Below are 72,089 nucleotides of genomic sequence, written 5' to 3'. Positions count from 1 at the left end.
CTAACCCAGCTACCAAATTTCATTGGTTTTGGAAAAAAAGTCTGACGCAAACAAACCTTGCCCTGCTTCCTGCTGCAGTTTCAGCAGCTCGGCTACCACCTCTGCATTCTACCAGAAAAAGCCTCCAATTTAATCTTGGTAATAAGCTTAAGAGCACAAAGAGGAGTGTCTCGTCTTACATCTGAATTCTTACAGTTTTACCTGAACTTAGGATGTAACAGGTGTAGTGTTCAGAGTCTAACACCCCGCACACCTTAGTCATAACACCTGGCCTCTGAGGCCCACTGTATATGTTGTGCATTAACTCTTGCCCAACACCCTTGTCCATGAAGGATGATTGCAACAAGGCCCGTGGCTGTGACCCCTTTTATCACATACTGGATACTTCCACCCAATGTCCTTCCTGCTCAAATGATCAGATATGCTACAGTGATCCACTGTCACCAAGACTTGTCTACCCCTTGTGATGCAACAAGCATCCACACGCTTAAGTTGAATGAATTGCACTGTCAGTATATGTGAGATCCTATAAGCCACCTACCAGTTACAGGTAGACTTATCTATCTTACTTTCTCCCCTTTACTTCTCTTATTCCCTCTAAACATATGTTTTGTACTACCAGTCCCATTTTCCTATTCTCCCTTACGCCTTTCCCTCACTTTGATTCATTGTTTCTACCCTTATCGCTCGCCCTTCTTTCTGCCTTCTCTTGTCTGGCTATACTCTACTCTCCTCTCCCACACATCCAACTTCCCATCACACTAATCTTTTCTTCTCGCCGGGCTTTACTCTGCTCTCCTCTACTGCCCTCCCAACCCCAAAACCAGTAACTCGTCACCCTTTAATCTCTACTACATTTTCCTTCTCTTCTTGTGATCCCCCTTTTTTCCTCTGCAGTCCCCGATAAGCATCTTTCTCCACTTCTTTCCCCCTCCTATTCTCTCACGTCCTCCTTCTACGCAATCCTTTTCTCTCCCCTTCTATCTGTTGCAATCTCTTTCACCTGGACTCTTCCATTTGCTCTCCCTCTCCAACCCCCCAGCTCACTATGGTTCCAGAGGGTCCACTCACTGGGGCAGGAAGCAAGCTACCTCCTGCCACCACCTCTTCTGCCAGCACAAGAGGACAGGTTGCCATCCAGCTGTTTATTGGTATGTTTAAGTTAACACCCTAGCTTCTAGAAGGAAGTAGCTCTAAGTTGGTTCAAGTCCTTTTTTATTGAAAAGTGAATTTTGCTTTGGTGCTTTATTCTTATTTCAACACCTTTCATTCTAGATGTGGAGTACCCCAGAGCTCAGATCTTTCACTGATATTTTTCAATGTTTATATCTGCCCCCTTACAAACATGATCAAAAGTGAGGTTTAGATTGTTTCTATTGTGGCTGATACTCTGCTTATTCTACATCTACATAAATAGCTCTTAAGTTTAGTCCATCAAATCAACACTGCTTTGAAAGCTGGTTTTCACCAGCTTAAGCTGTTAAGTAAGATCTTAGTATTTACCCCTCAAGCTCTTAGAGCCTCTGTATTTAATTCAGCCCTTGTTTCTTAGCTTTCCACATCTGTTCAGAAATTGTAGAGAGTTCACAATCAGGCAGTTAGGATGATTGCTAATTTAATTAGATTTGATGACCTCGAGGCTTGTTGCACCTTAAACCTTAAACTGTCTTCCACTGGAAAGATGTATATAACCAATTGATAACATTGTAATTGAAAACAATGGAGACGTTTTTCCACAAAGTGACGGCATGCCACTCCAAACCAGTCTAGTGGGAATTGTAGTCCAATTAAGAAACAATGAGCTGTTACTATAACTAAAGAAGCATGACACCGGGTTAAACTTTCGCCTGTTAGAATGTATGAGGAATAGCAGTTGGTTTTCAACAACGGGCAAGAGTGAATTGTTGTAAAGAGAAGATTTCTTATTATGACAGAGAAGGCTAGGGCATGCTTTGAATAACCTTCTGTTAGAACCACTATTGGCCACCAGCCCAGTCCGAAGGATGGTCCCATAGAAATTGTGAAAAGGACCAAAACGTCTACTCATCGTGATATCAAAGAGGTTGACTTTATCTGAGAATTTCTTCCTGTGGCCTTGTTTTCCTTGCTGGACACTGAGGAAATGGCCTTCATGCTCTAGATGTTCAATCCCCTCGTTTTGTGTTCTCTATTGTATTGATGTACTTATTGTTTGTATTTTTTTAAATTCACGTTGAAGGGTGGGCATATCTATATGGTGGCATTGCGAGTATATATTTGTATAACTTTTGAAATAACATTTTTGTAAAGCTTTCTCTTTAAGGTTAAATTGTGATATTTCAAAGTACATAATAATGTTTGGATAGAATTTTTTACTGCTCTTGGAGCATTTTGCAGTGCATTTGTTATGTTTGCTAGCTCAGCCCTTTAGGTAATTTAAATGGTACACCCTATCTTATTAGGGTGACAAACCTTTGAACATCGTACCGGTTAGTGAAAGCAGTTTGAACTGCTTTTACAATACCTCTATTACATCTGTCTACAAGATCATTCATATGTGGAGGCTACAAAGCGGCTTTCCGATGTTGAACAGACCGGCCTTTAAGAAACATTTTACATTTGTCAGTAAATTGTACCATTATCTGTAATGATGCATTCGGGAAGACCCTCTTTGTGAAAGCAATTCATCAACAAGTCAATGACTGCATGAGTGTTTGGTTGATTAATCCATCTAATCTGTTTTGGGAAATGATCTATTAAGACCAAAGTATACATTTTTCTAGATGACCATGTGTCACATGGCACAAACAGGCCCGTGGGCCAACCTCTGCCAGTATCTGTTGGGGAACACTGAGTTTCCAAGGTCACAACTTCAAACTCTTATCAGAATTTGCACAAACCCTTTAACATAGTTTCTAACTTACTGATCAATGAAGCCACCAAAAATGTTCAAGAGTCTTCTAGTCAATGATTCTCCTAAGTGACAAGCTTGGGCAGTTGAAAAAACACATGTGCATTTTGTGTGGAGGAATTATTGATCCATCCATTCAGCCTTAAAAATAGACAGCATGTTTTCTCTTGTTCAACTCTGACAACAAAATTGCTTGATTTTTTTTTAGCTTGAGTCATTTATTTTGCCTCGCCAATTTTCCTTAGTGAACATCAAATTACAGAATTCCACCACATCATTCACAGAGGTAAAGCACATTCTTCCACTGCTTCACACTTACTATTCTTGTAGGTTACCATGTCTTACAATCTAGATACTCATTCAGCTACTAAATTCGATGACCCAGGAATGGAAGTTTATGTTGAAATTAAACTCTTAAAGAATTCTAACCAGGCGTTAGGATTAGTGTAATGGTGTGCAAAAAGTGCTGAAGGCAGCAGGATTTACAGAAGCAGGTTATTTCCTGGAAATACAATACCTGGGCAACAACATGGTTAGGAAGGGGCACCAACTGACCAAAGTACAGCCAGTAGCTATTTATATACACACAATGGAGATGGAAGGTGGACTGGAGCAGATCCAAAGAAACATGGAAATAGAACGTAAACAAATATGTAGGAAATGGAGAGGGAGGGTTGGTAATCAATTGCACATAAGCAGCAGCATTGTGAATGGAGATAATGGCTGAAGGATGCCTTTTAAAAGGACAAAAATGTTTAATAAACTCACTACACAATTATATTACAACACCTACCTTTATTGTTTATCCCAAGTGTGTCTATAGAAAGCAAGGGTGGTAGGACTTTCTTATTTCTTACTCTCTCACTGTGGACCTCCTGTCCTAAATCAATTCAATTGAAAGATAACTTATCTGCTGTTTGTATTGCCTTGAAAACTAAGTTACTCTGTTAGTATTGTTAAGATTGTTCTCCCTGGCTGGACTTCATCTTTCAAGTTATTAGCACCATGAAGCTTTTGGGTGATAACAGCATATTTTTCAAAGAATGGATGGATTTTTTTCAGGTTTCAAATAATATTTTAAGACGCCACAGTCTTCCATGAGATTTCAATCTTCACTGGGGCAATATAAAAGCAGGCCTGTTAATTCTTTCTCCTCTCTCCTACAAGAGGACGATCTCCTCCAATCCTGACAGAAACCGCCACATAGCAAAGGTTCCATTCTGGGGCTGATCATTTCAGATGACTCAGTACTGACAGCGGAAGAGTTGATCCCACTTGACCGGCAGGATTATCTCTACATTCATGCCGACGTTCCCATCTTAAAGTCAACCTAAAAAAGAAAAAATATTGTTCTGTGACATTGAGAACGTTAATATTAGCCCCCTTGCTACTAAAGCCAGGTTTAATCTTCCCACCCTGACCATAACTTTAACCCTACAATAGAAAAATACAAGTAGTTCCAGGAGGCCCTTATCTAAGAATTTGCTCATTGAAAAGCAAAATGAAAAGGCCACAGCTCTCTCTTTCACAGTTCTCAAAAGACCTAGATGTGAGAATAAAATGCCTAAAAAAAAAAGCTAAAACAAATGGAAACAATCTACCTCAAATCTGACGCGACTGGAAGTTGCTAGAAGAAACTATCAATCCCACAACTTCAGAGCAAAATCCTCACATCTTGTTTGGACGCGTCCAAGAACAGACCAAAGCTCCTATTTGAAGAGAACAGACAATCAAATAACCAGAATTTGAACAACATAACCTTTCTACCAGAAATCAAAATGTAACAACTTTGTAAAATTCTTTGATGAGAATGTTACGTCTAATGACCTACCTTCTTGCCCAAATTACAACTTCATTGATTTCAAGCTCACTCAAAGCGCAAGCTCTTGTCACATTTTGACACAGTACGGAGACCAAGCACCTAAAAACCGTAAAGTTTTACCCCCTAACTACCTCTCTAATGGCATACACAGTTCAATGAGCAAAAATCTTGGCAACTTTGCTTAACTCCTGTCTTAACCAAGATGATTTCCTGACTGTCTAAAAACTGATGGAGTCTATTCCCCTCCTCACAAGACTCTCATTGAAACCCAAGAATTGTAATAACTTCTGCCCTATCGGGACCACCGTCTTCCTGAGAAAGGTAAGAAAACTGTTGTGTAGCCAGTCAACATTCTCTCTACAGCCAGAAAAACAGCTACCTTCGACTTAGAACACAGTAGGCTATATTACAGAAATGTCGTTCTACAAATTGTTAATAATGTTCTCTGTATCCTGGACTTCAACAGCTCTTTACTTCTTGAGCTCCTTGACCTCTCACCTGCCATCACATCTCTATGAAACTGAAAAAGGATAGATACCGAGGGGGTAGACTTAGATTGGTTCACCTCTTATTAGTCATACAAATCTGAGGCATTTAAAATTGGGTGCTCTTTTTCCAGATGTCAAACAACAACAAAGAGTTCCACTGGGTTCAATACTATCCCTAACCCTGTTCAATTTATAATTAGAACGACTTGGACAGATCCTCAGTAATTCTGGAATTTTTACCACCAGTATGTAGACAATAGCCATTCCTATCTGAAGATTTGTTCCCCAAAAGACATCCTTTAGCTAAACCTCAACCTACTCAAAACCGAATTCCTACTAATCTCACACAAAAAAACAGCTTTCTGTTCAAGAGGTCATGAATACTACCCCACCTTGGGCACTCCCCCCTCCCCCACGGACTCTAAACGGACTATTGTGGAGAGAGCCATAGTTCTGTGTTTTATCCTCGAATATTGGCATAACCGTCAAAGGATACTCTCTGCCATTTGAAGGAGTGCCCACCAACAACAGTGCCTTCTCTGGGGCAACAGGCAGCTTATTATTCTAGTGAGGAAATATGAATTTTATGATCAGTTATGTCCCCTATCGTAGACCCCAACGGCTCCATGTGCATGCTACAAGTACATGTATGTTCCCTCCAGTTCCAGTTATGAAGACGCAAATACATGTGCGTCCACCGTCAACATGTCCTCTTTCAGATCCGCCATGAATGGGTCAGATATTCCATTCCTAAGTATGAAAGGCCACCGACTTTATGTGGTTCACTTTCCACATTTTACAGATTCAGGCGAGTAGGCCCTGAATTCTGTCATCAAGCCTTTTCCTGCCTTCTGCCTCTGAAAGCTCCAGTCCGAGCCCGCATCTGTATCCATGAACTTTGTCCTACTCCCTGCGCGGCTAACGGTGCCTGATCCGGCCGCTGCCTGCCAAAAAACTGTATTTCACCTTCAAGATTATCTGCTCCGCTCCTCATCCGATGCATTCCTGTCTAGTAGTTTAGGTAAACATTCTTCCAGCTACCGAGCAAAGGGCCAGGCCTCACAGTCCTCATGCAAGTAAATCATAGCCCCTGTTACCATGGAAGATTCCTGCCCCCTCGCATCTCATGTAGACACTTAGACGCTAGTACACGCACTAACAGTCAGTATAGAATAGATTCCGTCCTAGAGACCTTTCCTTTTGGATAATACAGTTCTTTAAACATAAGATATTAGATATGATTTGGGATTAGGTTGACATGACCCCCCAGACTTCTGTCTCCACATGTAGAGCTAAATGTCAAGTCCCCTTCACCCTCTAGTTGCACGTCAATCACACGTCATGCGGCTGCGCGCGCATCTCTGCCAAATATTTCTGCTGACATTGCAGGATTCTCTTATGGATCCACCCACTTGTGACATCATGTTTAATGACGTTTCTAGTTACGCCTATATGTACGCCTTTTTTCATTACGTATGTGTATCATTATCTGTATTATCAGCTGTTACGCCTCCTGCATCTGTCTTAATGTAATACTTTTCATATAAATATCTTTACTTGTCAATAATGTATTGCCTTCCCTTCCTGAACCCTCGTGGTGATGGAATTTGGAGCCTATGGTTCGAACCGTAATTCCTTTGTAGAGGAATAAAGCCTTTCAGAACCTCTAATACCACGGATTCTGCCTCTTATTTTTACTGAGTTATTCTTACTAGACTTTACCGCATAAAAAATAGTACCGGTAATGAAATATTTACCACATAAATTGGCGCCCGAACAGGGACACTTTCTCATCTCACGCGCCGGAGGTGCGTTGCAGGCCCGGTCTCCTGCCACAGCTGAACGGACAAAAACGCGTACCTGCAGGATTTCCTGTATCTCCCTCCGGCCAAGCGGGGGTGACTGAGGCTGCGATCAACACCCAGACGAGGCGGTGAGAAGTGCGAAGTATCCCGACCAGAGCCTAGCTGAGAGAGCAAGATCCGAGGTATACAGAGGCCCACCAGGTTCCGAAGTTCCGAGTCCAGTCGAGTCTAGTCCAGTCCGGTCCAGTCCAGTTCAGTTCCGAGGCCTTCCGTTCCGCGCTACCCGGTGAGTACCGTTGCCGGGGAGGCATTTAGACGTGCACATAGGTTGTGCCGGTCAAGACGGGTTTGGGTACACAAATCCGGTCTGCACTGTTTCAGCAGTGTATCTGTACTGTTTAGCAGTATATCTAGTATGTCTTGCATATAATTCAGTATTATCTAGTGTTAGTATTATGTCAGTAACTAGTTTTCTATTAGTTATCATCGTTCGTTAAACTGTTAAATGTTAAATGTTTTAATACGTTCTACATATTGTGGTGTGAATGATTGTTCATTATTGTGTTTATTGTATTAAGTGTGTTCAAGTAATAAGGTCTAAAAATGCCGCTCTTTTCAAAATTAAGACAGATCAAAACCAGAAAAGGGGTACTCGAAGAAGCTGTTCCCATTCCACCTAGGGACACTCCAGGGTACTTTATGTATCATAAGCATGGCCTAGATGCCGTATTATTTCTTGATTTAAGGGTGGACTACACCAAAGATTTACCAGAAAGTCAGAGGTGGCCCGCAGCGGGGACCTGGGATGCAGATTGCATCATGAGAGTAGAAGAAGAATTATGGAAAAAGAAAGCCAGACAGTCACAGAAAGATGCCATTGAATTATGGCGTAAAGAATCATATAGACGTACAGAAAAAGCGCTCAGACAGGAAGAGAAAGGTAGGGAGAATTCGAATAAAACCCGAGAAAATTTATTAATTGAGGAAGGTACCCGAGTAAAAGCAGAACAAGTAGACAGACAACGAAACACTCTTATGAATGGTATGTATCCTCTTCTGGCCGAAGGGTTACCTCAGGCCACCCCGGAAATACCGAAAAACTTGACACCTCCATTACTCCCGATAAAAGCACATCCCAAAACAGCAAAAGATATTTTCCTTTCTTCCTATTTAGATGATGTAGCTCCCGAATATGCTAATGTTCCGACATACAACCGACTCCAATGTATGTAATTCCCCGATAATTCCGATTCTTAAAAGAACGGATCCAAAAGCACCACCAGTATATCGATTAGTTATTGATCTGCGCGAATTAAATAAATGTATTGTACCACAATACCCTGTGGTCCCAGATATCTCTTCATTACTAACAGCTATTGACTCAGAAGCAACGTTCTTTACTGTAATTGATCTCAAGAATGCCTTCTTTAGCGTCCCAATACATCCGGAAAGTCAATATTTGTTCGGATTCAGTTTAAATGGCCGAAGTTTTAAATTCACACGCGCACCTCAAGGATTTACAGAAAGCCCCAGCATCTATAGCCAAGCACTGAAACGAGAACTTGACAGTATCCACATGCCAGTTAACACTGCCTTGCTTCAGTATGTCGATGATCTGCTGATCACCGCCCGAAGCGAACCTGAATGTGAAAAAGCGTCACTGACGGTTTTAAAATTTCTGGCCGACAAGGGGCACAAGGTGTCCCCTTCTAAGCTGCAATTCTGTGTCCAGCAAGTTGTTTACCTTGGGCACTTGCTGTCCAAGGAGGGAAGACAGCTTACACCCGACCGCATCCAGTTAATTGCTAACATGCCACCACCCAAGACACAAAAGGAGGTGCGGGCTTTTATAGGTCTCACTTCATACTGTAGGCAGTGGATCCCTCAATATGCATTTCTAGCAAAACCACTCATTCAGTTGACAACACAGGAGGCAGCCACATCGACTGTTCTCCCTTGGACTCAAGAACATACACATGCCTTTGAAAGCTTAAAGAAAGCTTTATGCCAAGCACCTGTTTTAGCAACACCATGTTACAGTAAGCCTTTTACACTCTTTGTTACAGAACGCGAAGGTACTGCTTTGTCAGTACTCACTCAGGAACAAGCAGGATCACACAAACCATGTGCTTATTTCTCTAGTACATTAGATCCCGTAGCTCAGGCTCTTCCTGCGTGCCTGAAATCAGTGGCAGCAACAGCTTTAGCAATCAGACAAAGCGATGCCATAGTGTTAGGACATCAATTGACAGTACAAGTACCACACGCAGTAGAGGTTCTCTTGAACCGCACACAAACACAACACTTGACTATAGCAAGACTCACCGGGTATGAATTAACATTGTTTCAGCCACACATAGAAATCAGACGTTGTAATACATTAAATCCTGCCACACTTTTGCCAGTAAACGGAACAGATCCATTAGCACATGATTGTATTGAAGTCATTACTATCACGACGAAACCCAGACAAGACTTGACAGATATCCCTTTATCAGATCCGGACCTGACATTGTATGTAGATGGTTCATGTATGAGAACAAGTACAGGAGAGTTAGTGGCCGCTTACGCAGTCACAACAGACACTGAAGTCATTGAAACAAATTGTATTAACACTTTGTCAGCTCAAGCAGCAGAGCTCATCGCTCTGACACAAGCCTGTATTCAAGCCAAAAATAAGAAAGTCAACATATACACAGATTCACGTTATGCATTCGGAGTCGTCCATGACTTCGGCGTACTGTGGCGAGAGAGAGGTTATTTAACTTCTCACGGTGCCCACATCCAACACGGACCCCTCATTCAAGCTCTATTAGACGCGATTCATCTACCTACTGCAATATCGATTATGAAATGCAAAGCCCATACAAAAGTTACCGATATCATTTCTCAGGGTAATGACCTAGCTGACAGAACAGCTAAACAGACTGCTCAGAACCAGACTCACACAACTGACACGACAAAGACAATAGTTCCGACACCAACACATTGCATGACAGTTAAGGATCCCGCCCTTGATGTAATTGACATACAGACACATGCTACACCAGAAGAAATAAAGAAATGGACTGAATTAGGAGGGATCCAAACGGATCAAGGATGGATGACGAAGGGAAAATCTATATGGTTTCTTCCCGACTCCATGGTTCAAGTCATCATTAACACAATACATAGTCCAGCGCACCTAGGAGAAAAAGCTATGCTAGACAGCATTCAACACATTTGGTTCAACAAACACTTGCGAGCAGCAGCCAAACAGAAAGTACGTACCTGTATGATATGTTGTCAGTTTAATCCAGGTAAAAGCATTCCCGTAGAGCAGGGTGGATTTCAACCTCCCGATCATGCTTTTGAAGTCCTCCAGATGGATTATATCCAGATGGAACGATGTCGAGGATTCAAATATGTTCTCGTAGTTGTCTGTGCTCTTTCCCGTTGGACAGAAGCCTACCCGGTTTCAGATTACACTGCCCCGACTACTGCCAAACAGCTAGTTTGAGAATTCTTCCCACGATTCGGTTTGCCACGTGTTGTATACTCAGATAACGGCCAGCCATTCTCATCCGAACTAATGAAACACGTTTCACTTCTGTTAGGTTACCAATGGAAATTCCACTGTGTCCGACATCCCGAGGCAGCAGGTCTCGTGGAACGTCATAATCAAACCCTGAAAATTAGATTGTCCAAAATATGTAGAGAAAAAGGTGTCGATTGGATAGTAGCCTTACCAGTTGCGCTCTTTTACATGAGAATGGTAGCACATTCTCGAACAGGGCTATCCCCGTATGAGGTGATCTTCGGTAGACCACCAAATATGTGGGGGACGCCTATACCTCGTAAAATCACTGATGTTGACTGTAATATGCTGACAGATTACCTGGCTTCCTTGATGTCTGCACTACAATCTTGTCGTTCACAGGTAGCTGCAGCTTTTCCCGATAACACTGAGGTAAAGCCCCATGACGTGGTTCCAGGTGACCTGGTTCTTGTAAGGAATTTCGACCGGAAGACCCAGCTGGAGCCCAGGTGGAAGTCGCCCAAACTCGTCTTGCTGACAACAAGGACAGCCGTGAAGGTTGAGGGACGTAAAGGGTGGTTGCACTCGAGTCATATCAAGAAATTTTATGGACTACCGTCCGATGTGAACACTCAGCCCTGCATTCCCTCACAGACAGACACAAAGCTCCCCTTGGTTGAACAAACGAAAAACGAACTCTATAAACTGAAACTAAGGTCTAGCAAGTCAGACAATTTGATTGTTTAAGTCCTCTCCAAGGTGAATCGGTTGAATTTGTCTCTGACATGTATCCTCTAGACCGAAATAGAGAGAGAAATAGACAGATACAGATTAAAAAACATGCGTACTGTAAATCGCTTCGTAGTCACTGCACAGTGACATTATTAATTTTGTTTTTTCTAAGTCTTCTGATCATCATTTCTAGTGTATTGCTACATATGTATTACCCTATTTCTAAGCGTGCTTACAATGTTACTGCTGAACATTCTTTTAGCGAATTACCTCCGCATGAGTTGTCTTATAGATTTGCGCTGCGCAACAACACATTCATTAGTATGTTACATCATTCCCATCAGACCAGCAATGCTACCAATTGTTGGATATGTGGCCGACTCCCTCCCTATCAGAACTATAAGGGAGTTTTGCCTCTCTTTCCGTATCCGTTCACACACAATGGCTCCTGTGGAGCATGGTTTAGTTTGATCAATTCCCTAGATTCAAATTCCGTAGTTTATCAAGACAACTGGGTATGGGGAAACCTGAACCTAGTTTTGCTTAAAGTCTGCTACCCTAACAAGGAGGGACTTCCCAAAAGAACAGGAACTGATCTAGAAAATGAAGTATATGGATTAGGTAACTTTACACTTAACCTCATGATTCTGAATGTTGAATCCGAAGCTACCCCAATCTTGCCCGCTATGTCAGTATTTCCAGTTAAAGGAGAATTATGTGTAAGAAAGAATGGTTCCATACATATGGGCCATAGTAAATGCACCACTGTAATAAAATTCAGTGATCAGGGCAAGTCTACATTTAGAGCCTCTCGTCATTCCTACTTCATATGTGGCCAGACCGCATATATACGTTTACCTCTAGATTGGGATGGTACCTGTTACATTGCATTCCTTCTGCCATCTGTTTTCCTAGCCCCTCCTGATTATCACAGAAATACCCATTTAGTACACAATAGACAGCAGAGAGATCTCCCGATTGTCGATTACACTGAAACAGCATGGGAACAATACACAGATTTCAATAAAGGTTTCTTTCCATATATAGGTACAGTCACTAATAGTAAACTGATACGTAGATTAACTAGAACCCTTGAAGCAGTAGTGAATGAAACTACTTCCGCCCTAGGCAACTTAACAGAGGAGCAGTCTGCGATGCGGATTGTTGTGCTTCAAAATCGTCTTGTCCTTGACGTCATCCTGGCCGATAGGGGCGGAGCTTGTAGGGTCATCGGATCAAGTTGCTGTGTTTTCATACCAGAAAACTCGCCGTCAGTATATAAAGCCATAACTCGCCTTCATAAGATTATAAGCCAGATACACCAGAGTCCAGGCACCTGGACTTGGTCCGGTTGGTTCTGGAGCGTGTTGTCAGCCTGGGGATGGAGGATCCTATCCTTCCTAGGTATTGGCTTTCTCATACTATTCAGTTGCTGCTTATGTCTACAATGTGGGCCAGAGATTTGTGGTCTGTGTGCCACATCGTGTATCCCGCATCCAAGTTTTCGTTCAAGATCCCGGAAGAAGAAAGAAGAACAAATGATGCTATATGAACAGATTGATGGATTGATGAAGATCGATATCTCCTGAGGGTCCGTAGGGGACAAGGAGGGAATGAGGAAATATGAATTTTATGATCAGTTATGTCCCCTATCGTAGACCCCAACGGCTCCATGTGCATGCTACAAGTACATGTATGTTCCCTCCAGTTCCAGTTATGAAGACGCAAATACATGTGCGTCCACCGTCAACATGTCCTCTTTCAGATCCGCCATGAATGGGTCAGATATTCCATTCCTAAGTATGAAAGGCCACCGACTTTATGTGGTTCACTTTCCACATTTTACAGATTCAGGCGAGTAGGCCCTGAATTCTGTCATCAAGCCTTTTCCTGCCTTCTGCCTCTCAAAGCTCCAGTCCGAGCCCGCATCTGTATCCATGAACTTTGTCCTACTCCCTGCGCGGCTAACGGTGCCTGATCCGGCCGCTGCCTGCCAAAAAACTGTATTTCACCTTCAAGATTATCTGCTCCGCTCCTCATCCGATGCATTCCTGTCTAGTAGTTTAGGTAAACATTCTTCCAGCTACCGAGCAAAGGGCCAGGCCTCACAGTCCTCATGCAAGTAAATCATAGCCCCTGTTACCATGGAAGATTCCTGCCCCCTCGCATCTCATGTAGACACTTAGACGCTAGTACACGCACTAACAGTCAGTATAGAATAGATTCCGTCCTAGAGACCTTTCCTTTTGGATAATACAGTTCTTTAAACATAAGATATTAGATATGATTTGGGATTAGGTTGACATGACCCCCCAGACTTCTGTCTCCACATGTAGAGCTAAATGTCAAGTCCCCTTCACCCTCTAGTTGCACGTCAATCACACGTCATGCGGCTGCGCGCGCATCTCTGCCAAATATTTCTGCTGACATTGCAGGATTCTCTTATGGATCCACCCACTTGTGACATCATGTTTAATGACGTTTCTAGTTACGCCTATATGTACGCCTTTTTTCATTACGTATGTGTATCATTATCTGTATTATCAGCTGTTACGCCTCCTGCATCTGTCTTAATGTAATACTTTTCATATAAATATCTTTACTTGTCAATAATGTATTGCCTTCCCTTCCTGAACCCTCGTGGTGATGGAATTTGGAGCCTATGGTTCGAACCGTAATTCCTTTGTAGAGGAATAAAGCCTTTCAGAACCTCTAATACCACGGATTCTGCCTCTTATTTTTACTGAGTAATTCTTACTAGACTTTACCGCATAAAAAATAGTACCGGTAATGAAATATTTACCACACTAGTCGAGGCGAGATCGTAAACAAAGTTACCAAGGTGGTCGACTATTTGTATTTAAATGGAGGATGATAAATATATCTATTTAAAAACGTACTTAGGCTAATGAACGTGCAGCATATTTGCAAAATTACTTATGGATCCAGGGCAGCTGACGCTCATCCACCTGAACGTCCCTGTAAATCGAGTATCAAAATCTTCTCCAATCGAATAGAAAAATGTAGATTTAGTTCTGGAAGAGATGTACAATAAATTACAAGGGGAGGCTCCACTGAGTGGAGGATAATATATATATCTATTTAAAAACATACTTAGACTACAGATTTTTCAGAATATTCACACATTTACGAGTGGACCCAGGGCAGTTGATGCTCGTCCTACCAAACGTCCCTGTAAAAAGAGGAGAGGTAGTAGGGATATTGCAGTGCCTGAAGCAGTACCACCCTAGTAGAATATGTAGACGTCTCACCTAGTATACTGGAAAGACTGCAATTGTCTATGTTTCCAGTTTGAAACAGTGGACAACAACACATCTTTAACCATCTGAGTTAGTTTGATATTTTATAAGAGCAAAGGACGTTGAAATATAAAAGGATAAGGAGCTCGCAAAAGATATCTGGGATAATAATAATGAACTTAGATCTTATGGGAGAAACTATATTGAATTGACAAATTTAAATAATCTGCGCTTTTCCTGAAGCAGTCTATAAATATAAATACAGAGTTTCGTAAATTATAGCATAAATTTAACACGGATGGCTCTCGCCGTGATAGACTATGGGAAAAACCTCCAAACGCTGTAACGGCAGGGCGTATTCTTCACGTCCTATCCAATATTCGATGGATTGGATTTCAAAGCATTAAAAATAATGGGGCGCAAAACATCCTATTACAGAAAACAGGATGCACGCCTCTTAGCAAAAACTATAAAGTATAAAAGATTACTGTAATTATTACGACCGTCCGTATGGCAGTCCGCTGTTTTGGAATCAAATCGTACGACCAAACGCGCTGTTGTACTGGATCCTACTTATGATGATGGAAATTGGCTCTGGCTTTTCCACGTGATGCGGGAAGCGATGGCGGGAGCTGGGGCTCGAGTAGCGGCCATCTTATAAAGGTAGATACGGCAAAATCGAGTATATGCTAGAATTCACTTCACAAAAAGCCAAGGATAACGGCCTATAACCATACAAAAAAAAATACGGAATGTAAGGTTTCTATTTTTAATTCATAGGAAAAAGGTTCCAAAACGAAGGACCAGTGGTCCAAAAATTTGAGAGGGAGGTTCGAAAAAATAACTGAATAGTATATCATTCTTTCCCACTCCCCTCTATTGTTCAGGCCATTTTTGTAGACGTTAAATTCAGACATGAAAAATTGTTCTCTTCTTTTCCTTTTAGTTTCTATGTCACCTCCTCTAGCATTTGTCTGAATTACTTCGACTATGCACCATTTAAGATTATCTTTTGAGTGTTGCATCTCTGTGCAATGGTCCACTAGAGGACTGTTACAGATAGCTGACTTGTGTTCATTGAGTCTGATATGTATTTCCCTCGATGTTTCACCAATGTATCATTTCTTACAGGGGCACATGATCAGATAGACTAAATTTTTTGGGCAACAGTTTACCATCTTATTAAGATGATGGGTAACGCCATCACATTTGATGTTACTTCCTTTTATAATACTGGTGCAGTTATTGCAGGTACCACAAGGAAAATACCCTACAACAGCCATCAAGTATACTGAGTTGGTGCATTTCTTTATCCGTCTCAACAAAATAGAGGGGGGGGGGGGGCAGGAGCTAGTTATGGTCCAGTGCCCCTGCTCCTAATGCTAGTCATCAAACCAAAAAGGGGGGTCACTGTCCATTGGAGGGGGTGCCACCCACCCACCAGAGGAAAAAGATGAAGGATAACAAAAACGAAAAAGGAGAAGAAAAAAAGGAAATCCTAGGTCTAGGAACCCACTGGTCAGAGGCAAGCACATGTCTTGTCTCTTGTTGCCCTCACACACCCCGAAGGATGTCATGCTTCATCATCGGGCGTTTGCTCCTCGTCGGGCCGGGGTTGCAATGCCCCACGGGTCCTTCGAAGAGTCACTTTGGCTAAGATCTTTTTGGAACAGCCGTCAGAGGAGTGCGGGTGTGTGGGATTGGGGGGAAATCCTATGTGAAGGGTCAAAGTGTGTGTAAGAAGTTAAAACTGGCTAAGGGATACCTGGAATCGGTGCGTTTATTGGGAAGGTAGCCTTGTCAGAATAAAAAACCCGAAGGTCGTGCGTTACTCCAATGGGCGTAATGTGCCCAAGTAACTTAAAGGGTCGACATGTTTCACGGCTCCTTGGTCACAAAGATTTGTGGCGCTTCATCAGGACCAAAACAAGCCATGGTGTGATTGTGCAAGTGAGTGAAGGGGTAAAAACCCTAGTGAACTCAGGGTGGGCCAAGACTGTGAAACACTACAGCGAGGCTGCAACTAAATAGTTGAACCGCTCCTGAGGAAACCTAGGAATGAAAGAGGGAGACAGAAACAACAAAGAACAGACATAAAACATATCTAAGAGGCATCAATGAGTGCCTCCTCAAAGCACATCAAAGCATACACATTGCGCAAGACACAGGGGACTGACTATGCTGTGTACCATCAGGCCCGTATTTGCAGTGGGGGTTGTCATGGCGGGCAACGCAGGCAAACTATAAGTCATGCCAGTAGGCTGGCGATCACGTATGCGGCATCTGCTGGCCTCCAACGATTCACCCCCACTGGAAGAGTGGAGCCATAATAGAATAATGGCCCGTCCCGTGGGACCAAAACACGCAATAATTTTACTGACCGGGTGGTAATGCGTATGACAACAAACATGATACTATCACTGCCGCGTTGCTAGTAGTGAAGGAGGAGAGCCCTTACCTAGAAAAATTAGGAGAAATGCTCAATGGCCTAGAGCACAGGGTAACCCGCACCTTAACGGGCTGTGGAAAATGAAAGAAATACAATAGCGACTTACTGTGCAAGCGGGGCAGCATGGCCGGGAACTCCAGTCTCGTAGGGTTACTTACAATTTCCGTTGGTGTGCTGGCTCTCAGCACCTACCCCTCCTGACACCTGCCAGCATATTGTCTGGCCACGGTGAGAGTGGCTTAGTTATAGTAGCGGTGCTTGCGATTAGGGAGGCACCCCCTTACGGGATGCCTCATCATGTTATGCTCAGTTGCGCGTGCAGGAGTGCAGTGAAAGGGTCTGTGTATACTGCGCATGTGCGGAGAAAGGAACTACTCAGTTCCGCATGCGCGTAGGGTTCAAGACCCGGGTGCCTGACTAATGCGGTTGCCATGGAAATGTCAATTGCCGGATGTCAACTCCAAGCATGTAATGCGTGTATCAGCGGAAGATAAACTTCATAGTTTAGATGTGCTACATTAAAATGTCTGATAGAGTTACGTGGAGCGTTGCCGGAAAGATAAAATCCGGCTACGCCAGGAACGTGTGTTGGATTCCAGTGACAGGGCAAAAGTACATAGAATGTGCACAGATATTTCCCAAAGAGTAGCATACAGCGTGTCCCATTGAGACGACTAGGGTGGTTATATCTATGGTCAGGATTACGGGGAGAGGTATAAGATCCTGTGGCCCTACCCCAATAAGGTGGGAGGCCCACAACAGTGTAAAGTAGTGGGAGCCCCATGAGTTAGAGAGCCAGCTGCCCGGCAGGGGAGAGACGGTTCTTGAAAGTGGCTACCCAAAGCAGTGCGGGGTATGATTAAAGTTCCACCCAGGGAATATCATCATTGAGGCCCCGTATGTTGGTGCCAAGGCGATGCATCGAGCGTTGCTCACGTCTCAGGAGTGAGGTATTACTCCACGTCTGATTCGCCTCCAGAACGGTCCACTGTATCTCCTTGTAGGAGTGTCCTTTTTCAATAAAGTGGTTGGACATCTTGGTTGCTGTACGGCCACGGCAGATAGTGCTCTTGTGTTCGCTGATCCTGTTTTTTACGGGTCGAGTAGTCATCCCCACATATCTCAGTTTAGAAGGGCATGTGATCATGTACACAGTTCTTTGTGTTGCAATTGGTGTGTGTACATTGTACCCAGAAATGCTCCCCCATCTGTAGTGTTTTCATGTGTTTTGTGGAGGCGCATGCGCTACAGGAACCACATGGGTAGTGTCCCAACACCGGAGGCAGGTTCCACAGGGTGGTCCCCTGTGGTTTCTTCTTTGGCCATGGCCGTGTGTTGACCAATTGATCCCGTAGGCTGGGTGTCCGCTTGAAGGCAAACCTCGGCTGCTCGATGTTAAGTGAGCCGGTATTAAGAATCTTCCAGTTGAGTTTAATGATGTTCTTTGTTGGTCAGCTGGGTGAAGGTAGTGACGCAAGTGATGTTGCTGGTCTGGTGCTCCCTCGTTTCAAGTAGGCCCTGGCGGTTGTTATTACTGGCGCGTTTCCTGCCCTTCAGGATGACATCCCCTGGGTAATTCCTCTCCTTCGGGTTCCTGGCGAGCAAATTTGCTTGTTGGTCAAACTCGTGGATGTTACTGCAGTTGCGCCGGATCCTGAGAAATTGGCCATAGGGTAAGTTTTTCCTGAGTGCCTTGGGATGGTAACTCTTGAAGCTGAGGAGGCTGTTGCAATCTGTGGCCTTCTTAAATGTCCTTGTGTGTAGTTGTTCATTCTCCAATGTAATCAGTAGGTCCAGGAAGGGGAAGGCCTTGTTGGATGATGTTCTGGTAAAGCGTAGGTGCGGATTCAAGTTGTTAATCCAATCATGGAACTTGATGCAGGTATCCTCCGTACCTTTCCAAAGAATGAGGCCGTTGTCGATGTATCTCTTCCACGTCAGGAGATTGTCCTGGAACTGGTTGGTGTTCGTGAAGATACAGGTTGCCCCAAAATGCGACATGTACAGCCCCGCCAGACTAGGCGCAAAGGTACTACCCATAGAGGTGCCTTGTACTTGATGGCAGGTAGTGGTCCTGTACATGAAGAAATTATTCTGAAATACAATGGTAATGCAGTCCAGGATAAAATCTGCAGGCGTATTGGTGGGGAGGCCCATCTCCCGTAGAAGGTTCCCCACTACCTCGATGGTGGCATCCTGGGGAATGTTGGTATATAATGCTTCCACATCGAGTGTGAGGAGGAGACTGATTTCTTCAATGTTGTTGTCATTGATCTCTTGGATCAGATCTAGGACGTCCCGTGTCCTTGAGGTATGCAGGTGTTGCCTGGACCAGGGGGCGTAGAAAAAAGTCACTGAACTGGCTGAGGGATTCAAGCAGGGAGCCGATGCCCGAGACGACTGGGCGTTCAGGTGGGGGGGACTATGCCCTTATGAATCTTTGGAAGGAGGTAGAAATACAGCATCTTGGGACTCGTGTTTACCAGGAATGCTGCTTCCTGAGGGGAGATCCACCCCTACGCAGCACCACCCGGTCAGTAAAATTATTGCGTGTTTTGGTCCCACGGGACGGGCCATTATTCTATTATGGCTCTACTCTTCCAGTGGGGGTGAATCGTTGGAGACCAGCAGATGCCGCATACGTGATTGCCAGCCTACTGGCATGACATATAGCCGGCCTGCGTTGCCCGCCATGACAACCACCACTGTGAGTACGAGCCTGATGGTACACAGCATAGTTAGTTCCCTGTGTCATGCGCAATGTGCGCGCTATAATGTGCTTTGAGGAGGCACTCATTGATGCCTCTTAGATATGTTTCATCTCTGTTCTTTGTTGTTTCTGTCTCCCTCTTTCATTCCTAGGTTTCCTCAGGAGCGGTTCAACTATTTAGTTGCGGCCTTGCTGTAGTGTTTCACAGTCTTGGCTCGCCCTGAGTTCACTAGGGTTTTTACCCCTTCACTCACTTGAACAATCACACCACGGCTTGTTTTGGTCCTGATGAAGCGTCACGGATCCTTGTGACCCAGGAGCCGCGTAACAGGTTGACCCTTTAAGTTACTTGGGCACATTACGCCCATTGGACTAACACACGACCTTCTGGTTTTTTATTCTGACAAGGGTACCTTTCCAATAAATGCACCGATTCCAGGTATCCCATAGCCAGTTTTAACTTCTTACACACACTTTCACCCTTCACATAGGATTTCTCCCCAACCCCACACACATCTGACAGCTGTTCCAAAAAGATCTCCACCAAAGTGACCTTTCGGGGGACCCGTAGGGCATTGCAGAGCCTGCCCGACAAGGAGCAAACGCCCGATGATGAAGCATGACATCCTTCAGGGTGTGTGAGGGGACAAGACATGTGCTTGCCTCTGACCAGTGGGATCTAGACCTAGCATTTCTTTATCTTCCTTGTAGGTATGTACCAAACAATTTCATATTGTCTGGTTCCCTCTGAAGGTAAAAGTCGGTCTCTCTAATCTAGTACCCTGGTCTACATTTAAAAGATGCCAATTTCTATTAATCCAATTTTTGATTTAATTACTCATACTGGTAAAGTTAGTAATACAAGTAATTTTTGTCTTATCTCACCAACTTTTACTTTGGGTTCAAAAAGAGTGCCCCTATTAAATGGAGATGAAGGGGTGAAAAAGCAACAAAGCCTCGTTCACACGTAAATGGTCTTTTAAAGACCTGTGAAGTACTCGGGTGCGGCTGTGTGTGTGACGGGGAAGCTGACTCAGCCCCTGTCTCAGGCAGAGTGCCTATTGCCGTAAGAATTACACTCCCACCCCTCAAATTTGGCTATAGTTGCACCTGTGAGAATTCCTCTACAATTGTTATCCCTGCAGCTGCTTAGGTGTGCATTTTTAATTAATATTCTTAATGCCAATATAATTCGTTTTTTATGTGTATATGTGTGCAGATAGGAACCAGCCCTCGATCTAACTAAAAACTTATATAGTTTTAACTTTAAACTGTGCAGTGCGTGCTGCACCGGAGTCACGCTGGTGACAGCCTGGGGGCCTACGCTGCAAAATACCTCATTAGAAATGTAATCTGACCCAGGCCACATTTCCTGGAAGCCCATGGAGGAGTGGAGGGGATTCGCCACTGCGGAGGGAGAGGAATATTTCTTTAAAACAGGTGGGAAAGACTTGCCACAACACGGCTCAGTAACTGTTTTCCAGTTCCAACTGAATCGAGGGGATAGTGAAAATCCTTCACCACAGCAAGGTCACCTGGCATGTTGTGTTCTAGGCAGCTGGAAACGTGACATTCAACCAGTACGTTATTTCACCTGATGCAAAAATAATCTAGAACGCGGCGGTCTCCTTTAAAGGTTAGTAATTAGTATGGAGACTGTGCCTCATCTGATTTACAAATCCTGGCCCACTCCCCCTCAGGGCTAATCTCCACCATGTCAGATAACGTGTTCTCTTTTTAGCCACTTTTTTGTGTCAGGTTAATCACATCCCGTGCGTCTCTTTTTGTCAGTTTTCATGTGGTGTTTAACCTGACAGTCATGAGGCATATATTGGATTCATATAAGACACTTCTTCCTTTGTTTTTAGTATCTTCGGTTATCTCTCTCCACCAGATTTTATGATTTACTTCGCAGTACTCCGTGTTGAAATCTGTGGCTCAGATTTTTAAGAGGAAGATGCATATTTCAGTATTTCATTTATTAAGTTTCTCAGAGATTGTGTCTGCTGAAAAGTGTGCAGGTGCAACAGAAATGAAATAAGAATTACTGGATGCACTGAAACTATCTCAGAGGCAGAATTTCATAGCAAAGTTCCAATGCTTGCACTGACTAGGATTCTAGGTACCCCTGGCAGCTGAGCAGTTGTTTAGCAGTCTGAACAGCCACCACCAGATATGCTGCCCAACTTGAGTGACTTAATCAGTAGGAGGCACTCTTCAATACCAAATAAATGAAAGCGGGGAACATGCGTGCTTTTAGGCAGAAGTGTTCAAGTTTGAGATGCTACATATACACAGAAGACCAATGTCTTTCTTAAAAGTTCAGTTAAAATAAATGAAATTTTTTGTTCAAGCCATTTGGTTCAACTGTAAATTGTATTTATATAGCTCTGACTATCCCTAGCAAGGCATTGAAGCACTCTGCAGCAGCGAACAGCATGCTAGTTCGGAGGATTAGAGTTCACTTAGCACAAGTAGCACAAATAACAAAGATCTACTGTGTTTCTAAGTAACATTAGAATCTGAGGCACTATAGAGGAAATCAAATCCATCTTTATTTATTTAACAGAAATGTGATGGAAACAATACAGATAACTCCTTAATTAGTATATACATTTGTAATCCTGATTTCCCATAAATCTATGACCATAACATTATAGGATATTTATTAAGTGGATGAGCACTCATCTCAGTAATACCCGTAACCCTTCTCAGGGTGAACCCTTAAAGTCACTAAATTAACCTGAGCTGAAACCTCTGGTAGCTATACTACACAGCAGATGGGCTTAATTTACACGCAATGTGTAAAGTGTTTGTGCAATGCTAAAACAGTAATAAATTCAAATCACTACACACAAAAAAGCCCAACCCAATTTTAAAAACAGAGTACATTTTAATAATTAAAATGACAACTGACACCACAACAACAAAAATCCAATAAGGGAAACTGGAGTTATGTTAAATGTGAAAATAGCACTAAAAAGCTTTAAGTGCCAACCATGATCCTCTGGTTGCATTTGACTGGTACCTAGGCACAAGCTATGGCAGACCGCAATGGAGTTGAAATGGAAGTCAAAAATCCTCAAATGGGCAAGACCGACTGTGGCCGAAGAGGGCCTTAGTTGTTGGATAGCTTCTGGGTGAGGTCAGGGTGAACTCATTGACATTTGGTGGAAAATCTCTAACTGAGATATATTTGAATTTCACACCCAAAGAAGGTCCCTTGCCAGTTGGATACTTTTTACACTTTCGCTAGTGAGGATTTCTACCTCCGGACATAGTCACTTCTTTGGACCTCGTATTATTCCAGTGGAGCAAGGCTGCAGTCGAAGAGCGCTCCAAAAGGCGAGATACCTTCTACACCAGGTCCAGCTGAATTGGATTTGCTGCTGCAGAAAAGCTTAGAGCGGGAGCAACCTAGTGTGCATGATCAAAGACTCACTGAAGAAGTATTGTATGTTGTACTACAATAAGATTGATTTGTAAAATGTGTTTGGACCCCATAAACACTGTAGTACACTGCCTATATACCATTCCCTATCATTGCAGAAAGCAAGCAATAATAAAAGCAAAATGTTCCATAAAGACCGGAAAAACACAGTTTCTGTTGTTTTTAACGGCACGAAAATGTGTAACCACTTTTTTTTTTAAGGTATTGAAATCACTGGAATACACTGAAAAAACCCCCACCAGATTTACCAAAAATATAAACTGAAAACAGGAAAGACTACATATATACTTAAGTGCATTATAACCTTGCGGTAAATGATAACTTTAAAATGGCTGCATGGAAACATGTCGTGTTTGGTGTCAAAACACCTTGGAATCATACCTCCACACCAGTAACTGGTGTGAGAGTTCTGATTCCACCCTACTAGAGGGAGAAATATGACAGCACCGGTACACCCGGTACCAGCTTTACAGACCCTGGCATTACAAAATGGATGCTGCCAACCACAGACACGAGTCTGCCCTCCTGCTGCTGGACGAAACTCCAGCATGTGAGGCTGAACAATAGGTTTCCTGTCACAGGGAGGTGTGACCACCTCCCAGACAGGCTTTAGTGTATTAGGGCTGGGTGGGTGCACTCAGAGTGCTTTGATGTCTGCACTGGGGGCACATTTGGTGTCCCTGTGCATAGTCCAGCTCAAACCGGTTGCAGGAGCCATTTGCTCCTGCTCTGGCGCGAAACTGGACAAAAGACATGGGTGTAGCCACCCCTCTGTCCTGACCCTCCCAAGGGTGGGTCCCCAGAGTTTTTCCCACCCCTCCTTGGGTATAAAGTAGGAACCCTTGGCTACAGGACTTTAGATTTACCTGGACAAAATTCTGCCACAGAAACCAAGTACTTCAACTAACTACACTACGTTGGATGACCGGCCTTGGAGTAAAGGAGTTACTCCCCTGCAAGGCAGGCACCTGAAACTCATCTGACCGGTTTGCATCGATGTAGCTCTGAAGGACTCCGAAGATTTTGCAACACAGGAGGTGGGTTTCCAAGCTTCCCGGAGGCCAACCAGTGCTCTCAGCAAACCTGAGACCCACAGCCCTCGTGGGGACCATGCAACCCGTACCCCTGGACACCGTGCACAGCATATGCTTTTTGGCGATCCCTGAGGCTGTGCTTTGAGCTACTTGTAGTCCAGACCCCGAGCAGCGATTCCACCGAAGATTACCGGCCTACACTCCACGAGTGTTCCGTGGGCTGGTATTTTGCGATTCCTCTCGAGGTCCCTTCGCGATCACTGGTCCGTCGACCTGTGGGTCCCTGAGAAAGGAACTTTAACTTTCACTGGGCTTTCCTGGTTGCTCCAGACGTTCCCTGACTCTCCATCGCTTGGGGAGTCCCCAGGACCTTGCTGGTCCTCACCAAACCATCTTTTTTCTAACCGCGTGGGTTGCAGTTGCCAAGTCTTGTTGGTCTCCAATCCGGACACTGACCCACCAGCACTCGACATCCTTCGTGGGACAGCTCGCCTGCGGACTTTGATCATCGTCAACGTCTCCTGGTCCCCGTGGCTGCAGAGTCAAGCTTCACCTCATCTCACCTGAAACACCCGACATTGGTGGGCATTCGTCTATCGTGCCCCTGGTCACTGTGAAGTGACCCAGACTCTGTCCCCTCTGCTTTCAGGTTCTTCTCAGCCCCGATCCAGGCTTGGATCACACCGGACACTTCTCCTCTTCCCAGCAGCAGCACCAGGGCACTGAAAACGACAAAGATTCCAGACACCATTTGACAGCTAGGCACCCGGCTTCCCGGGGTTAGGTGACACGAGTACTCTGGTGCTCACATGGGTGCTGGCCTTAGAACCTTCTAAGTTTGAAAGGGTTTGCTCAAAGTCCTCTCCTAAGTGTCCTTAATCTTTAAAATTCCAGCCGCGACTTTCCCATAGGATTGTACAGAGCTCGCAGCTGTGTTTTCACACTGCACGCGTCCCCCGTGGGTCCCCTGTGTCACTACCTTGGGTGGTTCATTGGGGTTCCAGCAATTCAACGTGCTCTAGGCACTGTGTCTAGTCAAGTCGTGATTGTTATACCACTTTCTTAGTATATGGTTTGGTCTCCTCCTGTAGCCCACTGTGTATTTTGCTATTTACTGTCATTCTAGTGCTTTAATATTGTGTATCTTGTTCTCTAATCTCATAAAGAGGTTAGTAGAGTGTTTAGTAATAAATACATATATTTTATATATATATATACGTTGTGTGGTTCTCCATTCATTTAGTCATTCAGGAGATTATAATCTGGTAAATCAAGCTGCTTTACATTCCTTCGAGACTTAGCCTAAAGGCTGCTCTCCATAGCTACCACTAGGATAGCTTTCAATAAAGGTTGTCTTTAACCTAATCATCAATAAGGGTCGTTTGGACTGGTGCAAGGTGCCCACTATAACTAGTGGACAGCATATAAAAGGCCAACTTCTCACATATAGACGTGCCGCAGCAGCATCCGTCGCTGCTATATATGGTATTTATAAATGAGCATTTCAAATGAAGCCTAACTCACCCCTGAAAGTTTTCTAAACTGGCCTCATCAGCTGACAGGAAGTAGACACTGCAATGTAATCACACTCAAGAGTAATTGCAGTAAGTTATTTCTTTAGTACTTGTTCTCAGATTGATACTCAGTCACTTATGACTAACTTCTACAATGCTAACACGATAACATGTTCCGTCCTTTTCAGTGCTGTTCGTAACTACTAAGTTAGTTTTTAGCTTGGTCACTAATCTCCCGTTTTTTTTTTAGATCAAAGAGTTATTGTCATGCCACTGCTGGTACTTCATATATAGTATGTAGTCTACCTGGCTGTTCTTTACTGAGCATCTGGATTCACTATCACACTCATTTCATAGTCTTTAGTTAATTGATGACTTTCTACACATAGAACAGACTTGGGGCTTTATTATTAGTTTGGCGGCGCACGAGTGCAACCGCCTGCACCGCCAAACCTGTGTAGGGACCGCCCGCCAGATCAGGAATTTTCTCCTTGTCTGGTGGACGGTGCCCAATGGGAACGTCAAAGGCAGTACCTGCACAGCATGAACTGCTGCAATCCATGCTGTGCAGGTACTGGTGTGCATGCACACAGTTTGCCCCGAGTGCATAAACATAGCGTGAGGCACCAGGGGGCCATGTTGGGCCCCTTTGTTTCCTCACCACCACAATTTTCATGGAGGCCGCACCGCCATGAAAAGTGTGGCATGAGGAAACTTGTAATATACTTGGCAGAGACGCAGCGGCCCCACCAAACATATTGCGGCCTCAAGACCCTGGCAGTTGCAGTGGTTCCAGGGCAGACCGGACACCCTGGTCCTAATAAGGCGGTTGAAAGATTCGCCATCGCCATGCCCACAAGTCTGGCAGTCCGTGGACTGCCAGACTTGAAATAAACCTTTAGACTTATCTCTCCACATCTCAGATTTCCTCAAAAAAATACAAGCAACATCATCACTCACCCTCTCTAAACAAAATTTTACCAGCAGATTATGCTTTAGAATTGCACTCTCAATCATGAGAAGGCTGCAAAGCATCTAGAACTCAGCACCAAATCGTAAATATACCAATCTGCATCTCTAGAGTCCTGAAGGCTCTACAATAGCCCTCTAATGTAAGATATCCTTTCAAGCAACTATGCATCATTCACAGAGCGATAAATGGTAAAGGACCAAACTTTCTTCAATCAAAATTCGCCAAATACTTTGGACCAAAAAAAATATGTTCCTGGCTGCCACCACGTTTAATAAATCTTATTTTCAGGAAGAAAATTATTGTTGGCACTACTTTCTCTTTGCAAGCCGCCAAACTAAGGACTGCTCTATTGGCAATGATTAGAACTTCTAAGTATTACAGTTTAGAAAAGTGGTTTAGACCTGGATATTTCTAATGTTATTTGTCAGAGAAGCTATATGATCTTGTTCACAAATTCTGGCCATGGCAACCGATGCTCTGCAGGACCCTTTAGGATCAAAAAGAGCCAAATCAGAAAACTCCCTCTTCAAACAACGCAACTACTAATATCATGGGAGAACTAGATCGCCCTACAAACATATCACCAATGTGATGGTTTCCAACAAATATGTAACAAAATGATGGACGCAAGTCACAGAGATGGGCCACTTCTCCAAATCTTACCACATAAACTAAAAGGACCACATAGCAGGGCATAACAGAGTATCTCACATTATAAAGAGCTAAGATGTAGTTGCAAAGAGCTGAACCTATCTTCACATCTATCTTCACTTTTAATGTAGCCTTTCAAAGGAAACCAAATGGAACAACCAAAGATGCAACTACATATGGCATGTGCCCACAAGTAATCTTCACCTCTTATTTCAAGTTTCTATAACCTTAAATAGCACATTAACTCAAAAAGCATCCACCCATTATATTGATAAACGGTGCAAAATAATTCACCTTATATTTACCCTATTGATTGTTCTCTTCCCATCTGTCAAAATACCCATGTTTACTCTTCATCCTCTGCGCGTCTTACTGTCCCGCCTGCAGTCTACACTGTTGCATGCCTATCCGCCTCACTCTCTGATATTATATATGTGCAAACTAGCCACACATCATAAACTCTTCTTTTGTGTAACCATTCCTTCTTACAAAAATATATCTATCCTAGTCCTACCGAATTTTCTTAACACACATTACATTTGCTGAGATCACACTGATGATAAAACCAATTCCTACAAACCTAATCTGTCACAAAGAAAATGTATGGGAAAGTTTCCTAAGAGCATAAGACTAAACACAATGACTAATAAACAATGATTAACCATAAACATTGGGGTCGAGTCTGGAGTAGTGTTCTAGCCATAAAAAACTTCAACACCTGTACATGGGTAGCAATCTCAATAAACATGCACGGGGCGTAGCTTAGTCAGTGATGTTCGGGTGTGAATCTCAAATTTCCTCAACTCAAAAATGCAGCCAACCACAGGGTGAATGGGTAAGATAACAGAGATCCAGGGTGGACTCTTCTCATGAGGAGCAGGGTCAGTACTAATTTGCATGAAGTAGCTTTCTAGGGCTGATATTAAGTAGTCTTCTAGGGCTGGTTTAAAGTGTGGCGGGATAGGTACTTCACAGCAACTAAGTATTGTGTCTACCAAACTCAAGGTCATCCACGTAATTCTGAGTCAAGTGGACTGCAAGTTTTAGGTTGACAGAGCAAAATGTACTTTATCATTGTGAAACTCCTCCCACGGCCCAACAGAGTAGGGGCTGTTGTAAGTAAGCAATCCAAATGTCTGCTCAATTTAGAGTAGATGGTTGGATGGCTCTTTATTTTCTTATTGTCCGCTACCGCCAAGAATATCTTGGCAGTGAGGGCCAGTAAATGAAAAATTACTTTGAATACCATGGGAGACAGCTCCCATGGGGTGGAGGGTGGGAATTCATTATATTTTTTTTCTCCCAAAAACAATCTATACTTTGTATGGTTGCTTTTGAAAAATGTAAAATATTGAAAAAAATGTAGTGGCTGGCTGTTATGTTTGACAGAGCCACCCATCAAACGTTTCCTACATTGACAGAAACCTCTGGGACAACACCTACTGCCAATGTATAGAGGTGTCCACAGAACCAGCAGCCAACTATACATTTGGAGAGCGGAGTAAAGGAAGGGTGGCAGGTTTAACTTCCGCCACCCTGTCTACCTTTTCTACATCGGCCAAGCTAGTGTGGCAAAATGAGTGAAAAACCATGATTCCAAATGCCACCCGAATACTTTTTGCAAGCATTCATTCCTTCACCTTGTAGGTGTTTGCCAGCAGTATGCCTAGAAACCGCAGAGTGGCACAGCTTTCCAATCCAACTAGTGCCAAAACGAATGGATATCAAAACGTAGTAAAGTTGCATTCGTTCAAGATGTACTCCCATGGTTGCCGATTTGCTACTTTTTGGTAAACCAACCGACATATAGATATTTAAATTCCTGGTCCCAAAACTTAATAACAAGTTCAAACTTCTGCGTGATATCAGGACACCGAAAACAATCTACACTGGCATCAAAAGACCCGATTCAGGCACCCTGGACCTAATTACCAAGACTGAAATACATTTATTGGGGGGGGGGGGGGGGGGGGGGAAGGTCAAGCCAAGCCATACCCCACAGTAGTTCTCGTACCGAGACGACTGTCAATCGTGAACTGAGTCGTCTACCCAGTTACCGCAGAGACCCTGGTACCCAGCATCAAACTCTCGCGCCAGACCTGGCTCTTCTTTCAAATGCTACACAGTTAACCACCTCCAGACAGTTGGAAGCAGAAGGCTCTATATATGCCGACACAAGCTGTCGCCACTCGCCACCCGCCTGGATGAAAGGCCCCTTTCGCGACTCGTTTTACAAGTAACCTACGCAAAAAAAGTCCAGCGGCCAGACGGCTGTAAACTCCGGCATTCGTAAAACATCGTTGAATACACCACAGAAGCACATGCGGGCGATACAGCCAATGAAAACTTCTGAATTGAGAGCAGCGCACTGGGATTGGCTGAGGTACCAAAAAAAATTCCAATCCTGGATTACTTTACGCTGGAGGAGTCCCTTTTACTCTCAGATGACGCCTAGAATATGTCCAACCCTGTGATTGGCTGTTATGAGAGCCGGAAGTAAAAATAGTACGGCCAATTGTCGTCTTACCAAAGATCAATGAGGGGCAACGGGTGAGGCCGTGCCGAATCTACTGAATGTCCTTGTAAGTATCGGAGGTGGTTGTCTTATGTATATGCCTTTATTTGAACATTTGACTTCTTCGGCATCTGAAGTGTGTTTCTGTTTAGTAGATCAGATGATTTCCCTTCAGTGAGTTACAGGATCACTTAAACGTCCCGTGCCTACAAAAAATTATTGTGTCCTTGTGTAATGTAACTGGTGCTCCTGTAAAGCGCTCCCAATACCTTAGGCTTAGGGTAAAGTTCACGCTATATAAAACTATTTAAAAAAAAAAGTATTTTAAATTGCTAAACATGAACTTAACTATTAGGGTATGCAACAACGACGCTTGATGAGTTAACTTAAATATATTCATTTTGCTACGTAGTCTATTTATAGAACCGATATTCTTATGACAGTATGCGAGGAGCACACCATGAGGTTTTTTTCCATATCGCACATGCCGAATTTAATTTATTTAAGATGTTCTCTTCAAATTGGACTTTAAGGGAATACAAAGTATAGTGAAGAAAAGCTATTTTATTTGCCTAGTTTAAATCCTACAGTTTGGTAAAGTGTGGAAGACGGAATTTGAACTCTGGTTCACTGGTTAAGCATTGTGTATTGCAATGTATTGAACTGACGTTTCCTTAACATCAAAGGATCGCGATTTGTGATTCATTCTTTCATGAGTGCGGTGTGTTAAATAAATGCATGTTACGTTAAGGATGGATGACCAGGTATGCGGGAGAGGGTGAAAGAAAGGAGGTAATTGAAAGTCGTAATATGGAGAACAGTCTGGTTGGAGGTGGAGCAATTTCAGGCAGTGCAAATAGACATGGAATGAGTGCATCTCGTCTATGGGAGTGGGAGGATGGTGTTTAAGGGGCTGGCAGTCGACGGTGGGTCCAGATAGTGCTATTGAACGTGCTGGCATAGAAGTGATGGTGGTACGGGTGGAGGGCACTTGCGTTGATTACGCATGGCAATGGAAATATTGGTGCAGTTAAGGTTAATGCGGTAGAGCTATGGAGCTGCAGTGTTAGAGGTAGGATGTGGGAGGGCGGTTGTGGATGGACAAGGAACATAGTGTGTGGAGAGAGCACAGGACCACCTCCTATACTGCCCATTGAAATGTCATGCAGCTCCTCTTTCTTCTCACCATTTGACACTTCTTCCTGTACTACACTTCCTAGGCCTGGTGCTTGGCCATGGGGACACTCTTCCAGTTGGTGCGGAGCTTTGCTTCATGTCACAGTCCCTGGGCTAGCGCATTCCGGACCATTTTGTCAGGTAAGTGATAATTACAATTTTCATTCCATTCCCTCAATAGCCGTAAACATGGGCCAGTGACCGCAGTCTCACATTGCTGCCCTTCTACCGATCTCCACCACTTTCTTTGCTACTGAGTGTCTCTTGGTCAGAATATTCCGGTTGCAACAACTAAATTCTTCTTGCTGGAAGCCATTTTCCGTGGGTCGAAATTAAGGAGACAATAACCATACTATCCTACTGCAGTGATGAGTGTGTCATAACTTTAAATTTGGAGAATGCAAGAGTGAGACTCTTTTTTTTTTTTTTATAGATGTTACTCATTAGAAGTGCTTCTGTTTTGAGAAATTAGCTTCGTTTTAACCTTGCACTATTGAATAATTAAGTGGGGATTTGCTTTTGACCTCAGAGCAGTGTGCCTTCATGGTCATAATCACTCCACCCTACCTAGATGACTGTATCAACCCATCCCAATGCCTCCTTATTAAGATTTCTGCCAGCATGAAATCCCCACCTTTGACTGGGGTGCTCTTACTTGAAAATGTCCCCATCGTTGGACCTCCGTCTTGCTCATACATTCAGCAAGATCCTACCTTTCACACAGCGAGTTCTGTGAACCTCTAGGGCACATTCCTTTTTTAGGCATCTAGAATTACCTGGCTCGTAAGTATGGTATTTAACACCAGGCCTTCTATTTTCGGCTTCTTTGAACATCTTGTGGGATTTTTTTTCTTCAGGAGAGGCAACTTCTCGTCACTTGGATGAGCCTGGGCAAGAAGGATACAACGTGTGCTTGCTAGCTTATCAAGAAAGCAACAACAAAAATCACATTTGGATCATATACGTATTCGTTTCTGATCCTCTTGTCTTATATCACAGGCTGCAAAATCTAGCCCCAATCTCATTTTTAGGGAGAGTCTTCAATCCTTAAAGCACTGCTCTATCCTTAACTTGAGAGTAATTGACTGGTTGGCTGTTTTGTTCAGAGCAGGAATCTGGTTATATTTGAGATAGATTTGGTTGCTCTACATACCAAGGAATTTTCTGGTGGCTGGTGCCCCAAACGTAATGTTGTCTGTGCCCCAACACACGATTTTGTTTATTTTATCCACTGGCCCAGTAGACCCACGTACCACGGTCATTTTGGCTGCTAGTTTTACAGTACTGTAGCATGGATCTGTGAAGGAGAATTTTCTGCCACTATAACAAGGTTTGCATCAATGTATAGAAGTTATTCAGACTTGTATATATGATTAATGCAAAACCTTTTATGTTGGACCTGACCCTTTCTGCTGTGCACTTTACTCCTGCTAACCATTGCTAAAGTGCTTGTGCTCTCCCTTCTAAACATGGTAAAATTGGTATACATACAATAGGCACATTTCATTTACTTATCGGTCTCTAGTAAACGGTACTACATGTACACAAGACTTGTAAATTAAATGCTACAAGTGGGCTGCAGCACTCATTGTGCCACTCACTAAAGTAGCAATGTGAAACCTGTCTCAGGCTTGCCACTGCAGCCTGTAGTGCAGTATAAAACTTTCATTTCGACCTAGCAAAAAAATGAAACCTTTGCCAGGCTAAACCTTCCTTTTTACTACATGTAAGTCACCCCTAATGCAAGCCTTAAAGGCTCACAGACCAGGGAGTACGGTATTTAAAACTGTATGATGTGTATTTCGGTTTTGAATATTCTGACAGTGAAAAACTCCTGAATTCATTTATCACTGTAGCAAGGCTAACTCTCCCGTAGACTAACACTGGGTTACCATATTCCATTTAATAAGTGATAACTTTCGTTTGGGAGCAGATTGAGAAATACGTCTTCCACTCATTTGAATTGTAACTTAAAATACTCTTTAATGGTAAAGTCTGATTTTAAATTACAATTCTGAAAATTCCACCTTTTTAAGAAGTTTGCTTTTTTCTGCATAAATCAAATGTGCCTTCCTGCCACTGTTCACGGTCACATGGCTGTTTCTCTTACATTTCTTTGTTAATTTTTTAACAGTAAACCAATTGTGTAAGCATAAACTATAACCTTCCATATTTTGCATGGCATGTTTGGAGGGTTACGTAACTGTTAATGGCTCTCTTGTGGTGTGATGTGTATTCCTTTCAGACAGGGGACAAAAGGGTCTTGAGTGTGGGGAAGGGTGTCCTCTCCAGAGTAGGTTTACCTGCAGGGATTGTATTTTACCCTTCCTGGGCTTCAAAGGGTTGGCTGTGCCCTACCCCTTTCTCACTTCAGAAGTTATCTACTGTAACTGGCAAATACAGCTCACACCTGGGCCTGCATGCCCTTTGTCACCCTAAAGAGATTGTTGCCAAATCCAAGGGCAAGGAAAGAACTGTCCAGAACCATTTTATGGTTAGACAAAGAGTGACCACCTCACACAGACTGGCACTAGGTATAAAAGTGGCGCCCTCACAGCCTCTCATCACAAGACTCCCGTACCTGTGGAGACTTAGAATGGCTGCCCTGCTGTCCAACTGAAGACTAAACTTACGTGCTTTGAATCCAGGATCCCAGAAGTGACTATAAGAGTCAGTTGGCTGACCTCCTGTTTGAGCTACAGGAACACAGCAAGTTTCATAAGTCCTTCCTAGCATCAGCCCAGCTGACTTTCACCAGCTAGACCTTCCTGGACCCTGCTGATGGCCTGACTCTCAAGAGGTGCCTCCACAGATCCTCGATGCTTGGCTTGTGTCAGAGTGTACTCATTCATTCCAAAAACTGCAAGAACTGGACTCTAGGTAAAATGCAGAGGTTTTGGGCTCCTTGCATCAAAAAGAATAGTTATACGTCCTCTCGCAACCGTGAGCTGAGTCAACGAGGGCAACTGCGCCACATTTCCTGCCAACACAAGTTGCGACCAGCCCTTTGTGCCCGCTAAGATCTCTTCACGGTGAAACCTCACCTCACGATTATCTCTTTGCACCAACAATGACCTCTTTGCGGTCCCCCATCAACACAAAGCTCCAACTAAGGCTCCTCGCATGGAACTGGGCCAAGTAGAAAGTAAACTTCCCACAGTGACCTGCCTGCACCCTGTATCCGACCCGCGCTGCATTGTGGTCGGCCTGAACTTTTTACTTTGACCCTGTAAAGCCCAATCAGTTAACCGTGATTGATGCTTTGTGCTTCTTACTTTTACCTAAAACTTAAAAAAAAAAAAAATCTTAAACTCTGGTTCTACTTATTGGCCATTTGTTATTTTGGTGTCCATTTATTAATTACAATATACTTTGTTCTTGTCTGCGGGTTTATTGTACTCCACTGCTGTGAATGGCACCCCAACTGAATCCCAAGGTCTAGAAAAGGTAATTCTTGATTACTCATCGTCCAAGTTGACCTCAAGAAAGTATTTTGTTTGTTAATCCAATCAACAAACTTCTCTGCTTATTTGTTTGAGCCGTGCCGTATGACAAACGCGGCCTCAATGTATCTGCACCATAACTTCACGTGCCTGTGGTAGGGGTTGTTAGCCCGTATGTGTTTCTGCTCAAACTGGTGTACATAAAGACATGCAAAGCTTGGAGCAAACCTACTGCCCATAGAAGTACTGTGCTGTTGTTCCCTCAAAGTTGTTTCTTCAAGGTGAAAATTAATTAAATTGGGGTTTTATAATGCCATGGTCTTTGAAGTAGGAGTGCTTCAATAGGGTTTAAGCTTTCATCCTACGGAGTACTGTAGTATAGGGCTTCCACATCTGAGCCTATCATATATTATATCGCATGATGGCATTTCAGCTACTAGCGGACATAAAAACCATTTGACAAATGTTGGTAAAGGTTCCAAGAGTGGTCCAATCCCTGAAACAATAGAGCATCCGGGGAATGGGTCTTTCTGTTTGTGTATTTACGCAGCATGTTAAGATATGGCATATGTGGATTAGCATCTACAAGGAACTCTGCCTCATTTTTAGTCCTGTCCTGTTTATGTGCTCTGGTGACATATTTTTTTTATTTCTGTTTCTAGTTTTATGGTTGAATCTGTTGTAAGAACCTTGTAATTTCTCTGGTCATTAAGCAGACTGGTGCAAGCGAACAAATAATTCTCTTTAGTCTGTATAACTATTGCCCCACCTTTTGTCTGCAGGCTTTATGACGATATCTTCTCTCCTTTCTAGTTTCTCAGTGCTGTTCTGTCTTTTGAAGTCCGGTTATCATAATGTATTTTTTTGGAGTCTAAAGCTTCTATCTGCTATATCACTGCTTGCTCAAAAGCTATAACCTTGAGGCATCATTATTGTGGGAGGATTAAAGAAAGACTGTCTTTTGAGGTCTGTGTGGGTTTCATCACTGAGTGGCAGGAGAATCCCTAAAACAGTTTTTACTCCAATGTTTGGGAAAAACTCTGCATTTTCACATTGCAGCAAACATTTATCTGTTTGTTTTGTGAGGAACCTAGGCCCTTCAAAACAGTCTGCTCTTGGAGAAAGTAAATGGGGTGAGATTCACTACAAGGTTTACATCCCGCTGGTCCATGGTTGACGTTGATGATCCTTGGACTTGCTGTGGGTTGTTACTCCTGGTTCCTCCAAGCGTACCTTGTCTATTGTTCTCGGTTTCCCGGGAAGAAATCCAATCCCGGTTTATAGGGACCAGGATGAGACCATATGATGAAGTGTGGTACCAATAGGGTGTGTGAGGGTCCCATTAGGATTTTGGAAGTGAGGTCCGCAGGAAGTAACCCGGGTTTTTCCCCAGAGATAAGGGTACAGGGTACTCAGTGGTTGTCACATAGCACTAGGGAGGCGGTATCCTGTGATCCTATTTAGATTGAAAAGAAACATCTTCCCCCCCCCCCCCCCCCCGCCCCCCATCATCCTTTCTAGGGATTGTTTACTAACAGTCCTTTGACATTGTGTAAACAATGGAAAGAAAAGGGTTTACTTAATGTGGGATAACTTAAAAGGTTGCGTTCATGTTAGGTTGTGTGCTCTCAGGAGTGATTCTCTTCATCCCTTAAGGTAGACTCCCAGGGCACATTTGATTTGGTGCTTCAACCCACTGAACTTTAACCAAAATTTTGTCAGAAAAAATGCCTGATTTAGGATGCTCTCAAATAGTGGGTCTGGAATTATGGATGTGTTATGTTGCCCCCTTCCAGGGATCGGGCAGAGTGGGTTTGGGTTCTGCTCATCCTATTCAGTCAGCAAATCTTTGTTTGCGATAGGCCCAGAAGTTCATGGGGTCATCTGGCTAGGAGAGAGGCATAAATAAGGTAAGTTAAGTTGGCGGAAGAGAGGAAACCTTTTTGTAACAATAAATATAGATAATCGTATATTCTTTGAACATTATTCCTAGATTACATTGCACCAGAGGTATCACAGTTTGCAGAACCCATTGATCTGTACTAGCTTTGCTCTTTTATTTTTTTCTTCTCAGATTCTTCTTCTCTGAAGCGTGTAAGCTGCCTTCCCAAGCCAAAGGTGGTAGATCGCTGGAATGAGAAAAGAGTGATGTTTGGAGTTTACGACTACATTGGAATTCTAGGTAAAGTTGGATTTTCCCCAGGTTGCCAGAGCTTGAAACCAGAGCCCAAAATGAGGTTTTTGTGTTTTTGCTTAAAGATAGACCACAGTGATATAGCACATCATGATCTCTCCTCATAAAATGTGTTGAGCGGCGCCTAAAAGTTACCTTAGGCTCAAAGACAAACGAAGGCTTTGACTTAGTGGGCCAACTCGGGCTCTCGAAGTGCTCCCAATACAGGTACTGTTAGACTTTTATTCACCGTCACACTTCTGATGGCCTCAGCCAACGACTTCTTTTACCTGATTCTATAGAGATACTTCCAAGTGCTCTTAGTCACACTGTGTGGTCACCCAGTGGTCCTCGCCAATACACAGCTTTGTGCTTAGTGCAGACTTCAGTAATTTATACTTTCAAGAAAAGCAGAGGGTTCAATAGTAATACAAATCCACACAAGGGTGATATTTCAGAATGTTGATCGTTTGCAAATTGGCATCTTGCCATTTCGTCCCAATATGTTTCGAAGGAGGGATTCCAGTTAAAGCATTTAAATAGAAAAACATTTGTGAAAACTCATTTAACCAAAATCAAGATAATTGTGGTAAAGGTTCTGGTTAGGGTAACAGTGAAAGAAAGTATTGAGGTAAAAGCCAAGGGCAGCGTTGCATTAAAGAACCAGGAAAGGATAGGTTTGAAGGTCAGGCCTACAAGGATTGGGTTATGTGATGGCAATACATGGGGTGAAGGTTATGGTAAGAGTTTGGTGTGATGTTTAGATAAAGCTATAGATAAGGATGTAGTATGGCTGGGTTCCAAGGATAGGATTGATGTTGGGAGTATTCTGGGTTTAAGGTATTTCTATCCATATTTTGTGTAAAAATACATTCTTTTTTATTTTCAAAATAAATACGGTTTAGTTAAAAACTATTTTCAAGGCAAACATTTAAATTAGTTTTCATTGGATGGTCTATCTTAGTTTACGACACACCACAGTCTTACGTTATCATTGAAATGGATTTGAATAAACTTCTTTTTTGAAATTGTGTTTCTTTGAAATGTTGCAATATGAAATGACATACATCCACAAATCACATTGAAAGGAAAATTGGAACTCCATACAGTACACTGGCAACTGGGAAATAACGAAGATGCACAGGTAAAAACCCTTTGTATGGAATGCGTCTTTGGAGAGGCTTTTGAAGGCGAGGGTCAGGGTATAACGCTTTTTACTTCACTTGCATTATCAGTTGACATCTTTAATGTGCATCAGTTATAGGGACATGGCTGCCCCATTTCTTCTCAGAGGAGCCATTTTCTCAAAGTCCTTCTTTTTCCACTAGCCTTTACTTAATGAGATGAAGTCTGCTTTAGAAATGAATTGGCTCCATTATAGGAAAATATTGTCTCTCCCACCCCTGTCATGCAGTGGTAAAATTACTTTATTCTCTTGCACTACATCAGTTTTTTCCTGTCTCCTTGGGATCACTACTAAGGGGTGAATTTTCCTGCATGTCATTCCCTTCCTGGCAACAGAGGTTTTTTGTGGGTACACAGTTGGACTTGTGTTAGCTTGAAATAATTAGGATACATCTAGTATATTTCCTTAGCCCCAAAAGGAAATTGCGACCTTCTCATAGAAAAGTCCTGCTCGTAGGTGTTTCTCTCACTTTTCCAATTGGTTATGCTTTAGTGAACCAAAAAAAGGAGAGCATTTGTTCTGTAAGATTCATTAAAGTTAGTTAACCAACTCCGTTGCTACCAAGTAAACATGTCGATATCAAAAGCATGAGCTAGGAACCATCACATTAGCTTGGAGACTCGGCCCAGAATGCCCCCGTTTTCGCGGCAAGGGGCACTCAATAATAATTCTTAAAGACTCACACACAAAACGGGCCAAACCGCAGGGGACCGGAAGGGTTACGTCAGAATTCCAGATTAGATTGGGGGTTTATAGTTAGTCAATCTCAAAGGGAATCTTATCCAATACCGCAATACATAACTAGTCCTAGGGAAAATGCATACAGTATTTTCCTTACAAATGTCCCAAGCTTAAACAATGAAACCAGAGAGGACGAAGAGTCTCTAATAAATAAAGTCATGCATTGGATCAGAAATAAACGCCAATGCCTTTCTATAATTAGGTCTGCCGAATGTCTCGGCAAGAAACAGGGAACATGGATGACATAAAATTAACTTTCCGTGTCAAAACTATCGTAGACAATTTGATAACTGAATTTAAGAACACATTCACTTTTCGATTCAAAAATCAGTTTTAGATTAACAAAAACACGAGCAGCGGAGAGAAATAGCCTGTTGTTAGCACTTGAGGGGACTCAGAACCTAGAATCAGTTGATTGACTATGTGCGCAGCCTAGAGGGACTCCACCTAAGGGAAGCTCACATAGCTATATCATTTTGAAGCCCTGGAGTCCAGAGCGGGATTCTCATGTTTTACATGATGCCTATTTGCACAGAAACCATCCACAAGATCTGCTAACAATCTATACGTACACTGACCACAAAAGACATAGTTCCCTAAGTAGAACCCCCAATCGGCCTCCATCCGATACAGCTCCAAAAACTTCAAAGATGCTGTCCTGCAACATAGCTGGGCTACACCAAAAACTTTCTGATCCAGACTGGTAGGATTAGATCAACAACTTTGACCGGTGCCTCTTCCAGGAGACATGGGCGGTTAAGCCTTTGCACAAACTAGGCTACAGAACCTTCCATATTGGGGCCATACCATCGATGAGAGGAAGACTGTTGGGTGGGCTGATCATCTAGGTAAAAAATACTTTAAACACCTCTATAGAGATAGTGAATTCTGGCTCCAAGGACATATTGGGAATAAAGTCAAAATCTGAGAATGAACTACTGACACCTTTTTAACATATACTTAAGACCAAGGGGGTGTACAAAGGAAGCACTGGGCATTCGCAGTCTTGAGGAAATGCTTGATAGCATTGAGCCAAATGGAGCGGTCCTTGTGGGTGGCGATTTCAATTGTTGCTATGAACCGATGTTAGGAATGGACACTATCTTCCATGAGGGAGATCTGGCCAGGGGAATTCCTCTACTTGCAGCAAACAAAAAGGTGGCGTGCTCTACATCTGCAACTCCAATATTGCACTTTACCATTGAAAGAGGGCTAAGGGCATGCAATGGGCGGTTCCCTTCTGATGTTGGGTGCTCGAATACTTTTACTGGAGGAAATGCCACCTCCCGTATTGATTATGTGATGGCAAGCATAGCATATTGGAACCAAATCCAGGATTTTAGGGTTGATAAAAGATGGGCGAGTGATCATTTCCCATTATGTCTAGATCTAGCGGGGAGTTGGTTTGCTAAACATTCATTGAACCCAACAAACCGGAGAGAAGAGATTCCGCTCCCATCAGTATATAACAATCGGAGATCAGTCAAATGGCCATCAGTATTAGATCAGGTCGAGCCCCTCACTAACATATATAGCAACTTCTGCGAGCTACTAAAGGGCAATGCAGAGTTACGTCCGGGGTCCATACTGTTCACCCAAATCCATCAAAAAATGTATGAGATTATAAAAATACAGTTAACCAAAACTCAGTGGAGTACCAATTAATCAATATCGCGACCAGAATCCTCGAACCCATGGTCCAATAAGGAATGTGCCAAAGCCAAACGCAGATTCCGTGTGGCTCTAAAATCTAAAGCTGTAAACCAGATCAGAATTGAAAGATCGAATTATAAAAGAGTACAAATGAATACCCTGAGGGATTGGAAGGATGCTAGCTGGGGTGATCTCATTGTAGCTGCAAAAACTAGAGATCAATCCAAATTTTGGAAATTACTAGCACAGGAGAACAAAGTGAATAAGGGGACCACTGATCACTTTTTGGATCCCGGTACATGGTGCAGATGTTTTTCCATGCTATATGCTGCACCAGATGTACTCGCCCCAGACTCACGAGTCCTCACTGAGGCGTCCCTGCCAGAAGCACTTATTACACACCTTGAATTCAGCTTAGAGGACACTGAGCTAGGTATAGATAGTATAAAGTCAGCAAAGGCACCTGGTCCAGATAAAATTCTTGGGGACCATCTGAAATACGCCCCAGATGTTTGGGCTCCATATATGAATCAATTGTGCAACACAATAGCTAGGGGAGAGCCAATCCCAGAAACCTGGAAGGGGGCTGAGATTGTCCCTATCCACAAAAAGGGAAGTAGGGACGGTCCTGCGAACTACAGGCCTATCAGCCTGATAGACATTACCCAAAAGGTGTATGCCAAACACATTTTGGGCAAGTTAAATGCTTGGATGGAAGAGAAAGACATCCTCTCACCTTGCCAGGCCGGTTTCAGACAGAGAATAAGCACAATTGATTAGATTATAAGGCTGCGTCCTGGCGCCAACCCTGTTCCTAATATACGTGAATGACATGGTAGAGCACCTGCACTCAGCCCTACACGATTCCCCAAGCTCGGAGGCACCCACATCTGTGCCCTTACCTTTGCAGACGATACAATACTGTTGTCTCCAAAACTTACTTGATAGCCTAGACAACTATTGTAAGACAAAGGGTCTTGAGATAAACCCCAACAAAACCAAATACATGGCAATCAATCCACACAAAAACTTCCAGAAAAGACTAGTATTGAATGGGGTGCTTTTGGAATGTGTCCCCAACTTTGTATATTTAGGTGTTACACTAGACTCAAAACTTACATGGAAGTCTCAAATAAATAAGTCAAATCCTAATGCAGAACTCTATTACTATAGTGAAGAAACAGCACTCCACCATATCAAAGGCCATTACCCCCCCATTAGAAGTTTATAAAGCTAGAGCCCAATCAGCTACACTCTATGGATCTGAGCTATGGGAAGGAGAAAATCTTCAGCCTCTTTTCACTGGGGAAACCAAAATCATGAGAATGCTTACATGTTTGCCTAAAAATACCCCGATGATCCCTCTTACACATGATATTGGGCTAAAAAGACTAGGACATCTTGCTGTATGGATGCTATTGGCCTACTGGATTAGAATTTGGACAACTGAGGAACTAGAGATTTGTAGGCAGACCCCGAGGGAGTTATTACATTTGGATGTATTTGTTACTCTGCCCTGGTTGGCCCACATCCATAAATGGCTCACCGATTTAGGTCTGAGCCGCTACTGGGCAATCCCGAGCTTGCTGACCCCTGACTCAAAGAGATAAATCGGGTCCATATATTGGGAATTCATAACGCACAAAGTCACTTTAAATCTGGAGTTGGGGAGATTGACTACTCAATTTCTGTCTTTTAAACTGACCCCTAGCTTTGAGCCCTTTTTATACGAGATTGAACCGCAATCAGCAAAGTCACTCTATATGAAATTCAGGTATGAGATACTACAAGTCTATGGTTTCACAGCTAAATGGGCAAAATCTCAATTGATGGTTAGTGATCCTAAATGCTCACTGTGTAAACTAAGTGCTAATGAGGATATTGCACTTGTTCTATTCTTTTGCGCAGCATATGCTACCCCTAGACTTAAGTGGATCAAATCCCTGTGCAGAAGTTTGAACATCAGGAGCTATTTAGAGTTGCTTAGAATATTAAAATCCGACAGTCACCAACTTATTGTATTCAGCGTTAGTAAATTTTAGTTGGCTGTCAGTCATATAAGATATAGGAATGGGCTTACATTTTAAAAGTTAATTTTTTTTATCTTCCTATGGTTTTAGATTGCATCATCTTACAATTCTAGCAGTAGTGGAGCCCAAATTGGTGCTGCACGCGCTGATTGAATAGCTATCTTTGTACTGTATTGACAAGAATTTTAATTAAATCATGTGCAATTGTGGCGAAACTAAAGGAGAAAATTTAAACTGTATATATGTCTTGCATTTTAGTCCTTTGTAATTGAAACCCGTTTTTAGGTCTCGCCTACGCAGTGCGCATGCACCGCATAGGAGACCTTTAGCCGTCATGCAGCACTTTTTCCAAGCACATACTCGTGCTTGTGGCGGCATACAGCTTGCGGGAGTGCGCAGCGGCGCTCCACAAGCACAAGTGGGTGCTTTGAAAAAGAGCAAACAGCTGCTGCTTAGTGCAAGCACTTTCCCCACCCCTCCCACTTGCGCACGCATGCACCTTCGCCATGCTTTAAAAAAAAAAAAATCCTTTTAGAGCGTGCGCGCGCACCACTCCCGGGCTAGTTCTGTTTGTAGATGCACTGTGTTTTCACAAACGCCGATCATTACCTTTCTCAATGCCCGCGCCTCTTTGTCTTCCTTTTCCACTTCAAAGCTTCACAATCTCCCTTCGTGCCCGTCGCCCCATATTCCCTTTATACCTCTGCGGCCAGATCTTCAGAAAAGGCAGCGCATAACCTGCTTCACCCCGATCCTTGTGATTTAACGGTTAAGTAGGGGTCAACCCCTCCCCAATTTCATTAATTTAAATCTGCATGCATTGTTTATTAAAATCATGCAATTGTTCATTTTATTTGTTCCAGTCAATATTTTGAGTTCACATGTTAAAGACTCAGCAAGACTCGAACCCGATCCTTTCCCTCTTCTACTCCGCATCGTAAACATCAGGGTTGAGACACTCTGTTTCTTTTGGGGCTTTTAAAGTAATGCGAGCTCTGGGCTGTCCATACCCCCTCCACTCGAGCAGTGCCGAGCACAGACCGTCGCCCCATAATCCCTTTATACCTCTGCGGCCAGGTCTTCGGAGGAGGCAGCGCATAACCTGCTTCACGCTGATCCTTGTGATTTCAGAGTTTAGTAGGGGTCAGCCCCTCCCCATCACACAAGTGCAGTACCGACAGCTGACTCAGAGAGACAGCCACTCGCTCCCATTTTCAAGAAAAAGAAAGTTACGTGATTATTCGAGCACACAAGCCAACATTGCTCTTAAACCATCCCATGTTTATTACACGGCTGCAAGGCAGTTAAGCAGAGGCTCAATTGCATTATGCGAACAAAATTGCAAACTGAACTATATATACTGAAAACCACATGCACCACTCCACCTTCAAAATAAGATCGGCCTAAAAGCGTCTGCCGTGAACCACCAGTACTCCAGGCGCTGTGACGACACACTCCAAACATGCAGCGCTGGTCTTATTGTGGCTTTTATGACCAGAGAGTGGGAGATTTTTCAGTGGAGTTGGTGTTATCAGGCACACCTGACTCACATGAGTTCATTAGATTGCGCCCTTAAACTTTGTAATGAGCATAGGGCCTTGTTATTTGTTTCCTCTTCATGATTCTTTAGTATTCCACCCCTATTCCGAAATGCACCACACGCCACTCAGTCTTATCAGCAGAAACTATGTGTTCCTGCATTCTCTACCAATGTGTCCTTGGGATGGGTCCACCCAAGCCCTGCCAGGCTTGAGAGGGAGGAACGTGTGACCAAAACTAGCACTGGCACTTTGTAAAACATTTGATGGGTGCTGCGTTGAGACCTAGAAATGATGGGAACATGTCCTTCTGAAACAAAACACCACCACTCTTCTAGGGCCCTTTAACACACCACTCCCTCTCCCATCCATGCCCTTTGCGCACACACACAATCATTGGCATAGCCAGTAGGTCTTGCCTTTGGGACCTTATAAGTGTTCAGCCAGGCAACAGTTGATGTTGTTGCACAAAAGATATTCTGCTGCATAACTAAATACTTATAAGGTCCCAAAAGCGAGACCTATTGGCTATGCCAATGCTTGTTATGTCTGTATTAGAAGGATGACATTTGCAATATGTACAAAGATTTGTTTTGTAAGTTTTGATGATTCTTCGAATCGAATAAAGGTTTTTGATGAATGGAATGGGCTATGAAGGATTAATCAGTTGTCTGTATTATGGCAAAATGCTGAAAACAATTGTTTTGCAATGACAGTATGACTGGTTATTTAGTGCTTTCATACTTTGTATACATGTTATACATAACCGATGCTATAGTGTAAAGATTATGAAAAATCCAAGTCCTTTGGCCCGTAACAAAATAGCTGTTAGAAGTGGGTGCTTACCCAGTTTTAGAGCAAGCGTTTCTTCTTGCTGGTATTCTTCAATGTGTTTCTTCTCAAGTGTGGAATTGTGTTCTGTAGTGCAAGCTTCACACTTCTTTTCTTCTTTAGGAACAACAACTCTTAAACATTCATGTGAATGTCTATTTTATTTTATAGTACCAGTGCTTTATGTTCATCTGCATTGTTCATGCACAACACTGGTTCAGTATTAAACACAATCTTCTCCATTATGTGTCTCGTGCTTTAACACTTTAAACTACTGGATAAAGAAATTTGTTATCGATAAAATTACTTCACCAACCAAAAGTGTCGAAGCCAATCTGGAAAATGCTAGAGGTAAATTATCCAAAAGTTTGAGAGGCGGTTCGTAGGATATCTTTAAATGCTCTTTAGCTCCTGGCCTTAATGTTAGATCATTTCTATTTTAGAAACATTTGTTATGTTGTCTGTTTCAATTAATGTTGGTGGATAGGCAATATGCAACAAATGTGTAACGTTGGTCACACTGCACTATTGTAGTTGCATAGTCCGGTGCAGACACTAAGGTTGTGTGTGTCTCTCCTCAGTGTAATGTAACTATACACACTAGTTTGTCACAGTTTGCATATGGTAGCTTATTTGGCTAATAAAGCAGTACAATTCCTTATCAGTGGCGGCATTACTAATTCATAACCACAACCTTTAATCTGTTCATTTACTGTGATAGAAGGGCATTACTTTTCATAAAGAGTAACCATGTTCATCAAAACAACCTAAATTCGAACCATTCTCTAACAGAATAAGCACATCAGAAATGGTTGCCTTTGGTAACCCAATGAGCATTTGCTCTCTGGAACTGTGACATTACTCTCTCTATATATTGTGATTTGTTAGCATGTCAAAGAAGTTCCCAACAGGTTAATTCGTTCTCCCATGTTTAAACTATAGGTGCCTTATTAAAAAAAAAAATGGTGGAATTTCCCAGTGAAAATACCTAGTTTAATTTCCAAATAGTACCTTACTCTATGTATGTGTGTGTGTGTGTGTGTGTGTGTGTGTGTATGTATGTATATATATATATATATATATATATATATATATATATATATATATATATATAATCGTCGCCAGTAGATAGTTATAGTTACAACCTAGTTTCCATAGGAAATCTCAAAATTCTATTTTGAATAACTTTGGCGCCGGTTGACGAATCCTCGCGAAATTTTCAAAACAAATGGGGCGCTCCGTTCAGCTCCTACCCTGAAAGTCTCGGGGTGATTCGTCAAGCGGGGGCCGAGAAAAAGGGGGGTCCCAAAACGCGTTTTCCCCATGCATTTTTCCATAGGACATTTAGTCGCAGCTACAGCCCGAACGGCTGAACAGAATTATGTGGAATTTGGCAGAGAGGTAGCCATAAGGTCAAGGAAGTGCCTTTTGCAGGTCTGGTGTAAATCTGTTCAGTATTTCCTGAGAAAATAGCATTTAAAAGCATATCAATATCTATACGCGCGCACCGTGCGCGCACCCTGCCGTGTGCGAGCGCAATTCTGGTTGGTTGTTAGATGTCGGTAAACATTCGAATCGGTCGAAACCAGGAAGTGTCGGCCGCCATTTTGTCTCTCGCAGTCTGAGGAGGTGAAAAAAAAGGTGGAGAACGTGAAAAGGGGGCAGAGTGGACAGTTCCTGACCCCCTAGCCTTGGTCAGGGGGTCACAGAAGGACCCCCAAGGGAGAAAAAAACATTTTTTATGTTTTTTTAAATCGCGAGGTGCGCGCACCGGGCGCGCACGGCACGCACTGCGAACCACGGTGAAAAACCTGGAAAAAAAATTAATAAATACATAACTTAGCATTTAAAAAACCGTACAAATTCAATGAAAAAACCATGGGTTTCACACACGTTATAGTTACGAATTAGCATTTAAAAAACCTTGCAAATTCACTTAAAAAACCATAGGTTTCACACATGTTACAGTTAGCTGGACATTTCACTCGTAAAAAACCAATGAAATTCCCCCGTTCTAGTTAGTGCAGGCAACTATAACTCACGCGACCGCAATCCTCTGCTGATGACGTCAGATATTACATCACTGATGACATGTGTCTTTATGAAAAATAAATATTTGTAATATATGTATAGCTAAAGATTAATGAAAGAAGACATGGGTAAATAAGTGTCTAAATACAGTGATGTAACATCTGACGTCATCAGCAGAGGATTGCGGTCGCGTGAGTTATAGTTGCCTGCACTAACTATAACGGGGGAATTTCATTGGTTTTTTACGAGTGAAATGTCCAGCTAACTATAACGTGTGAAACCTATGTTTTTTTAAGTGAAAATATATATATATATATATATATATATATATATATATATATATATTACTATTTGGAAGTTAAACTAGGTATTTTCAAATTGTAGTGTGTTTGTTGGCGATGAGAACTTAATGAAATGAGCCATTTAACACTAGGCTGTTTATAAGATGAAAGGGCAGCTCCAATTCTTGTCACGAGAACAATTTATATTTTTAATTTTATTTACTTCTATCCTGGTGCCTTGAATTCATCCATTGAGGTTAAAAAATGGTTATGTCCATGATAAGGTTCCATGCTACCCTATGATTCAACAGAACCTTTTAAAGCCTATATAGCTTTGTACGAGGACTGTTCAGATTTGTAGAACTCCAAAGTTAAATTTGTTCACCCTATGCTTACCTGACTTTTGCATAAGCATCCATTACTGCTATTGTTAAATTGCTTCTGGATTGCCTCACTTTCTGCGGATCTTCAAGACAAACACTTGCATTAATATTTTCATTGAAATATTCAATGTGTTATGCATTCACAGTTGGTGGATATCATTCTGCCTACTTTTGGTAATGCTTTCCCACACTGTATGTTTCAAAAATAATGTTGCCACGTTTGTCATCCTCTCTGTTGGCAAGCGGTACTTCGATACCTCCAGCAAATCTTTTTTGGCACACTCTTCTATGTAAATTGCACATGCGTATATCTGCTGACCTCTTTGTTACTTTATGATTTGTGTTATTTGTTTAACTCTTCAATTTCTCGACTGAAAATTATTTTTGGTTATAAAAATTGTTTCTGGATTGAATAGGTATTCTGTAGGGCCTTGAAATAAGGGAACTTTGCAGCAAATGCAAGTGTTTTATCACAAGCTGGAGCAACAGTGAGTTGCAAAACTAAAGGTAGAGATACACAGCTCTGGTGTTAAGATGTGTAAAAACCAGTCTCCACAACCATGTCTTTGCTGTTATCATATAGTTATCAATCATGGCTCCTGTATCATAGAGGCGAGGCACAGTACTGTTGATTCTTGAAAATTCTTGGCACTGTGAAGAAGGGCCCTTCAGCGAGGCTAGCTTGAATCCCGTAGCAAAGTGAGCAAGGGACCCACGTCTGGTCATACGTCTGGGACGTGTGGTCTCTGATCACGACGCGCATCTCCTAACCCTCCAATGGCGACCGCCCCACCCACCAGTCCCCACCTGGGAACTGCTGCGGGAATGCTTGGAAGCCCCGGTCTTCCGCCACAACCAAGCAAACCGTATTGAAGAATATTTAGCGAATAATGCCAATACGGCGTCCACCAGGACGCTGGAGTGGGATGCCCAGAGGTGGGTCCCTTGTTCACTTTGCCACTGGATTCAAGCTAGCCTGGCTGATGAGGGCTGTTAGCCCGAAACTGGTCCCAGAATACTTGTTTCTGGACCAGGGAAGACATGGCTTGGCCATTCGGGATGGACTGTTTCCATGAGGCACAGCTTCAAGACTGATTTGCATATAGCTGTGTTTGAACTGGGGTGGCGAAGTGAGCTAAAGAACGATGATGGATTCAACCCAGATCTGTGACTGGGGGTGAGTGTCTGAAAAGGTTCAGCGCTCTGTCGAGCATCTCCTTGTGTTTACTTGTTTACTTGGTTCCTTAAGTACCCCGGGGCCACAGCCTCCATCTCCCTTAGGAGTTTTTTCTTTCTCCACCTACCCATTCTATCTTTTGGTGGGACTGGTCCGAGATTGACATAACTGCTGTGTGCGCTCTATGCAGTCTACTAAGAAGTTGTTTGGCACAAAAAATGTAATCCAGTGTTCTATCTGTGTACTGGGAGAAGGAGCACTCTGATTCCGCAGGAAGGGGATAGCACCAAGTAGCCATCATACCCCGGTCTAGGATCATTTCCTGCAGTCTCTTGGACATTACTTTGGCATGGTGTAAGCTTTGTGCTGATCTTTTTAAACTCGGGTCACACAATATATTGTGATTCCCTCCCTTGTCCAGATTAACCACTGACCTCCCTACCCCTCCCTTCCAATCTTTTCTAGGAATGCTTCCTGCTGTTTGTTGGGCACATTTCTATCTATAATTGTGTAACACTCTACACATAGCTCCATGCTGATAACTAGGTGTCTCACTTCTGGGGCACACTTGCTGCCGTTTGGCATTATTTGTGAGCTATGCTTACAAAGGATGGGCGCCCCAGCAGTTTTCAATCTTGTGCCAAAAACTGAAGTGTGTAATTGCTGTTGTTCATTCAGAATTGATCCACTCTTAGTAAATGGTCTTTTGGACACAGATTATACCTGGGTATTGTTATCTAAGATCATATGTATACTGAGAGCATTAAGACTCCTTACACTTACAGAGAGTTACTTGAATGTTCTACTTGAGGGATTCACCTCGAAAGTAGCTCCTTTGCATCCTATGCTGTTGTAGCACCCCCAGAGTTTTTTTGTCTTTCAGGGCTTGGTCATCAACATTGGTGGCTTTTACCTTCTGTGTAGCTGCTCACTCCTGCAGTGGGCTGTTTTTACAGTGTCAAACACCCACTGCAGCTTTCTTCTCTGCCATCCAGCATCCCCACTTCTATTAGGCTGAATTGTTGCTGGCTATGGTAGCTATCTTCTGTGTGTGGTCAGAGAAGCAGGACCTGGACTGTGCACTTCAGGGTGCAATCTCACTTGAGACCATCGAGTTCCTGCTAAATATGGATCCTCCTCTGCACCTTGTCTCGGTCCCATTTGTCTCTCAGCTTCAGTTTTGACAGTGGGGGCTTTGCTCTATTCATATGTCTCTCCTATTCCCTTGCAGATTATCCTCAAAGGAAAGGAGGCTATATTGGGCATAAAGATTTCTTGCTCTCTTGCCTCTTTAGTCTTCCCTTGATCGGCTCTCTATGCACCATGCTGGCACCCCTTGACATGCGCCATCTTTTCTAATAGTTGTTGGCATCAATGATATTGTCACTGTTCTGTTGGCTTGGGAACTGAATTCCTTTTCCCCCAGCCAAAGCCTCCGTTTAGCTCTAGTTTGCCTGTTGGGTCAGTACCAGTGGCTTCCGTTCACTGCTTCCTCTGTCTTGGAGCTCTGTGCACTCACTGCAGCCAACTGATGCAGCCTTTTCCCTCTGTGCAAAACAGTGGGGGAGCTTCATTCTCATCTTACCAGGCTCTTAGTATCATCCATGCACAGTGTCTGGTAGCTGGAAAGCAGCAGAAGTGACTGTCCGGATTGGAGCTGCAGGAGTCAGTCCGGTGCCGCAGACATCTTGGGTCGAAGTCTGTCTTTATTGATTTTATTGAACTTTGACTTATCTAGGTGACTACTGAAGTCATAAAGTTCTAAAAATTGGTGCAGTTTCAAGAATTTTGTCCATGCAGCTGGACCAAGATTTGCATGTCACCTGCATAAGGAATAAAAGAGAAATGAAAGAGCGAATTAGCTACGCTCTGGGAGCTACATAGACATTGAAGATTGTAAGGTTGAGTGATGAGACTTGAAGGATAACAATTTTGGGTTTGCTAATGGCAGAGTGGAAGGGTGGAAAATGTATGGTCCGGGATCATTCATTGAGCTAGTCAGCAGTCCAAGTCAGAGTCTTTTCTTGAACTTTAGCATGATGTAGACCTGATAGAACACAAAATCCTGCTATCATATCAAAGGTTGTGGACAGTTTGAGTAAAATAAGCACTGCTGAATCCCTCTAATACAACCTGGAGTTCGTCAAGGATAGAGACGAGGACCGTTTACTGTACAGTGGAAGGAAAAAGTTTAGAGTGAACTATACAATGCTACTGGGTTCCAAAAAGGATCACAACAGTAATGTGTTTTTCAAGCATTTTAGTCTGAAAGGGAAGAAATGATATGGGGCAAATATTGCTTAAATTAGGTGGATTGACAGGGGTTCTTTATTAGTAGGAAAACAAGCGTTTGTTTCCAGTCAAACGGGGGAGAAGAGCTGGCCATAGAAAGTTTTTACAGATTAGTCTGTGGTCTACTCGCCTTATCTAGGAGTTGGGAAGCCTGGGCAGACGCGGGTTAAGAGTGGAGCCACAGTTTAAGGACTGCCTACATTTAATGGTCCAGTCAAGAGATATGGGAAGAAAATAGAGTAGGCATTGGGAAACCACTTGATTGGAAATGGAGGTAAGCAATGGCTTATCCTTTAAAAAAGGAGCAGGCAAGAGATTACTGCAAATTTGATCATAATTTTGTGAAAGGAGGGAAGGTCTTGGATGTTAAATATGAATCTTAGAGCACGCCAGATTAGTTTGAGATGAAACTATTTTCAAGATCTCTGGAGTTTGCATGCAGATTTTTGAAAACTTAATACGCTCCTGGGCGTAGTAGATGGATTTTATGTAGGATCTGAGCACTTCTAAAACACCCAACAAGCACTTAGGAGAATAGTTGGAGCACCATTCTGTTTCTGCTTTTATGTAAAGGATTTTCGCAGCTTGAGGTCCTTGGAGAACCGGGGGCTGAGGCTACACCACAGTGGCTAAGATAAGTTTTTACAGAAATTTGATCATCATGCGAACGAAGGATCCAAGCGTTAACAATGATAATCGCACTGGAGAGAGGCAGAGTGAGCTGCAGGGAGATCCAGATTGAGAATTGTGATGAAACTACTTTATTTAGTTTGTACCAAGAGTTAGGAAAGAGAATAACCCAGAGGACTCTGAAAGTTGAACATGTGGGAAGAGACGGATAAAGGCTAAGTGATTAGTCCGTTATTTGGGGGGGGGGGGGGGGGGGGGGGCGGAGGGGACTGTTCAATCAACTGAGTTTAGGTGGGCAAAGTTTGCCACCAGTCATGCGCTGGACTAATCTCAAAGCTGTGCAAGAGTCAGCAAGGCTGGAAGATTCTAGGTGGGCGAATATTCTGCCCGAATATAGACCTCTATAGGCTACGAGAGGAGGGAAGTATGATTGGAGAAAGGAGCTTAGCTAAGACACAGCAACATTTATTAGCTGAACCAGGAGAGCTAAAATGCAGGTAACTGAGCAAGAAGGAGCAGTGGTGATCTTAGTGCCCATCAGTTCTGCATGCAGAAAAGGATTGATAGAAAAGGATCATGAGTAGTATGATGAAATTTTAAGAGCGTCCTAAACTGCATCTAAACCACTCCTCTTTTATTGAGTTGTGGGAGGTGTAAAGCTTTAAAACCGAGTGGAGAAATCGGGTCGAATGCAGATGCTGCATGAATCCAAGACTTGTTGATGAAGAGAATCAGATGTGCATCTTGAATGAGATTGTGGATGTCCAAGTAGTGCCTCTGGAGGGAGCGCACAATAACATGCATGTTGATTGATGGGTCGGGTTAAATAAGTAAGGCGGAGCTGAGTGAACCCAGCAAGCGGTTATGTTGCTGAATGGGAGGAGGGAGTGCACATTGCTCCGGATGGAAGTGGAACTATGTGGCTGAGGAGAGCATGAATCTAGAAAGGGAAGATCTATATTGGGAGTTAGTTAGACAAGTAAGACTTACCATGTTGTCTGATAAAATCCGGCTGATTGGCATGGCAGATCTGGTGCCAAGTATTAAGTTGAATAACGACTAACCAGGAGCGCGGAAGGAAAACCAGCTGCAACCCTGTTGCTCCCAGCTCAGGAATGAGCGCTCCCTCGCAGCTATTGACAACTTACAACTAAGACAAGCCGGAGGAAAATAAATCAAAAAACAAGATTGAATTAAGATAAAGCCAACTCAGCGTGAGCACGCATTTAAAATAACTAGTAAGTCACAGGGACAAGATTCCCCACTACAATCCAAAGAAAGCAAATTTGGTGTAAAGAAAATACAAAAGTGTTTCCTTCAAGCACTGGTCATTCCAGCTTGTTCCACTCCTTGTGTCTCACTTTCCATCCCAGCTAAAGAAGGGCTTGCTTGGCCTTTGTGGCTCATAAGAATTACTCGAGCGGTTATCTGCGAGGATATTATACCCTCTCATTCGGGTGGACTCTACTTAAATTTGAGACGTACACACTTCGTCCACTCCCTTCAAGCACCGTCAATTACCCTAGACTCAAAGCAAGGAAAATAGAATTAAGAGTTGAGGATTACCCGGAAGTAATCTGGGCAATTAACGGAATCCTTCTCCGCTGTGATTGTACTGTCATTTCAAAACCTGGTCACACTGAGCTGTTAGGTGGAATGTCAAGTCAGGCACAACATGGTTTTCATGGCTGATTTCACATAGCAAATCCAAGCACAATTTGCTCCAAACTATGTTTTTTTGTACTTTCACCATGGCAATTTCTCCACGGACTACCTGGAGGACTTTGCACGTAGTTTACTGTTTGCTAAAAATAAAAACTGCCCCCCCCCACCGCCCCCCCACAAAATAAAAAAAACATCACGATAAGCACAACTTGTACGCTAAAACTATAATATTCTGTAGCTATGTTTTCCCTTGGTGTTTGCAGTGAGTGGGGTTTGTCGTTCACTCGGAATAAGGGGTTTACGAGGCATCGTCCTTTTTTCCCTACTGTATGAGAGTAAAGAATGGCAAAATTCATTTTTTTCTCTAGATCTGGCCCATTTAGTGAATTCTATACATTTTAGCCAAAATCACATTTATCAAAGGAAATTCAAATCCTAGACCTCTCACAATAAATTGTCTCTCAGAAAAGGAAAAGCAGCCAGGGTAAGGATATCACTTGACCACAGTTAAGTAATATCATCGCTGAGGTTCTGCCACAGAGCAGATTAAATACATTTCATTGGGGTTGTTCCTTCTCAACCTGTAGGATCTGCACCTAAAATGAAGCCTGCAAAGAAACCATGGAGTACAGGTAGTCCTACCATACGATGACCCTTTGTTTCCCTTCTTCCCATACAGGAGACTTCAAGGCGCACCCGAAGGATCTTATCGTTGCCCCTAAATGGTTGAAGGGCTGGCAAGGCAATGAGCTGCAGCGCTGCATCCGAAAGAAGAAATTTGTGGGGCATCGTATGTTTACAGAGGACCTTCACAATCTCAACAAGCGAATTCGATTCCTGTACAAGCGCTTCAACCGATATGGCAAACACCGCTGACTCATGCAGGAGGAAGATTGTGATACTGTCAGAAAGTTCCAAAGTGGGGAAATGAATGGAAGAGGGATCTTTGTGTCAAATAAAGATTATTTTCTCAGCTTTGTGCATTCCGCTTTTACTGATGATAGTCTTGTTTTTGAATAAATCAGTCAGTCGGCTGGAAAGAGCTGTAATGAAAACTCCTTTAGAAAGAAAGATGTTCTGCAGTGTGCATTGCTAGCAGCAGGCGGTACATAGCACCAGGTTAGCAGACACATTGGCAGAAATATATCTGCTTGCGTATTATTTTTGTACAGCCCATTTTCCGTTGGATTTTTGTGTCCAATTTCCTTAAACACAAAGGGCCATATGTAGGTAAATTACATTTACCGATTCTTAAATACCGAATTTTACCGATTCGGTATTTATTAATCGGTAAATGTAATGTAGGTAAAAAAAATACCGATTCGGTAAGTGTCGGTATTTTAGAATCGGTATTTACCGATTCGGTAATGGTAACTTGTTTCCCATTGATTCCTATGGGCCAGGAGGCCCATAGGAATCAATGGGAAGCCAGTTACCATTACCGAATCGGTAAATACCGATTCGGTAATGGGGGGAGCACAATCAAGGGTGGCAGGGTGTCACAGTGACACCCTGTTGCACCCCTGATTCCTGCATGTGTGCACATGTGGCACACATACATGCCCTAAGGGCATGTATGTCTGCCACATTGCACACATCTAAGGGACAAATAATGCATTTACTAAGACATTCGTCATTTACCACCAACTTTCAGTTGGTGGTAAATAACAAATCCACACTACACCCACACACTCCCCCTACATCTCATTTCAGGATTCGGTATTTACCGAATCGGTAAAATTACCGATTCGGTAAATTACCGAATCCTGAAATGTCCCCCCTACATACCGAAAGCCTGAATACCGGTCGGTAACGTGATTTTTACCGAAAATCGGCCGTTACCGACCGGTATTGGGCTACCTACATATGGCCCAAATTGTTTACCACCTCATCAAACTAGTTTGATAAAGCTTGTTTTATTCCTCGTCTGCCTGCTTCGTCTCCTTCGTGGAGAGAAAACGAGAGTGGACCCAAGTTTGGTGCATAAAGTGTTTATTTTGCTCTCACACCAATTCCGCCATAACGCATTTCGGGCGTTGCCGGCCCTGATCACATGACAATGCTGAATGGTTGGATCCCACAATTTAAAGTGACCGTGCTCAATTGCCAATATGCAGGGCATAGAAAACAGACTACCATCATAGTAAATGCTTGCATAAATGCATTGTAATAACAAGATTAAATACACTAGTAAAAAAACATCATATTGTGCACCATTGAAATGCCATATCATGAATTTAGAAATGGCTCAAGTTCATGTTGTATCTGATGGCCTGTTGGCAGATAGCTACCCTAATTATCTTTTCTACAATCTTTACATATTTGGGTATATACAATAAAGTGACAAGTTGGACAATCCTCCCTATAGTGCAAATATACTTAAAGTATATTTATATATATATATATGATCTATCCGAGTGGTGGTCGCCACTCTGTAGTTATAGTTTGGATCGTGTTTCCATTTAAACGTACAAAAACACTGAAATTCAACAGGTATAATTATCTCAAGTACCTATGACTAGTGTCCTGAGGCAACTATAACTCGTGCCCTTGCCATGCACTGCAAATTACATCACTCACAGCATGTTCTATGACGACATTGATAAACCCATATTTGCAATGACATCAATGATGACAAAACTGCGCATGTCAGGGGCACGAGTTGTAGTTACCTTAGTGCATGAGTTATAGCTACTTCAGATAGCTGTAACTGGTAATTTTCAGAGGCTTTGTATGTTTAAAATGGTATTGTATAATTGACCTCTTCACCTAACTATAACGCTACTTTAACCCTTTGTGTGTGTGTGTGAGAGAGAGTGTGTGAGAGAGAGAGAGTGTGTGTGTGTGTGTGTGTGTGTGGGTGTGTGTGTGTGTGTGTGTGTGTGTGTGTGTATATATATATATATATATATATATTTCAGGTAAGTGATTTGGTCAGTGTAACAGTTGAAAAAGCATATCCAACTAGTACATGTGAGTGGCTGATTATGCTGAGAATGAAGAGGAGGTGTTTGTAGTTAGGGATTTAAGGTTGAAGCTAAATAACAGGGCAAAATCTCTCTGGAAGCAGAGAACAGCAGAGCGGTCTCCCAATGCTAGCTCCAAATGCTTCAGCCGAGACACGGCATCTGTTTCTGCTTGAAACGTGCTGCGCGAAAGCTGTGGTATTGTGTCACCAGTGGGCATTTAATACAGCGGTACAAAACCTTTCTCTGACTCTTACAGAAATAAATGGGTCCGCCAAAGAGCATCAAGAATAACACCATAAGAAAGATGACTGAATTCATATGGCTCCTTTTCTAATCTTTACAAGGTAATGGGGATTTATGGTTGATGTTTATGGCTGTTACACCTCCCATGGCAGATGTACGCTTGCAGTAATTGGTTTTGGTCATCCGCCATTGGAATCTTCAACTTCAGTAACTTCTTTGAGACCGATCATTTCCATTTTGGATCAGCTGATAGCAGTGTTTTAGTCTCGCCGTTTTTAGGTCTCATCTACCAGCAGCTTTTAGCTGTCTGTAGAAGAAAGACTCGTGTAGAGCATCCCGAGAACTTACAGTAGGCGTAGAGCCCACTCATTGGTTAGCATTAATTCGCTTATGGTCAGTTTTATTTGCTTGATTGTTGTACGGCTTGCCATACTATTCTTGTGCTTGCCCCTACTCTGGAGCGTAGCCTCTTTGCCATATTTTTTATTTGGCTCATTTGTATCCGTCCACATTTAGGGAATTACTTATGGCTTTTTCTTTAATCACATGAGACATTATGTGCTTTCCAGCTTAAATCCCTCCAGTGCGGTTTGACCTCCCAACAACCTACCTCTTATGCTCTGTGTTGCTGTCCCCCCCGCCCCTAACCTTCACTTTAAGATGCTCCTTTTCCTGTGGATACCTATCCCACGTCCTCCCAGTTGCTCCCTTTTTCCTCCAACCTATTTTATTCAAATTGTGTTGCTCCCCCTGCCCACTTCTGTTGAATTTCACCCACCCACCCCTCCGTTGCTCCCCCACCTTTGTGGCCCATAAAGTACTTAGTATTGCATTTTCTGGATTTTCCGTCAGCTCCCATTTGCTGCAGGGGCACTCCACTTTCACAAACGAGTGTTTGCTCAAGTGAATTATTTTTAAGTTACTTCTACAAGTGGGGTCTGCCATCTTGGATTGGTAAAGAAATAATACATAAAATGGCAACCCTATCATTTGCTAGGCTTGTGCATGCATAGTGAAACATGTATATGTCTTTATACATACATAAGTCTATTGTATGACAAGGCTGCATAATGTTGCAATGTGTACATTGCCCCCCCTGCTGTACAGCATCTACAAAAAACATTTTCAATACATAAAGCTGCAACCTTTTGGCTTTGCCAATGTTCTAGTGTCTGTTTAGCTATGTCCATCTGCCTCCATTTAAATCCATGAGGAACTATTTTGCATCAGAAAGCAGCCCACTAGCTCTAGTGCGCAGATGCTTTTTGCTCGCGCCCAGTGCTCAAACCATCATTTTCAGAGCCAATAGGTATGAGTTTGACTAATGATACAGGTATTTTTACGTGCACTCATCGATTCTTGGAGGAAAGAGACTGTTCTCCAAGTACACGTCATAAATATTTCTTCAGAGCAGAACCTTCATCTAATAGCAAAGAGGTTCGAAACATGCGTCTTGAGGGTTCTATATATAAAGTAAGGAATATAAATCGATGGATTTGTGACGAAGTAAATGAAGGTACAGCAGTGTCTGTGCTCGAGTATGGGCGTCCATTTTAGAATAACATGTACTGTAAGCAGCAGGAGCATCAAAGTGTAAAGGATGTATACATCATATAATAGCTGTTTGTATAGTGATTGCTTCTGCTGTTTAGGCCTGTATCATATCACTGTAAATGACATGTTAACATTGTTGGTGTCTTGCCTACTGGGTGAAAGAGTGTATGGTGAGCATGCTCTATTCCTGCATGCTTCTTGACACCCTTTGAGCTGACAAAGGTATCTTGCTTTGTATGGAAAGGAGAGTTAAGAAAATGACTGGACATTTCTTAACAGGGGGAGGGTGGTGGAGGTGGAGGTGGTGGTGGTGGTGGTGGTGGTGGTGGAGGTGGCTTCGGCTTAAGTGTGTATGTATCTGTTCTATTTGGATTCGCTGATACTGGTTCTTACTAAGAAAAAGGACCCTGAAGAATTTCTTGCCGAGTTGTCCATGGTGCAGTACTGGGGACTAGGAGAAAACTGATCTGCGTTTTGCTAGTTTCTGATGCTGGAGGGGCATCTCCTTGAGGTGGAACAGATGGTCTGCTTCCAAAGGCGGGTCCTTCTTGCTCAAGGCCATATGCTGCCATGAGGGAAGCATTATTGTCACATGGTTCTTAGCGATTGGTTCTTAGACCCCCAAAACAAGACCGAGTCATTGGTGTATAGGGAATCACTATATGCATTACAAAGGCTATAACATATATATATTTCTTTTTTTATTGGCTTATTTATTTCTTGCATCGTGTATAATAAAGCTTTGCCGCATTTAGGTCTTTTTGCTTAGCTCTTTGCAAACATCTGTTTCACCTCCTAACAGCTCACATGCATGGGGCTCTTTCAAGGCTGTTATTCATTATTGTTACATAATACGTATAAAGCAATTTCCTAATATGATGTTGGCATATATTTTCATCCTGTATCCCCCATTCCATAATGAACTCATGGTAAAAGGCACTTTTTCATTTATACATTCCAGACTCATGATGGCACTGTACGCAAAGCACACATTAATACATCTGAAAGGATCATTCTGAGAGGACTTTAATTTTTGGGACTTAAACTATAGTATATGTGGACATTGTATTCATATTTCACACTGTAATATAGAGTAAGATGTTTTATGAGCAGTCCTCAACTTGTGTGCAGCCTCTCCAGCATCAACTGCCCCTTCATACATAATAGAGTGTACTCCAAGATAGATTTTTTTGGCCATATTATTGGTATTTAGCTATATTTATTTTTGCTTTGAGAGTAAATGGAGTCGTAAAATGGTGTATTCCCCAGTTATGTATCTGATAAACATGCACTCATACTTTGCCTGTCGCATTTTAGCATATCAAGCAGCCAAGCATAGCAAAAGACTACACCCACAGGTAGATATCAGCATTATACTACAAATAGGTTAACACATGCCTGTGTTTGGGGAAACCTCAACCTGTTGAAGTCCCCATTTGGACCATCTGCTCAACTGTTGTCCTGGAATTCACTAAAGACAGCATGGTGAATCACTCACAAGAAGCATCATTTTCAGTATTTTTCTGCTTTAAAAAAAATAGTAGACTGGAAAGATTTTGTTTTCCGTCTGTATTTGTAAAAAATCAGGGGAGACCTAATTATAATACAGGGTGGAAAATCCAGAACTATGTTAAAGGTAAAAATGTATCTGCACAACTGATCAACTGCATGCTAATCCCAACACGCAGGAGTATCTACAACATATACATCCGATAAAGAAGATAACCGGTTCCAGGACAGTACCTTCACATATGCAACTGGCTACTCTCTTTGGTCTTTACAATTTTCCTTTTAAACCTTCCCTTGTCTCAATCCCTTTGACCACCTCACTGTCCATCATGGTACTATTTTATAGAGCTACAAGAGAATTTCCAGCAATGCCATCATCCTCACCACTTCCATGGCAATCATTGTCTGATCTTAAATTTCCACCTCCACCGTTGCTATCATCTCGACAACCATACCCTTCATCAATCGAACAATCAGACCTTTAACTTTCTGACTCCTTTTTCTCACTTCCATACTCATGCCTGCTCAGCGCCAAACCTTTTGTATGCCATACCTTGCCATCACTTTACAAAGCAGAAATCCTAAGTATTTTTTTCTCTTCTTATATAATGTCCATGAACTTGATTTTCCGTTCTGAACTATTTCTTCCCCTTTCACATGGTTCTTAGTGCTGATCCTGAAAATCACATCTTTTACTTGTTTGTTTTATTGATTTAAATCTTAGCACTCCTTGTAGGTTCCTTGAGCCTCAGAAATGCTCCTAACATCTACAGGCGACCATTCCACCTGCCTGGGTTTCTTCATCCACCCCAGGTTATCCTTTGCCTCTGGTGTTCTTCCTCTAATTATTTCAAATGGACTATGACCAGTGACCTCACTGGGACTAATTATGTATGCCCATAGCTTCTTCCTCCCCTCCAATACACAACTTGGCTTACTGCATTTGTCCAACTGTATTGCCCACGTAATCGCCCTATTAGATCTTTCTACTCTCCGTTACCACCTGAGTGATAGACTAATGTGGTATTATGCAGCACACCATTCCTTCCCAAAAACCCTTCAGCACACTATTTAATTTGTGCTCCATTGGTACTTTCAGTGCATTTAGGTGACCCCTCACTTTGATAAACCATGTCTGAAAACTTGGGGTTCGCTGTTGCAATCTGCTTTCTTTACAATGTTCACCTCAGGCCACTTTGAGAATTGATCCACCAAGACAATTAAGTGTCCTACTTAACCATTTTCTTCCTGCACAGGACCATTCTATCGATCTAGACTCCTACCCAAGGCATATTGAAACATACCAAAAGGCGCAGAATGTAACATGTAAGTTGTCTTAATTCTCACATGCATACACAATTTTGTACTTTCCTTTCAACTTACTTATCAAATCTTGGTCACCAGTATACGCTTAGCTCCCTTCTTCAACTTCATAATGCCCTAATGGCACACATTGAGAGTCCAGACCCTCAATTTCTCAACACAAACTTTCCCTCCACTGTCATTTCATTCCTCACTTCCCAGAATGATCCAGCTCCTTTACTGCATGTTCTTTCTTCCATGGCCAGCCCAACTTATTCCAGTAGAGGGCCTTCAGCCATTCAGCTTTGTCCATTGCTCCCAATTCTTTTGTGCAAAGATGCTAGACAACACTCATCCCTACCACTTAGTTGGACCCGCTTTGCTGATATTGACAAGCGACTTAATAATTCTGTAACCTTGTTGTTCATATCTGGGACATACTGCCCTGCGACAATATAAGGAAGCTCCCTCGTGACCTATCTTGCTATCAAATCTGTGAGTTACTTTCAGCATGGGCTTACACAGTATATCTGAACAACAATAAAATATCAAGAGAAGACATAATAATTCTATAGCGATTCATTTGACTTTGTTTTTGGTTTATTTCAATATCAAAAATGTCTTTACTTTTTTCATTTTTGTTTTTTTTATGGATATAAAAATGTTATTTTAAACACTTACATGCAATTGAACAATATAGTTACATAAAATGTTAAATACAAAACATATTTGAATTAATACCCCTGAATGCTGATTCATGAAAAAGAAAATCTTTCATTCATACTGCACTACCCACATGCAACCGCATACATACTCGTTCATCCCAAAAAAATGCATGTATCTGGAATTTGAGAGAGACGACAGATAACATGGTCTCTGTGACCAATAAAATTAGCTGCGAACAGCAAGGTCTAAACAGCATTGGTCGACGCGTGTTTCGGTGGCTGAAAGAATGGTGACACCACCTTCATCAGGACCTTAGCCAGATAATGAGGAAACACAAAAACACCCAGGGGATACTAATCTTTACACAGAGAAGATATGTGAGGCAACGCGGAGGGCCACTAGTTGTCAATGTCAAATATTTCCATATTAATGCTGGAAATGCACATTCCAGAATTATCTCATGTAGACGGCACTTAATTGAGTATACTTTGATGATATGTATCTGCAAAGTGGGGATGTCCTACTAGGCAGTAACCAAGTTCTATTAAAAATAATAATTGTATCCGGGACGCGTTCGGTTAAACAAGTTCATGGATGTTCCCTTTTTGTTCTGACAGCTTCAAAGTCAAAGTTGGATTGTTCAGAATTTGTGTCCGCAAGGTCGTCTATGGATTGACCGCATGGGCTCCACCCAGTGACCCAGCGTACATGTACTCTTGAAGCCTTGTTAACATCCAGCCAATGTGTGGAGCCCCTCTAAACAACCCTTCGGTGGTGAGAACCTGTGTCAATGACTTATGATCAGATGTCAACTTCTCAGGCAGCCCCCGTACAAATGGTCTAAAATGTTCATGACCCCATGCACATGCGATATCTCTATAGATCACCCAAATATTTCTCCTTGGTAGGAGTCAAAGGAAAGCAAATGCAAACACATCTTTCTTTCAATCACTGTTCATCTGGGTCAGAATGACCCCTAGCACCCTGTCATTGGTGTTAGTCATAACAATGCACTTTTCTGCAGGATCAAAACTTCTCAGCAGGGTGACTCTTATTATCTGACCCTAAATTTTTCAGAATAATTTATTCTGCAAGTAATTTGCCTAAAAAGGCTCCTATTGTGCTTCCTCTTTGGTGGTGGTGCATCACTAATTGCTTCTAGTAGTTAACTTTTTGTTTTTATGTCATCCCCCAACTTCATACCCTAAATAGGTTACATTGTTCAAAGCAAATGTACACTTGTACTAGGTGGTCAGATCCTTTTCTTCCAAAATTCCCACTACTCTCTTCGATCTTGCATCATGGTCAGCCTTACTTTTTCCCTTGACAAGAGTGTCACATTGGAACAGGAGGACTCCCTCCAATTCCTTAAGTAACTCCTGAATCAAACATTGAAGATGGCAGCTGCCAACACGAGTTCAAAAGGTACTCCCTCAAATAGAAACACCCGACGTGAGCGATAAGTGTTACGAGTCTTCAACTCCTGGGCTGGAGCAGAACCTGATGACAGGTGGCTAACAAGTCTATTGTAGAGTACCGATTTTTACCTTTCAATTCTGACGGACACATTTTTTTGTGGACAAGGGAAAACTGTTTACAAGACAAGTCCAGTTTTCTATATCTTTGTGACTAAAAGATGACTGCTACAAGGTACGCTTAAACATAGCATAAGATTTTAAAAATCCTCTCGCAGTGGTCTTTCCGCAGGCTTTAATAATCTTCTCGCTCATTTGTAGGGTTGTCCTTGGGAATAGCTTGTGCTGCTCTGCTGTCTCTCCTTCAACTCCCATAGTTGTACCGTGTCTCTTACCCTTGTACTTCTAGGTGCTGCTCCTCCATATCCAGAGCTGGATCCTAGAGTACCAATGCCATCTGTCCTTCAGCACCTAGGAGTGTCCCCCTTTAAAATAACAGTGTAGAGCAGAGGTCTTCAGACTTTTTGAGGCCGAGACCCCCTTGTCAAATTATTTAGGAGTAAGGACACCCCCTGACACAAATTTCTAGAACCTGGTACTCATCATTGACAACCATAAACGCCCCCAATTCCCACACAAAATAATTTTTACAGTGGGGAAATATTATTAAACAGTGTTCAGCAAACCAAAGGTCAGTGAGCGTGTGGGCGTGGTCAAAGGTGTAGCTAAAAGTAGAGGGCCTCATTTATGAGGAATTGGCCTATGGCAGCGCCGCAAGTCTTCTTGCATTCCTGCCCTACGCCAATGTGAAAGGGCAGGAATGCACCATATTTATGAAATATGGTTCATTCCTGTGCGTTGGCGCACAAATTGCTGCCTAGTACCAAAGTAGGCAGGATTGTTTTTGTGCAGGAATCGGCACCATCCCTCACAACAACAATCCTGAGAGAATTTTTCTTCCATCTATGTGAGCTGCAGAATGAAGAAAAAATGAGGAGAAATGTTTTTACTGGGGAGATGTACGTTTTTGGTGCTGCCCCAGGTTTAAGTGATTTGGTAAATATGGCGCAGCATCAAAATCCATGGGTGTTGTGTGGGAACCCCCACGCAGCACCCATGGAACACCTCCTTGATGCAGAGCTAGGCGAGGCAGCGACTTGCCGTGCTTTGTCTTACTGAATATCTATAAGGCCATGCAAAGCCATACAGAGTGACTTTACGTCGCCTCATAGGTATGGTTGAGACGCTTGCGCCACAGGAACGTCAAACAAGCATTGAAAATGCAATAGTTCTCACCTTTGATTAAGTTAAAGCCATTTGCTTTGCTAATGGTATTGTATAGCAAAGCAAATGGCTTTAACTGAATGAAAGGCGAGACCTATTGCATTTGTAATGCTTTGCTTTTTTGTTTATTATCACTCCCGATTGTAAACTGTTTTTGTTTTATTAGTTCTTTTTTAATTTATTTCAGTGGCAGCTGGAACTTCACAAGGTTTATTAGAGAAGAGATAATGCGCCTGCACATGCGATTTAAAGGATGAGCAGTGACACATGATTTGCTGATACGCTGCTGGAAGCTCAGGCTTTTCTTTCATTCTTTTTTTTCGTATCGGGGGACAGAAGGGCACAGAAAAATGTACATTAGGTACATTAAGAAAATAATTGTGTGAAGGAAAACAAAGGTCGAGTGATGTTCCATCGCTTACTTAAGTCAAATGACTGCTTTTAGTTACAGAGCTGTCAGAGAACATCAGGTAGAGCTTGTGGGATTCTTAAGCAGAGGTGGCATTCGGAAATGGACTTTTTATAATGCGCATAGCGCTGTAGAACATGATAGGAATGTGCATGCTTTCAAGTTTTTTGTGTCTGAAGCATGAACAAAATTATCTGTGTAATTGAAAGGCATGATTCCGCCATCAGAGTTAAAGATTGTTTATGCCATAGGGACGTAGCCCGGAACTGTTGACTGACACAAAACCCACACAATCAAGTAGGGAGGGAGGGAGGGAGGGAGGGAGGGAGGGAGGGGGGAGAGAGAGGAGAGAGAGAGGAGAGAGAGAGAGAGAGAGAGAGAGAGAGAGAGAGAGAGAGAGAGAGAGAGAGAGAGAGAGAGAGAGAGAGAGAGAGAGAGAGAGAGAGAGAGAGAGAGAGAGATAAAGAGAGAGAGGGGGGGAGAGAGGGGAGAGAGAGAGAGAGAGAGACCCCGACCCCAACCCCGACCGAGACTGAACATTCCAGAAGCAGAGACTGTCAAGGGCCTAGACGTGGTGTAGCATGCCTGGGATGCACAGATGGTCTTGCACATGAGGGGATTCACAGTAATTATCCATCCATACCAAGAAAACTAGGTCCATCAGCAAAACGGGCAAACTCCTCCAAGGACAACCTGAATGTCTTCAGCTCTTCCAGTTCAGAGAATGTTTACTGTCCTGCAGAGTCCACGGTCTCTGCAGCTTCTTATCCTTCAGTGTAGTTTCCAGTCCTGTCCACTGGCATATGTGGTCAAGATTAGTGGTACTGGAGAAAGAAAAGGTACTTCCCTTTTGACATGATACCGATCCAACCACCATGCCAGCTCGTGTCTGATGGTCTGTCCAGAATATCCTTTGATCGCACTCCTGAGACAGACGATCCCAAGTTAAGTATACATGTCTTACCACTGGGCCCAGATGGAACCCGGCCCATGGAGCTACCAGAAGAGCAGCAGGCGTGTCCACCTGAACATGAATCAGGAAGGAACTGAAGACGCCTCGTGAACCAGAGGAGTGCCTAGATTACCCTAGTACCCATGTACAGAATTGAGCTCCCACAGCTGAATGATGTCGAATAACCATTCATCTGGCACATCATATTCCCAGACAGACACAAAATTACAGATATGGCGTGGTACAAGCCCTGGGCAACCCCCTACACCCAGTAGTCAGGAGGGCTGTGGCTTCTGACTCCAATGAAGGTAATGAATTTGGCTTATTTGCAGAACTCTAAAGCTGTCAACGAGTGCAGGGGGAAGACTTTGAGAGATTGTCGGCCAGTTCCCAGATTCCTAGTCCCTAGAGTGTGACAAGCCATCAACCTTACACAATGTAAGGCATGCTTCCTATCGTTGAAAACCTTGGTGATTTTCTGTTCGTACTTGTCGCCGAAAAGCATAACTACCGAAACAGAATATTCATCAGAGCTGCCTTTTCTGCCCATTTGCGTTCCAGTTTCACATCCACATGTGTCCAAGTGCCAAATCTGACTCGTCAACCGCTCGCATGCACATCAATCACCAGGAATTGCACAAGCTGCTCCAACTGCACCAGCTAATCAGAACAATCTTCACCCTCCTGCATGGCGCCACTTCGTGGCGGCGGGACGGGGCCAGGGAAGGGGGCTAGGGCACGGTGGTAAGCTCGGACATATGACAGAATGGCGGAAGTTCTGTCATATGTCTGAGTCTACAACCCCCCCCCCCCCCCCCACCCTGCCTCTCCCCCGCCCACCGACCCGCAGCGCTCCCTATGCGAGCCGCCACTGGCGCGCAAGTCAAATGATGAAAATCCTTTACCAAGCTGTATATTGCCCAGCCCTAAAGGTCAATGTGTTCCAGAGCTAGGACCTGATTAAAAGTGCACTGGAGGGATAGTCTGAATTTATCGCACCTGCTGACACTTCTAGGGTTTATTGAGTGCAATAAATTGCATCTTTTTCTACTTTTTGGAGAATTAGATGCAGAATGTGGTGCTTATCACGCCAAAATCTGCATATCCCTATAAATACCGGGTCTTTTTCAGCCATAGAGCAAAGACACCGGAGGTCGAACATCAGCTTCACCGCTTGACCGAATTGTGTGATCTTGGGCGTATCACTTAATCACCAGTTGGCTTCGTTTTTCTTTTCTGCCTAAATTACAGTGCATTTAGAAACGGGGAATTAAACAGTTAAATGCTGTACCGAAAAACACTGCATAGCCGAACACTGTTCTCACCTGTTGCAGATGCGTGAGATCTCCGTTAGTCTGAGGGCTCATCTCACACCCTTCTCCTGCTCGGCTCCCCTGTGGAATACAGAGACAAGGCCGCGTTCGTGCGGACTGTTTGCTAACGCAGCGCTTTTATTTGGGTCCACGGGTCCATAGGGAGAGTATTTTAAAAACAGACATGTTTGACATGTGTGCATAACGAAGAGCCCTGTCTCGTTCTGTCTGATGAGGCACCAGGGCAGATCAAAAATGATTTTGTTGAAAATTAGCAATTCCCAACACAACAAGCACGGTCCGCTTTCACTTCCGTCCGTTGTGAAAGCTCTCTTGTCTTTATGGGGCCATGTGTTTGAAACACATGGCCCCATAAAGATAAGAAAGCTTTCACGACGCACGGAAAGCAGACAAGCCCGTCCAAGTGGGCCGCCTGGAATAAGCCGAACAAAAACGTCGGGAACAGCTCTTTTCCAATGGCTGGGTACCGTTTAGCATAAATCGTGACGCCAGCCAATGGAAAAGAGGGGCGGGGCTTAATGCCCTTTACAGAAAATACCCCAAATCATTAAATCTCGCCAGCAAGACTGCGCATGTGCGCAGCCCACGCCAGGCGAGACCTAATAAAGCAGATGTTTTGTCGGCGTAAGCCTCTCATAAATAAGCCCCAAATATTTTGTATGTTTTTTAGGTCTTTTACCATCAGGGACCTACATATAAAATAATGGGCAGCGTAAATAAAAAATAAATGTAAAAAGTTGTGGTAAATACACTGTAGTTTATTATGAAACCTCGATTAGTTAATGCACTGCATAGGTCTGTGTGTAACCAGAGAGACACAGAATTAAATCTTGGTTGGTGCAGGGGAGAATAGTGTATTTTTAGTGCTACGAGGTCACAGCCTGTGGCAGAAAACACTGAGTATGCAAGTTATTATTTTATATTTGCATTGCATTAGACACAGTAAAATAAAGACTGATGCAAAATATTTTTACAATAAATGGTGCTTCCAGAATGTAGATTTTAGTAATACCAGGGAGTATTTAATGCATTTTCTTTGTTACCTAACTGTCCCTTCAACACCTCCTTAGGGGTACTAAGGGCTGCTGTGTAAGTACAATTAAAAGCAAACACTTCAGTTGTTAACTCTTTGCACTACCACTCGAAAAAAAAATAATCTTTGTCATAACAAAGCTTGGAGTGATTCACCGGGTTCCAAGCACCCTTTACACTTGCCGATTAACTAATGGGGCACATTTGCATTTCTTTCAGGTGAGCAGGCACACTCAGCTGAAACATTTTAAACGATGGAAATTAGCTGTGCCAGTACGACTGTCTTTTTTCCAAAATTAAAGCAAGCAAATGTTTTAGGAACCAGGCAAAGTGAGGCCGGGGAATGCGCGACCCACTTCCCAGGACTCTACGGCCCCCCTGGGGGTCGCGTTCCACCGATTGAAGAATTCTGGTGTAGAGGACAGCATTTACCCAAAGGCCCTAGTCACAACGAGTGTTGCTTTAGTGTGGTGGTCATCACTTGCTGGTGGGGGGATGGGTGCACAAGGGATCCCCATTGGTCTCTGTTGGGGGTTGAAAGTCGTGTGTGGGCCATTTTGGTAATCTGTAGATGTTGCCCTTATAATGATGGCAACAGATTAAATTTAGGATGACCAATCTGGGGGTCGAGTGGACATACTTTTGCTTTGGAGCAGATTGACCTCCATTCTGGTGGAGAGCAGCAGGAATAGCCTCTGCTCGCCCAACTGTTGTGAGGGGCTGGCCTGGCCCAAAACTCCTTTGATAAAAGAAACACAGTCATCCCTCTCATGAGCCTCATTGGAGAGGAAACTGATTAATGTGTGCTTGAGATGCAGCGTGAACTAAGTCTTCCTCCACAGATGCCTATCCCTACAATCCAATGAATGTATATCTAGGTATTTATTTAGCCTGAGCCTGGCTAGGAACAAAGGGGCATGTTCAGGATGAGGGCCAGGAGTGCAATTGAAGAGTTACTCACATTCCGCAGAAGGGCGAGGAGGGAGCTTCTTGTAGCATTGGGCAGAGTTCTTTCTCCCAGAACAAGGCTGGCTATCTGCAGTCGTCTCCGGACTTACCCCCATTAGATAGCACCCCTCAGTGGAAATGTCTCATGCCCCAGTGGTACTGTGTGGTATGGCCACGTTAGATCCTTTTGCTATCTTGAAGCATGGTTTCTGGTCTGCTAACTATGCGTTCTCTGGTATCCGGTCCATCTCTGCTAGAGGGGCGATAGCCAGTATGTCTTGACAGTGTGGGTCAAAACATGGTCCTACCTGGGTCATGAAAATCACCTACAGTGATTGTGCCAGAAAATACGGAATGTGATACACAGGTAGCTAGCGCTGCTAGAAAAATAAAGGACCGAAGCGCTAAGGCATACTGGTTGTGGATGCAACGAAGGCTCACACAAGGTTATGCAGATGCAAGCGGTTCGGCCACTGACGTTTGCAGATGCATTGGGGTCAGACATAGTGCTGATAGCGCTCCTAGTAGCAACATTAGTTAACCTCTTCAGTGCCCATGACGAGATAGTCTCGTCATGGAGCACGGTTGCGCTGTGCCCATGACGAGACTATTCCGTCATGAACCCCACCCACTAGTGCAACGCCCGGCACAGGAGGGGGAAAGGGCGTGGCACTGAAGGGGTTAAAGATTCAGTGAATGACCGCCAAAATAATTCCCAAATAGACTCTGCTGTGTTTTTAAAGTGAAATTGAAAAGCATGTCAACTACCAAAGAGTAGAATTGCCGGACAGGGAACTGGTGGTATGAATGTTCTATCAAAATGAGCTTATTAAAGGTTAAAAACTAAATCCAGTAAAAAGTATTGGATATATATATATATATATATATATATATAAAAGGAGCAGCCATCATTGCACTTAGTAAGTCTTGCTCCTACAAGTTGGTAACTAGGTACTGCTGCCATTATAGCGTCAGATGTAGGAGACTTCACTAGCACCACATCTAGTTTCAAGATCTGGCACCCAAGTTACTCAGTAATAGGCGCATCCGTATTCAAGTAGGGGTGTCAACTAGCTTTGTGTGTTAACGAATATAGTTCTATAACCCACTCCTCCTCCCCACGCCTTTGCTGAGCCTTCTGCTTTCTTCCCAGTAACTTAACAATGCAGCAATAATCTGTACTTATTCCGAATGAATAGCACCCCTCTTTTGAGCTTGCATCATAAACCCTCGAGATGCTGAACCCAGCTGTGCTTTTCTACATGCAGCCAGCAAGTTTGTGTCTCAACTCCTTTTTAGGTTTTGCCTTCACAGCGATTGCGATGTTTCTTGTAAATACATTTTTTTTTAAACTTCAGAGGGCGTACAGCGGCCCATTACGTATCATTGGTTGGCTTTACGGTCACTCCCATTATCCTGCTTTTCCTTGATCAGCCTCACCTGGTTTCACTTCTTCCTGGTGTTTGTCTGTTTCCTAGAGTATGGACCATCCTGTTCTTCGCATTCGTCTGTTCCATGGAGCATGGACCAAGTACAGTTTCCCGAAGGCAGCCAGTGCCCTTCCACTCGCTGCTTGTTTCTGGAAGTCCTTTTTTGTTGTTGTTAATTTTAGTTAATTTTTAGCACTCCTAAAGAGTGCACATGTTTTCATACCATCTCCCCTCCTCTCCCACAATCCTCCATTCGCTGCTTGCACCTGGAGCACCCCAACGTTGCTTGCACCCTCCGCCTGTGCCTTTTTGTTACACTTTTTACTACGTGTTAGCTCTATGTGTGCCATGTTATCCTGGTGGCCAGGCTGCAGAGTCTGCAAGTCAGTAACATGCCAAGACTTAGGAAGGATTTTAATTTATAAACCAACAAGTCATGCCAGTAAAGGTGCACTGTATTATTTTTTCCACATGTGAATCCCTGCCCCAACCTGTTTTATGATTTTTCTTTCTCTCTCTGTCATCGTCCTTAAACAATATTTTGTTCCCCTTACCACATGCCACACTTTAAAGCGCACATTTAATGAATAAACAGATATTAGGAAAAGATAGCATCAACCCCTCGTCAGGGATAGTAAGCGCTATATAAATCCGATTTCAATAGAATTTCTTTTCCAAAAATTGAGTTCAATGGTGGTCTTTCATGAAAGGAAACTTGTGTAATACCAGCTGGGCTAGTACTGCATCAGAGCTCTGCAGCAGTTACAAGAACCTGAGTGTCTCAGAAAGCCCAATTGCAAAATGATTCATCTCTTCTCTTCAGTAATGCCGCTCTGGGATGGTTTTGCCTGAGTTTCAAGCTCATTGGCATTTCCAGTGGAAGAAGGGCATATTCGGCACTCAAACATCATATCGGTATTGCTGCAGGCTGGGTGACTGGTCTGGTACATAAGAAGGGCTGCATGGTTGTGTGCTCAGAGAGGACTTTGAAAAATAAAGCCTGGGTACGAGCAACAGGCTGTGCCCTGCGTGTACAGGCTCATTAAATATTAATAGGCTTTTTTCTATTCATACTCTACAAGAGTGCATGGCACTGTATGGGCCCAACACCCACCTCCTCACGCTGTCCATTTTTGGACACCCCACTCCCCGCTGAGGGGTGGGTGACTTGAGGGTTTGGGGTGGGTATAGGTTAAGGGAGGTGAGAGTGAGTTGAGGGTTCAGAGGTGGGTAGAGATACAGGGTGGTGAGGGTGACTTTAAGGTTCGGGGAGGGTAGAGGTAAGGGGGAGGTGAAGGTGACTTCGGAGCTCACGCTGGGTAGAGATAAAGTGAGGTGAGGGTGACTTCAGGGATCAGGGGTGGCTAGAGACAAAGGTAGATTTGGGTAACTTGAGGGTTCAGGGGTGTGTTGAGGTAAAGGGAGGTGAGGGTGATTTGAGAGCTATGGAGTGGGTAGAGGAAAAGGGAGGTGAGGGTAACTTAAGGGTTCAGGGGGTGGTAGAGGTTAGTGGAGGTGAGGGTGACTTGAGGCTTCACAGGTGGGTAGAGGTAAGGGGAGGTGAAGGTGATATGAGGCTTCACAGGTAGGTAGGGGTAAACAAAGGTGAGTGTGACTTGAGGGCTCAGGGGTGGGTATAGGTAAAGAAAGATGAGTGACTTGAGTGGTCGGGGTAGGTAGAGATAAAGAGAGGTGGGGTGACTTGAGGGTTCAGAGGTAAATGGAGATGAGGGTGACTTGATTGGATAGTGTGATATGGTACAGCCTGCCATTGTACGGTATGGTGTGGCCTGTCATGTTATAGTGTAGCATGGTATGGGCTGTTGGTGTATGGTATGGTATGTTATGTTATGGCATGGCCTGTTGTATAGTATGGTTTAATATGACATAATATGCATGGAATGTCATTGTATTGTAGGGTACGGTATGGCCTGTTATAGGATAGTGTGGTAAAGTGTGGTAAAAACACTGCATAGCCGAACACTGTTCTCACCTGTTGCA

General features: G+C 43.2%; 1 protein-coding gene across 1 annotated transcript; it reads left to right on the top strand.

Annotated features, from left to right (window-relative positions):
• Positions 1-29,746: 29,746 nt before the first annotated feature.
• On the top strand, positions 29,747-54,014 carry MRPL51 (mitochondrial ribosomal protein L51). Its single transcript, XM_085614613.1, has 4 exons — positions 29,747-29,878; positions 31,032-31,128; positions 36,505-36,612; positions 53,721-54,014. The coding sequence occupies exons 2-4, from the start codon at positions 31,047-31,049 to the stop codon at positions 53,915-53,917; spliced, it is 387 nt and encodes a 128-aa protein (XP_085470739.1). The 5' UTR covers positions 29,747-29,878; positions 31,032-31,046; the 3' UTR covers positions 53,918-54,014.
• Positions 54,015-72,089: the final 18,075 nt, after the last annotated feature.

This window comes from Triturus cristatus, chromosome 7 (genome assembly GCF_964204655.1).
Source record: "Triturus cristatus chromosome 7, aTriCri1.1, whole genome shotgun sequence".
NCBI classification, from domain to species: Eukaryota; Metazoa; Chordata; class Amphibia; order Caudata; family Salamandridae; genus Triturus; species Triturus cristatus.
The sequence above is the reverse complement of the archived record's forward strand: the minus strand, read 5'-3'. Positions and strand labels throughout refer to the sequence as shown.

What these genes read in the sequence shown, in the direction of transcription:
- MRPL51 (XM_085614613.1), top strand. Translation starts at nt 31,047, where the DNA reads ATGGGGACACTCTTCCAGTTGGTGCGGAGCTTTGCTTCATGTCACAGT. An exon ending in ATTCCGGACCATTTTGTCAG is followed by an intron (nt 31,129 to 36,504) that starts GTAAGTGATAAT and finishes TTTTCTTCTCAG; the next exon opens with ATTCTTCTTCTCTGAAGCGT. An exon ending in CGACTACATTGGAATTCTAG is followed by an intron (nt 36,613 to 53,720) that starts GTAAAGTTGGAT and finishes CTTCCCATACAG; the next exon opens with GAGACTTCAAGGCGCACCCG.